We start from the raw sequence: 66,594 nt of genomic DNA, 5'->3' as shown, positions 1-66,594 counted from the left end.
CAAGCCTTAGCACATACTGTTCCTTCTGCCTAGGATGCTCTTCCTGCCTTGCCCACCCAGAAATCTCCTAGTTGTCTTTTGAGGCCCTGTTCATTTGTTTGGAAAATACATATTGAGTGCCAACTATGTGCTAGGCACTGGGGAGAAAGTGGAGAATAAACCAGATGTCCCTGACCTTGTGGCTCTCATAGTTGAGTCAGACAACAAACAAGGGAACCAACAGATATATATTTGATTATAAATTGTGATGAGTGATAGCAGAGAAAGAAATGGGATATGGGGAGATGACAGGATGGTTAGAAAAAAACCTCTGGAAGGTAACATTAGAGTGGAAATCTGATGGTTGTAAGGCAGCCATGTGAAAAGCAGGGAGAAGAAACAGCAAGTAAAAAGAACCTGAGGTGGGTATGAGCTTGACATTGAAGCCGTTACAAGAGCTCTATGGCTAGAACAGTGTGTGTTAAGAGGGCGCAGTAGATGACGAGAGTGAGGTGACAAGTCAGAGTACGCAGGGTCTTCTGCAGCACTGGGGGGAGGAGATTGGATTTTATTCTGGGTACATTGGGGAACCATGGCAAAGAGTGAGGGAAGTAACATACTGGACCGCCAGGCAAGCCTGAGCCACGTTTAGAGGGAACATGAGGCAGTATATGTTGAAATCCTCTACATTCTTCAAAATCCTATTTCAGTTGCCCTCCTACAGGGCTCTGCAGATACTTTAACCAAAGCCTCTACCCCCCAGCCCCTATGTTTTCCTCTCCTTTCATCATGACCAGGGGCTAGGAATGTCTGTGCCCCTGTGACTGGGTGCGGAGGGGGTATTGGTGAGTGTTCAGTGACACATGCCCATGTACCTGTTTCTTTTGGTTTCACCAGGACTCTGAAGCAGAAGATCTGGCCTGGCATCCCAAGTCCCGAGAGTGAGTTTGAGGGTCTCTTCACCACCCACAAGGGTAACTTCCAGGTAGGTGGCCTGGTTGTCCCCTCAGGGCCTGTGGCTTCCCTGCTCCTGTGGCCAAACTCCAGGTCTCTGAGCCAGCTGGTGCTGTTTTCCCAGCTGTGGCTGTACCAGAAGGATGGCTGTCTGTGGTGGACCCCCTACACCCCCTTCACAGAGGACCCACCCGCCCCCCTGGAAGTTCTCTCTGAGCGCTGCTGGGGAGTGACACAAGCAGTGGAGCCAGGGACAGATGTTGAGGGGCCCCTGCTGGAGCCGGTGGGCAGTGAGCATGCCCAGGACACCTACCTGGTGCTGGACAAGTGGCTGCTGCCTCGGAGCCCGCCTAGTGAGGACCTCCCACAGCCTGGTGGCGGTTTGGACATAGCAGCCATGGATGAAGGCTCAGAAGCATCCTCCTGCTCATCCATTTTGGCCCTGAAGCCAGGGGGGGCCTCGGCTGCCAGCTTTGAGTACACCATCCTGGACCCCAGCTCCCAGCTCTTGCGTCCGAGAGCACTGCCCCCTGAGCTGCCCCCCACCCCACCCCATCTAAAGTACCTATACCTCGTGGTGTCAGATTCTGGCATCTCAACTGACTACAGCTCAAGGGACTCCCAGGGAGCCAAGGGGGGCTCATCTAATGGCCTCTACTCCAACCCTTATGAGAACAGCCTTGTCCCAGCCCCCAAGCCAACCCCCAGCTACATGGCCTGCTCCTAGGACTCTAGTCCTCAAATGCTTGGGGACCCAGCATAACCTCAAGTGCTAATCCAGGCACAAGACTTGTTAGGCAGGGTCAGCAAGGCCTCCCTGAGGACTAGGGGCATTGCTGACCTTGGCTATGTGCCCAGTCCATCCTGCTCAGGAAGTCACAACCTTGCAGTTATTTTTAAATGTATAGTTTTTGGGGGGTTTTTGGTATACACTCACACACATATACATACATAAATATAAATATAAATATAAATATAAATATAAATATAAATATATATATATATATATATATATGTAAGTTTTTCTATCATTACTTCTACAAACACCCTGTAAGCCCCATCTTTCCTAGGTCCAGGCCATAGGGGCCACAGTAAAAGGCTGTGAGCGCCATCTGAAATTCAGGACCTGGAAATCTGAATAGTAATCATAATAATATGAATGTCAGTATACAAGGTCAATTAAGCTCACGAATTCATCCTAGAAAAAGTGCTATTGTACATACCTCATTGCTGATTATCACTATGGTCACCTTCGAAGTACTCCCCCTGGGAAGCTATGCATTAACGCCAGCGCCTAGTCCACCCGTCAAAGCAATTTTGGAACTCTTTTTCTGGAATGGCCATCAGAGCTGTCGTCATATTACCCTTGATGTCCTGAATGTCATCAAAATGTCTTCCTTTCAATATTTCCTTTATCTTTGGGTAAAGAAAAAAGTCATTTGGGGCCAGATCAGGCGAGTAGGGAAGGTGTTCCAATACAATTATTTGTTTACTGGCTAAAAACTCCCTCACAGATAGTGCTGTGTGAACTGGTGCATTGTCGTGAAGCAAGAGCCATGAATTATTGGCAAAAAGTTCAGGTCGTCTTTTTCATGCAGGCTTTTCAGCACTTCCAAATAGTAAACTTCGTTAACTGTTTGTCCAGTTGGTACAAATTTATAACGAATATCTGATATCAAAAAAAGGTTAGCAACATCGTTGCAACAAGTTCGCCAACTTGCAACAAGTTCAGAACTTAATTGTCAGACCTGGTAAGTTACATTAGCTGCCATAACAAACAACTCCTAAATCTGATTGGTTTAACATATTAAGTGGTTTCTCATATTTCAATTCAAACAGGTGGACATCCATCCCTGGGATGAGTTAGAAGCTCAGACTCTTCCTGTTTGTAGCTTCACTACCCACCAGAGCCACCCTGAGGTCTTTAGATGGATCCTGTGCAGTCAGCCAACTAAAGAGAGAGACAGAAGGTTCTTTTAGGGCCATTTAAGGGATCTTGCAAAGAAGTGGGCTCCATCTCCTCTTCACAAATTCCACTGGCCAAAAAGTTACATGACCCCAGCTAGAACCATGAATGGCAAGGGAATGCTGTTTAGCTGTGCACCCAGGGAGAGGAAAACTGTTTAATGGGCCTCTAGCTCGTCTGTACCACTAATATAACATTAATTCATAGGGCTTTATTCTATATCAGGCCCCATTCTAAGAAAGCACTCTCATGACACCAAATGTTATCAAGTGGTTGGAAATTCAGGTTTAACCACTTTTTAAAAGTTTGAAATAACCGAGGAAAGCTAAACATATGCATACCTTCTACTCCAGCAATTCCACTTCTAGGTACCCTGTTTCCCCGAAAATAAGACCTAACCGGAAAATAAGCCCTCATGTGATTTTAGGTGCCAAAATATGGCACCTTGGCATACTGAATATTTTAAGCTGAAGGAGTTTGTGGAAAAGGCACCCTTCGTCCTGAAACAGGTCAAAAAACCCTCATGTGAGGGGTGCGTGCCTCTATATCCTGGAGGAATCATGCTAGGGCTTCTTCTCTGGCTAGGTCTTATTTTCAGGGAAACACGGTATATACCCTAACGATCTTGACACACACACACTTCAGGACATGTGTGCAAGGATGTTCACAGCAGTAAAGTCAACCTGATGAATAAATTAGGGTCTAGTTACCCATGGAATTATATGCAGTAGGGATAAAGAAATGAACTAGAAAATATGGCCAAATCTTGGTAACAATATTGAGGGGGAGAAGAAAGAAGTCTCATAAATTTACATTTCTCATGAAACTCTTCATAAAGTTTAATACAGCAAAACTAAAATATGTTGATAGGGTACAATATGTACATGATAATGCTATTTTTAAAAGAGAAAGGGCACTTTACATTCTTTAGGTCTTTGAATCTGCACATGTCCCTGAGGTAAGTATTCCAGCCACAGGAAACTGAGGTATAGAGAGGTGGTCACATACCAAAGCTCAAGGCTGGCCTCCAGAACTTGAACCCTTGTTTGGGCTAGGGTCACAAGCCTGGGTAGGCCATGGGGTGACTGTCATCTCTCCATCTGGTTGGAAAGCCACCCACCACTCTGCCCTGGGGCCCAGCCCACCTGGCTCCAGGCAGGCTCTGAGGCAGCGCTGTCCTGGGCCTGGTGCATCCAACTGCAGCCAGCACTGGGCAGGGAAATACCTCTGGAGCAGCGACAGCTGCAGGGCATCCCCGCTGTCTCCCTCCTCCGGGGTCTGGAGGGCCACAATGAGCCCGCAGCCTCGGCTAGGCCCAATCCGGTGGCTGAAGTGGGCAGCTGTGTCCAGAAGCAGGGCAGCCAGGTAGGCGGCTTCCTGGGGCCCCAGATCTTCAGCTAAGTACTCCTCCAGGCCATCAAGCAGCAGAAGGGCGGGAGCAGGCCCCTGGGTCTCATGGGCAGAGCACAGGAACCGGAGGAGCTCACCCGTTGAGGGTGGGTACTGGAAACGGATCTTCTATTGGGAGGAAAAAAGGAAAGGGCCAGATTCAACAGAGGAAGCCAGGCTCCCAGCTATAGCAGCCCTGCTTCCTTGCATACTTTCCTGGACGAGGCTCTCACTCCCCCGACAGCTGGTTCCACAATGAAGCAGCTCAGAGTGGTGGAATATTCTTTTATTTGCCCCCTCCTTTTTTATCCATCACTCATCACTGCCCGGTATTATTTGAAACAAGGTATGTCTTTTTGCCAAAGCTCTAGGGCAATCTCTCCATTCAAAACCCAGCCCTAGCCTTAACAGTATGACCTCATTCATCATCGACTCCGGCTTCTCTGGAACCAACTCGCTTCCGGACAACAACCAGACTTAGTCCCGCCTTTAAGTGCCCTGATCCCACCATTTGAGCACCGCCTTTCGCTAACTCCGCCCCTCTATTGGGTAGTCTTTCACTCAATTTTAAGCCCTAGCATGTCCCGCCCCCCGCTCATTCCTGACTGCGCCACCTAATGGCTATTCCGGCTCGCCCTTCCTTTGTGCCCGCCATTGGTCTGTATACCTGTCACTCAATCCTTGATCCGCCCCGTCACTGGCAGGTTAGCCTCTGTCTGGTCCAGTCCCGTCTCCCCGTTACCTGTAGTCGCAGGGGGTCCAGGGCTGCCGGTGTCCTGTTGGGCAAGCTTTGCAGAGGCCTCCGGGTCAGGAAGAGGACGGGGCCTCGGCCGTCCCCTGCCGCCTCCAGGGCCGCCGCGAAGAGCAGCGCTGTTTTTCCAGAGCTTGGACCGCCGAGCAGCAGCAAAGGCGGGTCAGCCTCGACTGCATTCTCCTCCCCGGGCTCGGCCGTCCTGCCCGGTTCTAGCACCCGCCTCAGCGTCTCTGCCATCCGCAACGTATCTCTGTCCAATTGGCGGCCCGTTCTTGCCCTTAGTCCCTCCCAAGCCGAGGCCTCATTGGTTACGATGCACTTGGCTTCTCCATTGGTCTGTGAATCTGTCCATTAAAGATCGGACTCTGCTATCTCCTTCACGGATGGAAGGGGCAAGTAACATAGCCTGAGGAAGGAGGAATGCTGGTGTTTGAAAGAGAAAAGGCCCTTCCCTTGCTTGAGTTTGCTGAGGGAAGCAGCACGAATACTATTATTGTGAAGTAATCAGCTAATCAGACAGATATAAGGGTTGAGAGTTGGCGGGAGCGGTTCTTCCCTAATCGCTGACACATTAAAGTCTCCTAGACTCTGTTTGCTCACCTGTAAAATGGAACTTATGATATCTCCGAGGAATATTGCCATGGGCATGTGTCTGTGGGTGTTTCTGCTGATGTCACCCAATGACAGTTGAGAAGCGAAGAGATGGAGTAGCTGTGTATTTGTCTCTGCATCTGAGTACCGGTACAAGTGTGTGGGGGCAGGCTGCAGGCTCAAGGACATTTGTGTGTGAAACATCAGAAGCTGTCTCTGAGGGTCTGTGAGGAGTCTCAACTGGCTTCCTTTATGGCCTGGGGTTCCCTAGGTCCTGCTGGGGCGGGGGGAGGGGGGAAAGCAGGGGCAGCACCGTAGAGCAAAGTAGGGGCCCGTAGAAACAAAGAGACGGGCTGGAAGACTGAGGGAGGGCCATGGCGGGGACCTTGTTTGCTTTGTTCATTAGGTAACTCCAGCGCCCAGAACAGTGACTAGCTCATTGTAGAATCTCAATATATGCTTGTTAAATGAATGGATGAAAAAAGCAAGGTAGGATTGATGAGAAACTGGGAGAGAAGGAAGAACAAGGTGAGTGATTGCTGGCTGGGGCTCCTCACCCAGACTTGGCCCTAGAGCTGCCACTCAAACCCCTGTTGCCCTAGCAACTCTGTCTCTTGGTAACTTCAAAGTAGTGTGGTTGCCTGGAGACCAAGGGGCACTGCGGAACTGAGATTTCCTGGGCTTTCTCTCTCCCTCTAAAGACCAGAACTCAGCTCCACAACATCCCCCAATACACCCACTCACACAGCCGGTACCTCCACGCCCCTACACACACACACCATGGCATCTCTGCATATATTCCACTTCCAGAATCCCCATCACCCACATGCTCACAACCCTATCCTATCCTGACACAAAGCATCCCATACTCACTCTCTTCCACATTCGCGCCCCCACACCATTCCCTTGAACATACACCAGAACACACTAATACAACAATATCATTGCCACCACACACACACACACACACACACACACACACACACACACGTTTCAGCTAATGTTCCTGCAGCTCTTTGGGTTTTTTTTCTTTTTCTTTTTCTTTTTTTAGCTGAGCCATCCTGCTACCTGTTGGCAGCTCAGCTTGGGCTGGACTCGAACCGCTGTTGCTCAGAGCTCAAACTCTTGAGCGAGCTCTTAACCAACTGAGCCACTCGGCCGGCCCCCTGCAGCTCTTTCTATACATACACAGAGAGATAAGGTACATTGTTACACTGCCTTGTCAAAAGTACCGCAGTCCCCCACCAACAGATACACAACCCATGATTTACCTCACTTTGCAACAATCCAAATGCACAAACACCCAGTAGTGACACCTGTATCACACAGTTATAATACATACACAGGAGCATGATGAACACAGCCCCACCTCAGGTCCTTTGCATTTGCTGTTCTGCCTAGAGAACTCAGCTCTCAGATATCCCTGGGCTCATTTTCCCACTCCATTTAGGTCTCTGCTCAAATATCACTTACTCAGAGAGGCTTTCCCTGATCACCTGTGTAAAATCACACACCCTTTACTCTTTAACTGCTTATCTTTATTTATCTTCAAATAAGTTATCACTTCCAACATTATGTATTTATGTTATTGCCTCTCTCCTCACTAGAGTGCCAATACCAGCAGGGTAAGGTCTTTATTTTGTTCACTACTGGATCTCCAGCTCCTAGAAAAGCACTTGGCACATAGTAGGTGCTCATAAATGTAGGCTGAGTGAGTACATTGGAAGAGAAGCAGATACTTGGCATATCTCTCATGCAAACAGTATTTCTTTCTCTCACTTCTCAGAATCCTGTTTTCATATCCTGACAGAAGGATGCTTAACACAGAGGAGCTCATTGGGGGAGGGAGGACTGATGTGTGAAGGAATGGGGAAGTGGACAGCTCATGGTCAGTCTGTGCTTCTCCCTCACTTATCAACCTCCTTAGTTAAATCATTTAACAAATATTTATTGAGCACCTACTGTGTACCAGGCCCTGTTCTGGTCACTAGGGACTCAACAGTGAACAGATGACAAAGTCTTTGTCTGAGCTGACATCCTAGTGAGGGAGAAGATAATGACCACTAAGCATAAAGAAATTTAAATAGTCTATGAGCAGATGTTAAGTGCATGCAAAAAAGTTTGCACAGGGAAGGGAAGTTGGGAGGGCCAACTGTTTGGGTTTTACGCAATTTTGAATAGAGTGGTAGGGGCAGACCTCAATGAGGGGTTGATGGTTGAGAAAAGGCTTGAAGGAGGTTAGAGAGTGAACCATGCAGTAATGTAGGGGAAGAACATTCCAAGTTGAGGCATCTGCACATGCAAAGGACCTGAGGCACTGGGAGAACTTTGGCTTTTCCATAGAGTGCCATGGGGATCCACAAGTGGGTTTGAGCAGAGGACGGATGTGCTCTCACTTACATTCTAAGCTGGAGCTTAGTTTTGGTTAAGTTGAGTTGAGTCCACACAGGGACACGTCAAGAAAGCTTTTGAATGAACAAGTACATCTTAGACTGAGTTCTCTGCCTAAGACTGTCTATCCTGGGAATGAGGTGTGGACAAGGCCCTGTGTGCTGTCACCATCCTTTCTGGCAGGCCCAGAGACTTTGTGTCCTGCAACCCCAATTTTACATTTTCTTGGCCCACGCTTAGCATCAGGACCGTGGACAGCACCAACAAGGCTGGTCGAGGTGCTGTCCGCCGTGCTGAAACTTTGCTTCCTTCCTGGCCCGCGTGGAGGCAGCTGTGCGACAGGAGGCACCACGGATCTCAGGGTGCGAGCCCTGGAAATAGGAGCTATGATCGGTAAAGCAGGGGACTCCGTTGTTCTGTCCCTCCTCTGCCTTCAGCCTTTTCATGCTCCCATCGCATTCCCTGTGACCCACAGTCAGGCCCACCACCTTCCCCTCTCATTCTGCTTCAGCCACACAGACTGGATACAACAGGCACGCTCCCACCTCAGGGTCTTCATGCTTGCTCTTCCCTCTGCCTGAAATGCTCCTCCCCTCACCCCAGGTATTTTCATGCCTCCCTTCTTCCTCTCCTGCACGCTTTATCTTCAGTATCATCTCCTCAGAAAGAACTTTCCTGACCACCCTCTTTAAATTGCAAACTGTTCCCAGCCCACAGTTGTCCCATTGTCTTCTCTAGCTTGAGTTTTCTCCTTATTACTAATCAATATCTAACATACCAGAGATACTAATCCCTGACCTAAATCTTTGTTCCTAGAGTTTGGAATTCAGAATTTTTTAGATTTTCAAAAGCTACTATGGTGTAAATACTATATTGTATAACATGCCAGCTGGGACCTGGGATAAATCTCAAATCCAAACACTTTAATGAAACATAAGAATATTTACATCAAATTAAATAAAGAAGCTATAATAACCTCACGTCAGTTCAGGTTTTTGCCACAAATGAGTTATGAATAAAATGTTTGGTTTTCAGACCTTTTTGAAATTTGGAGATGTGGCTCTGTGTATAGCTTATGTATCTTTGTTCGTTGTCTGTATCTTACAGATTAGAACGTGGCCTGGAATTTGTGTCTGTTCTGTTCACTACTACAGAGCCTGTGTCTAACTACACAGCACCTGGCACATAGTAGGTATTCCATAGTGTTTGTTGAATGAATTAATGAATGAATGTGGGGAGAAGGAAAGCAGATTCCCCTTTCCTGCTCCCCAGATGACACCATGCCCCAAATGTCCTGTCTGAAGCCCCTCAGAGCCATGGTGGAGGGATGTCTGTGGCTTCCTACCCCTCCTACTCTGCCTGGTCTCTGCTAGGTCCTCAGCACAACCTCACAATCAGAACCCCTGCTTTCATCCATGCAGCCAGGGGTTTGGCTTGGAGGTCCCTACTGCTCTCAGCATCTCCCCTCACTATCAGGACCCTCAGAGTCCCTTCACTCTATTCTTTGTGCTCTCTGCACCCTGGCCATGGTCAGAAATAGGCCAGTTGCTTGGGAAAGACAGTTTGTGAGGCCCCTCACCATGGGTTTGAGTGACTTACATATGGCTTGTGGGTCTACATTTGACATGAAGAAACAAGGGCACAGAGAGGTTAGTTAATTTTCCTGAGGCTAAGCAATACTGAGGCAAGATTTAAATCCAAGCTGCTGGCTCCACAGCCCCACGTTGTCTTTCCACAATAACCCCTAGATACACTGTGACAATACGCATATACCCACACCCAGTCTCACTGACACCTAGACCCACACTCCAAGTCCTCCACACTCCATCACCCAGGAGAGGAAGGCAGGTGGCCAAACTTCTGTTACAAACAGATCTTTATTAAAGATGAGGAAAGGACAGTAAAGGGAGGTGGTGTTTCCTCTACCTACTACCTTTGGCTGCCCCGAGGTTGGGGAGCCCTGTCTGCTCTACCCATGCCCCCCCTAAATGGCACATCTGCATGAGGTTGAGGCATAGGGGGCAGTGTGAAGGACAGGGGTGGGTTCCAAGAGAAAAAACGTCCTTTCCTATAGCCCTAATAAATAATAGAGGGTTTGGGGGGACCTGGGTACGGGCAAGGGAAGACAGTACTCTGAACCCTCAAACCTCTAAACTGGACACACCCGGCAAAAGTAGAGAGTTAGGAGGGACTGGGTGAGAGGGTGCATGTGGGAAAGGGACTGAGAAGGGAAAGGGGGTGCCCCAAGGACCCTGCCATGGGGGAGCCTGCGGGATTTGATTCTGAGGAGGGCCTGATGACAAAGGATAACCCCGTTTCCCTCCTCAATTTTGCACATGCTTAGACATGGGCGGTCCCCCATTGGCTGGAATCATACCCACCCTACAAATTCTGAAAACCAAGGACTCCTATTGGTTGTGAACACTGGCTGGAATTGCCCTCTTGCCTGAGGATTCTAAGACGTAAAGGGGAGACTCCCATTGGCTGGAGTAAACTCCTTTTGGTTGGAATTCAGAGAACTGGAGGCTCCCATTGGCTAGGCAATGGCCAGTGGGGTCATGATTTGAACCTTAAAAGGGCAATCCTAGGGGGCAATGGCCCACCTCTCAGTTGTGCCCACTTGGATGTCCCAGAGGGCAAGAGAAGCAGGGGATCCCCCAAATGTCTTTCCAGCCAGCCTCTGATGTCTGGGCCTGGCTGGTTTGGGGATGGGGCTTTGGCACTCACACGACACATGCATACAACACATACACACACACACACACACACACACACAGAGCAGGGAAAAAATGGAGACTGGGCAGATTTTGGATGGGTGGTTGGGCCTCACAGCAGGTGGTCGCGGCTAGCAAACAGGTAAGGGCTGAAGTTGTCCCGATGGAAAGGGGAGGGATAGAGTCCGCTAAGGGTGTACAGGTCCCGAAGTAGGGGCGTGGGCAGCAGCAGCTTCCGGCCACGTCCACCACCTCCACCTGGCCCTCCAGGCCCAGGGGAGGAGGGTGAGGGACCTTGGCTGGGGGTCGGTGCTGGCAGGGGCAGGGGCAGCGGCAGAGGCGTTGGCTCAGACCTCAGTCGAGGGCGGGGCACACGGGGCGATGAACACATGGCTGGAGCCCTGGAGGACACGCAGCTGGGGATCAGGTGGCCACGGCGGGTGCAGTTCTGCGGCTCTGGGGGTCAGGGGTCAGAAGTCAGGGGATCAGAAAGCTTGGGAGGAGGTGAGACCGCTGTGGCAGTGACTGCCATCTGGAATTCCCCCCATATATCCCCCCACTCCCTTGACACTCACTGGATGGGGTGAGCCGTGCCGGTGTCGAATGCGGCCTGCAGGCCTCGGGTTCCTGAGACAAAGAGGCAGAGGGATGGGGCTAGTGGCCCCCTGGGCCCTGCCAGCCACAGCATGAGGGACTCATTGGGCAGGAATTCCCAGTGGAAAAGAACCAGCTTCTCAGGATTAACCATGTCCCCTTGGCAGGAAGAGAGGGGGCACACCTTTCTATTCTGTGGGACTGTCCTCCAGGACCTGTGTCCACAGAGACAAGCCATCCCCCCACCTCCCCATGGCCCTGAGACACCCTCCCTCCACCTCTTGCCTGCCTCCCTGCCTCCTTAGTCCTATTCCACCCGCTACCATCTCCAGCCGGGAGCGGCCTCCGGCCCCCCTTACCTGGGCCACACTTAACTTTTCGAGGGCGCTGTCCACGGTGGGGGCTTGGCCCAGGTCCTCCCAGGGGGAGAGCCTTCGGCTGGAAGGCGGCCGGCTCTGAAAGTTGTGTACAACGCAGGTGACCTGGGACAGAAGGAGAGCAAAATGTTGAGGCTCAAGGATAAGATAGGAGTGGTATAAATACCATCCCCATTTTTCAGATAAGAAAACTGAAGCTCAGGTTTTCACAGACAACTAACTTTTTTTTTTTCTTTCTTTCTTTTTAACATTTTTATTGGGAAATTGGGGGAAGGGGAACAGACAAATTGCTGTCCTTTTGTTCTTCAGTCTAGTTGTGGAGGACATTGCTTCACTGGCCCAAGTTGGCACCATCATTGCGCTCTTCCCGGGCGAGGCAGATCAGTTGCCGGCTTCTGGACGGCCGCTCACAGCGGCTGCTGGCCGCTCACGCTGGCTGCTGGCTACACACGGTAGCCCATGGCAGCCCACTGCCACAGGGGCTGCAGCCTACGCCATCAGCAGTGACTCAAGGCAGCCCAGCTCCAGGTTGAGCTGTTGTTCAGCATCTTAGCTGTGGAGGGCAGTGTCACTGGTCCTCATATGTGGGATCCAAACCAGGGCCCTCTGGCGTCCCAAGCCAGCTCTTAACCAATGTGCCACTCAGCCAGCCCACAGACAACTAACATTTTTATGGTGCTCACTGTGTGCCAGGAACTGTTATTTCCACCCTAAGTGGTGGCTACTACTATTATTTATTCCACAGAACCAGACTAGGAGGAAGCAAGTAAAGCTGAGTTTTGCAAGGGCAGGATTGAATCCTGACTTTATTTAAATTTTTTATATATATTTTACATGACTTTTGATTTTAAAAAAATGTTTCACTAAAATATTATTTGGATTAGTGAATGTTTTAGCACCCTCTTAAATTATATGCTCAAAGCGAGTGCCTTACTTGACTCACTCTGATCTCATTTCTGTCATTCCATTTCACAGGTGAGAACATCTAGGAAAGGTAAGGTTAAAGGTCTCCTCCAAGGTCACACAGTCCACACCCTTCACCATCATGTGGCCCTGCCTTTTGGGTCAGAGAGCTGATGTAGGGTCTCCTATACTGGGATGGGTGCGAAGGGGGCTCACCAGGAAAGTGGCAATAGCTGCCCCAGTCAGAAAGCCGGCCAGCACGTCAGACCAGTGGTTGCGGTACTCGGCCACGCGGACCACGCCCACCAGGAAGGCGGGGCACAGCAGGGCCAGGCAGAGTGAAGGTTTGACCAAGCGGGAGCCCTTCACGCGGAACACCAGTGTCACGTACATCTGCGGGAGCCAGACAGGTCAGGGGACACAGCTGCCGAACTCAAGTGGCCACTGCGTTCAGGGCTAGGGGGCATGGCCAGAATCCCCAGGATCGGTACTAGGGCTGGAGGATGTGGTCAGGGGCTCCAGGAAACAGAGCCAGGGACAGGAGTTCACAGGATGGAGTCGTGGATTCCCAGTGGGCCCTTGCAGGGGTGGGGGTGTGGCCAGATCACCAAAGAGCAGTAAAGAACGTCTGGGGCCAGGAGTCCCAGGGACCAGTCACAGATGGGGAAAGACTCTTGCTGGGCTAGGGTGTGGCCACAGAACCAGAGGGTGGAGTTAGGGCCCAAGGGGCAGGTCCAGGAGCTCCAAGACGTGGAGTCCCCAAATCCCAGGCAACCACCGACAGGGTTAGAAACCAGACTCAGATGCCAGAAAAAGAAGTCAATGCAACAGGGGTGCATCAGGGAAAAGCAGGGGAGAGTCAGGAAGTCCTACCACAGTTGAGTCAAGGGCATAGCCAGTAAAATAATGTGCGAAGACAAAGGTAGGGGGCATGAGGGCTGTAGGGGGCAGAGTCGAAAACCCACACGTCCAATCTCCCAGCCAGTATCCAGGACCTGTAGCATCCTGGGGACACGGCTAAACTCCAGGGACAGCAACCTAGTCCCACAGGGTGCAGCCAACAGCCTCCATCGGGGGTGGCATTACTGGGTCAGGAAGTGTGGCCCGACACCAAGAGGCGCCGTCAAGAACGGCAATAGTCAGACGGGGGCGTGACCAAGGCCTGAAGGGAGGCGTGAAGAGCTCAGAGCTTTCCTGGTTAGACTCTGCCTTAGGGGCACAGTCACAGCGCCAGGGCAGGGCCTCACCCGGGGAGGAATTGGAGGCTCCAGCCCAGGTGGCCTCCTGCCTACTGGCCGCCCCCCACTGCCGCGCTCCCATTTCGGGGCTCACCGCCGTGTAGGTGACCGCATAGGCACAAAGGGCGGCGTCCTTGCAGGGGAAGGCGCGGCGTGCAGCAGCCACCAGACTGGGGCTGCCGGCGCAGGCACCCTGGTCAGTGACAAAGCGGTCGGGCCCTGGCCGGTCCGGTGAGGGTGGTGGGCAGCCCAGGGCCGTGTAGTTGGGGCGGCACACGGACAGGAAGTGCGGCGTGGGGTTGCCGGTCACTACCTGCCCTGCGTTGGCGAAGATAGTTGTGGTGAAGAGGCCGAAGGAGTAGACCCCTGAGGATGGAGCGGGAGAAGGGGTTCATGGTTGAGGCTGATGTCCCTGTGGCCCTCCTCCTGTGAACCCCCTTATGGCTTTTCTGGGCCCCTGTCTCCTTGTTCTTGTGACCGCCATTAAAGCACCTGGGACTCCCCTTAATGCTGTACCCTATTATAGCTGGGCCACCATGATGGCATTCTGGGTCCCTTGCCTCTCTCTCTGGGATTAGCACTATGTCAGGAGTGGGCCCTCCCCTGTGGCTCCATTATAGCTAGGCTGTGACCCCTCAACAGCATTACATCAGGATTGGGACCTCCTAGGACCACCCTGATGGCATTTCTGGGCCTCATATACTTGCCCTAGATTCACTATTACTGAGTTGATCACTTTTCCTCTGGATCACCAATAAGCCAGAACCAGATCTCCAGCCCTCTGCCACAGGGACGAGCCACCATTACGGAGGAGCTATGCCCTCTCCCCTACCCTATGGCTACCCATTGTGGCTGGGACTACGTTTAAAGCACCGCTGAGGACTTATCTCTCTGGGGGCCCCATGGTGTTTGGCATGCGCCTATAGCCCCCTTTTCTGACTGAGATTCTCCTTGTGGCAATTTGGGACCCTCCTCTTAAGTTGCTATCATGGTTAGCTTAGGCCCCACCCATACCCCTAAAACCTCCATTAATGCCTGGCCTGAGCCTAAGTACCTCTTTGCCCCTGAAGGCACCATCATGGCGATTCTAGAATCCCCCTGGAATTCTGACTAAGGCTGAGCCTGGCCCATATCTCTTTGGGGGGCTGACCCCTGGCCCTTTTACTCACCCAGGAAGCGAACCAGCCTCCTCAGTGGGGGACTGAAGCGGCAGCAGGCCCCAGACACGATGGTGCTCTCCCCGATGATGGGGATGGCTGAGGGTGGTGCCGGGAAAAAGGCACGGGCCAACTCCCCCAGCAGGATCTGTGGGTGAGACCAAGACAGGGTCTCCCTAGCTTTCAAGCCTAGCCTTCTACCTCCCTCCCTCTGGCCCTCCTGCCTCCTGGGAGGTCCTCCCACACTCTACCAAGGCTACCCTCAATCTCACCGTGAGGATGGGCCCAGCAGTGACCAGGGCATAGATAAGTGCAGGAGGCACTCGGCTGGCAGCCTCGGGCCCCGGGTAGGGCTTGGCGTAAGTACTGTCATAGCAGAAGAAGCCCTGCGTGTGCACAGGGAAGGTGTCCGTGAACTCCAAACGGTAAGCAAGCAGGACCACCACACCCAGCAGCACTGACTGCCGCCCAGCCAGGGTGGAGAGAGAGATGGAGAGAGACGGAGAGAGAAGAGTGAGGGTCAGGCCTGAGCTGGGGACATGGAGAGAGAGACACATACAAACATGGAGAGGGAGAGCGATGGGGAGTGAGGGAGAGAGTGATCAAAACTGAAGGAACTAAAAAAGTGAGAGAGACAGAGATGGGGGGAAAGGGGGTGAGAGAAGGGTCAGGGTCTGGGAGACAAAAAAAGAGATGGAGACAGAAACAGAAAGAGAGAGAAGACAAAAGTGGAGGGGAAAAGAGAAAAGAGGGAAGAGAAGGAGAAAGAGAAAGAAAAAGCAAAGAATAGAAAGAGAAGGGATTCGAATGGTAGAATAGAGACAGGAGAGAGGAGATGGGATTGGGCAGAGAGAGTGAGGACACAGATCAGAAAGAGATACAGAGACAGTGGGTGGCAGAGTGACAGATCACCAAGGAAAGAAATACTACTACTAGTAGAACTAGCTACCACAGGTATAACCCTTAATGTGGGTGGGGTGTCATACTAAACCTCTTCTGTGAATGAATATATTTTACCTTCATAACAGCCCTAGGAGAGAGACACTCTAAATATGCTCATTTGACAGAAGAGGAAACTGAGGCTCAGGAGGATATGTGAGGTGCCCCAGGGTTTCACAGTAAGGATGGGCAGAGCAGGAGTAGAACCCCAGAAGTGCCACTTCTGAATGCAAGCTCATAGCCATGTCTCAAGAGAATGGGAGTAGCACTTTCATTCTCCAGAGAGACAGGGAGTGAGAGATCAGGGAGAGCGAGGGTAGGACTGCAGCCAGGGAGATGAAAAAATAGGTCCAGGTAGGGACCTTGTCAAGATAAGGGAGACTGAGGTTGGGCAGAGAGGGGACAGGAAGACAGGTATACCCCCTTCCCACTGAGAGTCTAAGGAAAGCATCCAGCTCCTCACCTCCACGAAGACAAAGCAGGGAATGATGGAGAAACTCCTCTTCAGCTGAGGTCTCCCTCCAGCCATGGTGAATGCCCAGGCCTGTGGAGGTGGGGAGGGAATAGGGTGGCAGGGATGGGGCCTAGGGGGTGGTTCAGGTCGCTGGCCCGAGTGGAGTCCTCTGGCCACAGCCCTGGCCCCACGGAGGACTACCAAGGAGCTCTGGCTCCACTCCTTGGGCCTTCTGGCCATGCCGCTGCATATCCAGGTTTTGCCCCTGCCCGTGCCCATTGGAGGCACCAGCCTCCCCTCACACAATCCTCATAGCTTAACCTGTGTGGGGTGGTGGTGGGAGGAACCCCGGAGATTCTCTAGTGGTCTTTGCCCCCTACAGCCTACATAGGAGACTCCGACCTCATACTTTTAGGAGGGCCTCTCCTCATTACCAAGAAGGACCTCTCCCCTTGGCCTTTAGAAGAGACTTCTAAAGGATACATTTATAAGAGTCTTTACCCCCACCGGTTTTTAGGGGACCCCACCCTCTTTCCCCACATGCTTTACAGGGGACACCATGCTCCACGTACCCCACCCCCGCTAGGCCTCTCCCCTGAGCCCCTTCCCCCATGGCCCACAGGGGCCGCTTTCCTGTCTCTGTGGTTCATGGCTGATGGCCAGGCCCTCCTTCTCCCCCAGCTGCCTCCCTCTACCTCCTTCCAGCCCATCTGCCTCCCTGTACAACTAGGGGGTTATCTGTCCACCACGTGCTCCCACTACTGAACAGCTAAGCGTCACACCTGCTTGACCCATTCTCCCAGCCTGGCCTCACCTGTGAAAGGGCCCTATGGCTTCCCACAGGCTGCTGCCACACCCACGGACTCACAGCTTCTCCTTGTGGTCAGCAGGGCAGGGATGGTCACCCCCATTGCACAGATGTGGAAACTGAGGCCCAGGCAGATGAGGGCAGGCACTCTGGGTCCAGGGCTCAATCCACAAGGCTTGCTCTGTGGTGTAACATGTGGGGTGAGGGTCACTAGAGGTCCCAGATGTCCACACGGCCATGGCCCCCTCACCCTCTCAGAGACACAATCACCCATACTGGTACCTCCAGAGTACACAACTCAGCCACAGTCTCTATCACTACCCTCTCCCCGCGCGCACACACCATGGCCCAGCATTCATCTATCCCACCAACATGGACCAAGTGCCTGCTGGGTTCCAGGCACTGTGCTGGGTGCCAGCCTTGTGGTGAACAAGACAGGCCCTCTCATTCAGACAGGTGCCCAACACCCACCACACACATAACTGCACATTCACACACACACACACACACAGCACAGTGTGCACATGGCCTGTCACAGACACCCACACAGATCAAACAACTCCCCCATAAAACATACAGTCACAGAGATATACAGGAGGTCCTCCATACACCCCAGAGCTCCATACATAGCCCCACAAGAGCCCTCATCCCACCGCCATTAGGGACGTGGACTCAGAACTGCCAACACACTTAAGAGTCACATCAAAAAGAGTCACCACACACAATGGGGGTGACAGAACCAGTCACTGTGTCACACCCCCAATTCAGTGACAATCACACACATTTACTTACAGTTCTTGTCCACATTGACAGCCTTAGGAGAGACACCGTGTCAGCCACAACCACAGCCACATGGTCACATAAGGACATGTACATGGACCATGACAGACTCACACACAGAGCCACACAACCACACAAGAAAGGTGCACGATCACAGCCACACACTAGAAAGCAAAAATGGCCCCCCCACACCATCAGAAAGAACACACAGCAGCCACACCATGACAGTCATATGCACACAACCATACAGACACCAAGACATCTACACAATCACAGTGATAGCAGTCACAATGACACAGGCACACACACACCATCAGAGTAATACCCACTACCACAGCCACACAATGACAGCCACAGGAGACACACCACACGACAGTCCAGAAGCCACACAATGACAGCTATACAGTCACACAATGACTGTTACACAACCACACACTGGCACATAATGACAACCACTCAATCACAGTCACCCTCATCACCACCGCTTGGCTTCTCAAGCTGGGGGTCCCTTCCTCACGCTCCCCTCCCCCAGCCTGGTCCCCAAGCTCCAGTATGCCGCCCCACGCTGTGTCCGCAGGGGACCCGACCGGCAGGAACTGAACCCGGGCCAGACAGACAGACAAACCGAGGGTCCAGGACCAGAAGCCCGCGAGAGCGGGTAAAGGGGGCACCCCAAGCTCCTCCCGCTCACCCGGTCGGGACTGCTGCCGCCTGAGCCCCGGCTCCGCCTAGACGTCACCGGCGCGGCGGGACCAACAGACGGATGGCTGGCTTGGCAGGCGGGCGGAGAAGGCACAGATGGAGATGCTGTCCACCCAGCTCCGCGCCGCGCCGCGCAGACTCCGAGGCGAGGCGAGGGGCGGGGCCTCTAGGAGCCTTATTTGCATAACACCTTGGGCGGGTGCTCGCAAGTCTCAATTGCACGATTTGGGGCGGGGCCTCGGTTGCTCTTTGGGGAGGGGCGTGTTAGAATTGGGAAAGAATGAAGGATAGAGGTTGGGAGGGAAGACTCGCTGAGGGGAAGTGGAGGGCGGAAGGTCAGCCCTCTCTGGCCTCAGTTTCCCCACTTGGGCAGTAGGGGCAGCAGGCCAAATAGCCAAGGCCCCCCAGAAATGAAGGCTGGTGGCTTGTTTGAAGAAAGAGCCTGTCTGGCCACTCATATCTGGACAGACTTACCCCTGACCTTGTCATATACTAATCTGGTCTCACACTGTCTCCTGACGCTAGGCCCACACATCCTGAACAGCCCCTGGGGTCTCTGCACCCTCCCCAACACTGGGGGGGGGCGGTATTTTCAGGCACAGGAAGCAACAGAAGCAACAGTCCACAGGTGGAGGAGGGTCTTGGCTAGTTTATTTTCTCTCTGGAAGGGTCTTCGGGGAGAGCAGTCCCAGCTGCTCAGGCTGTGGGGAAGAAAGGATGGATAAGGGCCTGGCCTGGTCCAGTGGACCCCAGGGTTGGGGATCAGGATGCATGCAGGTGCCAGTTTGGGAGCTGGGAGGGTCCACTATGTGGGATTCCAGGGCTGGCCAGAATGGGCAGGGAAGGTGAGGCAGAGGAGGATCCACACCAGGTGGGAAGGAGCGGCTCTTGTTGAATGGTGGCTGGGTAGGGTCCTGGTCAGAGTCAGAGTCTGAGTCCCAGGAGGAGAGCAGAGGGTTCAGGCATCGGTGCCCCTTGTAGCCTGCAGAAGCGACAGGTGCCATTCTGGCCCTCCATGCACAAACCTTGAATGTGACCTTTGAGTGACGTGTGACTAGGGGCCAATGTCCCTTGATCACATCCCTTGAATGTGACCTAGTGTGACACCAAAGTGTGACCTCAATGACCCTTGAATTTTACCCCATTCATCCCTAAAAAAAACTCCCGGTGACCCTGAGTGACCCCTGGAGGAGGCTCCTTAGAATGTGACCCAAGAATAAGACCCAACAGATATGCCCCCAAATATGAACTTTGAACATGACCTCCATGCGTGAAGCCGGAGAATGACCGCCCTCCTCACCCTGAGCATGGCTCAGCCCCCCTTACCCCTAAGGCTCGCAGCCTTGGGGCGGACCCCTGAGGACATGGTGAGGCCATCAAAGGAGTTCTGCAGCACATGCACAGCAGACCTGTGGGGAGATGGAGAGCTGGCGGACCCTGGTGACTCTAGACTGATTGGGGCTGGGGCGGGGGGCTGTTGGCAGGGCAGGGGAGGAGTGGAGTCCTGGTTGGAGAGGAAGGTCTGGAATCAGGTGGGTTCCAGGTTCTGACTGTCGCTGCTTGATCTGATTGTGGACAGGGCAGATGAGGGTCAGGGATCAGAGGTCACAGTGGGAGCTGGGCATCACCATATGTCACTCAGCTCCTTCTGGAGGTCATTCCTCCAGGAGCCATTGCCTCCTGGTGGCATCTCCTCTGTCTCTGGCCAGTTGGATGTCTCACACTCCTGCTGCTTCATCTTGGTCAGGACCTGGGGCCCAGAGTGGGGTGGGAGGGGTGAGAGAAGATCAGTAGTAATAATAATGATGATGACGCAAGGTGACCATTATATGGTACTTATTACACGTCAGGCTGCCCTCAAAGGGCTTAACACTCAGTTCATCAGCTATCCCTTCAGGTAGGGATGTGTTGTCATTGCACAAATGAGGAAACTGAGGCCCAGAGGCATGAATAAACTTGCCCAGTCACACACCGGTAAGTGGCAGAACTGAGACTTGAGCCCAGGCCTTTTGGCTCCAGTCCAGTGGTAGAGGCCGGCAGAGATCTCCATACCCCCAGCTCATGCAGGGTCCCCGTCCTCCCCTCTCACCTTGCGGCACTTCACCTGGGTCTTCTGCATCTTTTGGATGTTAACCAGGTTCTCGGTGATCTCCTCCTCCTGGGCCTCTGTGGGGGGAGGGGACTCAGGGGGACAGGGCGCAGAAAGACCCCCCCTCCGGGCTGTGGGCTCTGGGCACTCACGGAGCTTCTGATAGATGAAGGCCACCTCCTCCCGTACCAGCTCCAGCTCCTCCCACAGGAACTTCTTGCTGAGGAGACAGTGTAGCCTAGACCCCCAGCCTCTGCCCAGCCCCCTCCTGGCTCGCCATTTGCCCACCTGCCTCCCCAAACTTCCTCCACCTCCCATGTTCCCATCTCCTCCTGATCTCCATTCTTGCATTTCCATAGCCTCCTATTGCCTGGCCTCCATCTCCCCAGCCTCTGCCCACCACCTCCCTTCCCCCCACCTCCCATATCCCCAGCCCCGCTAAACCTCTCTAACCCCCAGCTTCCTGTCTTCCCTGCCTTCTGGCCTCCTAGTCTTACACACACACACACACACACACACACACACACACACACACACACACACACACACACACACACACGCCCTCCTGTCTTCCCCCCACATCCCTTCCTCTTGTTCCTCAAGCCTTCCATAGTCCCTCATCCCCCTTACTCAGGCCTCATTTCCCCATCCTGGCCTCCCTTCCCTCCCACAGCCTCCAGGCTGCCTGCTTGGCAGCACCCACCTATCCCGGATCTCCTGGGCAAGCAGCTGCAGGCAGCGGGTGGTGCGGGCCCGCTGCACCTCCTCACTGTCGCGCAGGGTCTTCTGCAGCCCCTGCAGGCCTTGCGCCAGAGCCCCGTACAGCTCCTGCTGTCCCTGCTCCACGCCCCACTTGTGTCCCTCCTTCTCTGTCTGGTGGCTTGTGGGGCTCAGCACCTCTGCAGAGAAGGTGGGAGCTTGACTGAGCCCCAACTACACCCTGAACCCAGCTTTGAACCACCTTCCCCTAGCTTGGCCGGGTCCCAACCCTGAACCCAGACTCACCCACTTCTCTCACCCTGACCCAGCTGACCCCAACAGCCTCCAGCCTGACCTTGACCCTTAGCCATTTCTCACCTTCAAGCTGTTGGATCTTGATTTGCTGCAGGCAGCTCTCCTTCTCCAACATGGTCACTGAGTGGTTTAGGAACTCGAAAGCCTGTGGGAGAAGAGTTTAGGCCTGGGGATGGGTGGGGGGCGGAGGACAGGGACAGAGATTTCTGGGGGCAGGGATGGCTGAGGAAGCTCACCTTGGTCTGGGCCTGTAGCTGGCTCTTGAGTGACTCCAGTTCGCATTGCAGGAGCTTCTGGGTGTCAGAAATCATCATGGCGGACTTAACTGTGAGCAGAGGTGAGGATCAGCCAGGGTGGGAGGGGTGGGGGCAGGGGCAAGGTCAGGGCAGTGATCAACAGAGGCTCAGGGTAGGGATAAAGGCAGGGGGTAAGATCAGGAACAGGGATCCACGGAGGCTGAGGTAGAGGCAGGAGTAGGGGTCAAGGTCAGGGACAATGATGGAGGGCAAGGTCAGGGGCAAGAGTCAGCTAATGCTGGGGCAGGGATGGTGGAGTTCCACAGAGACTGGGGCAGAGGTTGGAAGTAGGAACCGGCAGGTCTCTCACCCATAGTCTTCTTGGGAGGGAGGGTTCTCACCTTTGACTTTGGAAGAACTGGTCTCTAACGGCTTCTAGGGAAGGAGGACACGAGGGCAGTAGAAATTCATCCCTGGGCTGCCTCTTTGCTCATCCCAAACCAGTGTTGGGGGTTTGGACATGAGTTGTTGGGTCTGCTGAGTTATGGGTGTCCCTGACCCCGAGTGCAGGCAAATCTGCCTCCAGGCACATGCAGGCACCTCCCCTGGCCTGCACATGCTCAGAAGTGCACTTGTGCGGCTTGTCCCCTACATGTGCAGGTCTGTGGGCTGGCCATGACAGCATGCACCTGCAAAGCCCTGTCTCTGGCCTGGGCTCAGGAAATGGCCCTCCTCCTTAGGGGCAAATGACATTGATAATGTCTGCGGGCAGCAACAATAGCACACGACATGTAATCACACCTGGTCGTCAAAACACAATCACGGCCACACACACAACTTCAAACACAGCCATGTACTTTAAGTTGTAAGACCCAGGCACCTCACACCCATCTCAGGCACACAATCACACAGACACACAGGCAGTTATATCCAGAGACAATCACAGACAAGACCCCACTACGACACACAATTGCACATCCATTCCATTCATTCCCGCATCCATTAAAACATTTTCAGTGAGGGCCTGCTGAGCACTGGGAGCTGTTCTCAGTGCTGAAGACACACAGTAGTGGGGGTTCTTGAGGAGGACCTCCCTGCCCCACTACACCCTCCCTAAGCCCCATAGCAGTAGATTGCAGTGCATCAGGAAGGGGTTTCCCCAGGTGGGGGTGACCTTAGCGATGCTCTGATGCTTCTTCACAAGGTCCTGGTCATTACAGCGCTCCTGTGAGTCTGGGTTGGGGAAGCGAGGGGACCCATGCGACCGAGGCCCCGAGTTCCTCTCTGTCCTCCAGTCTGTACTCGTCACTGTGTTCTCTGAAGCAAGTGACCCCAAGGTCTCTGATTCTGGGGTCCTGGGCCAGTGAATTGTATAGTCCAAGATCTTGTCTGAGGAAGCGCCTGGGGGTGTGTGGATGAGGGCTTCCTGAGGGCCAGCCCAGAGCACTCCAGGCCCTCCCGACTCCCCTGCCCTGGGGCAGCCCCTCAACAAACCCCAGTACTTGTCACACTTCCCGTTAGCAAGCAAACACGAGTTGGAGGGTGAGGGAGATGAGCAGTAGCAGGGCACAGAGTAGTCAGTGTCCCGGGGTAGGCCAGCCAGAAGAGGGTCGCTTCGAATAGGGAGGACAGGGGCTGCACTGAGGCCAAACCCCATGTCCGACACTCCCAGACTTTCCCCCCCAACACCCCAAAGGCCTCAGCCCTGAACACAGGGCCTCCCAGTTTTGGTAGAAGCTCGATGAAAGATGATCCCAGCCCCAAGCTTGGGTTGGGCAGTGAGGACCCAGAAGACCTCAGAGGAGAAAGTGAGGGGCCTAAAAGGAAAAAAAGAGCCTAAAAGATGAAAAGGATCTTAACATTGGGCCCTACAGGAAGGGCTTTCCTGGCAGGAAAGAGCATGTGCAAAAGCTTGGAGGTGTGGAACCATGGGTTCTGTACTGGTAAATTCAGGGTGGCTGGAGGCAGGCTCCAAGAGGAAGCAACAGTAAGTTAGCAGGGCAGCTCAAGCAAGGCACTTAAAACCAAGCAGGGGAGTTTGGATCTGGCTTCCCCAAGTAAATGGGAGCCATAGTGTGTGAACAGGACAGGCAGGGCATATCTATTCAATAAATAATAGCTGAATTGGGGTCCAGGCCTATGCTAGGTGAGGCTGGAAACAGGAAAGAACTCAGCTCTGGGTCCTGTATCCACACCCCCTGTCCTTCCAGTGTAGTCAGGGCTGGCAGGTGGAGATACCTGGACAGGGCTGTTTGGAAAAATTGCCAGGTGAAGGGCATCTTGCCCTGGGTCACACAGCCAAAAAGGCCTGCTTTAGGCTTTACTGTTCTTCTGCCTTTGCTGGGCTCTCTGGTGTCCTTCCTCTGCTCAGTCCTCCTAAGAGACTCCTATATACCTTTCAAAACCCTACTCAGCATCGCCCCTGTAAAAGCTTCCTTCATCCTTTTTTAAGATCATATTTACTGAGCAGTTCACTGAGTGCTGGGCACCACTCTTAGCACTCATTGGGTCTTGACACCCACCCTGTGGTGTAGGAGTTATTCTTTTGTCTGAAATGTTCTAGCCTACTTTTTTAAGAGCCACTGGAGACCCTCTAACTGATGGCCTGGGTTCAAATCCTAGCTCTGCCCCTTCTCAGCTGTGTGATGTTGGAAGAGTTACTAAACCTCTCCATGCCTCAATGTCCCCAACTATAAAAATGAGCTATCATACTACCACCTTATTGGGTTGTTGTGAATAAGTCAATCTATGTCACTGCCTGACATACAGTAGTGGGAAACTCAGTGTTTGTCCTTGAATATCAAGCTGAGAACCTGGACCTGGGGATCACAGGAGCCCTGGGAAGCTTGTAAGGGCAAAGGGAAGGCGCATTTCTGAGCGCCAACAGCAGGCAGATCCCCAGTCGAGCCTCCCTCCTCCTCCCACATCAGATGTTCCTCCCGAAGTTCCTACCGGGAAAATTCTTGGGGGAAAGGGACGGGGTCATTAGCCTGGGCCACGCCCCTTCGGGCCCTTAATCCTGCGCCCACGAGGCTTCTGACCCCCTTTCACCCCTACCTACCACATACCACCTGCTCATGCTCTCCCATCAGGGACCTCGAAACCAGTCCCCAGCTGTGACGCTGAAATTTGATCCCGTGGGGCACCATCGCTTTAAAACGCACGGAGCCCAGACGTAGTCACAGAGAGGGGTGTGGCTGACATTTTAGCTCCGCCCCCTCCGATGCAGTTAAGACCTCATTGGCGCCTTCTCTTTTCCGCCTGGAAGTCGCCGTGTAATTGGATAAAATCTCTGTGAGGCGGAATTTCAGGCTGATTTCTGCTAATCGATTAGTCAATTAATAAGAGGGCGGTACAGGAGGAGGCAGATTACAATTGGATTGGCTTCTGGTTTAGTTGGGAGGCGGGACGAGTTCTGGGTCCCAAGAGGAGAGGTTGCGGAGGAAGTCCGCGGGAGTGAGGTACCGAGCCCAGTCCGCTTGGCCCGCGAGATCCGGCCCCGGCGTTTCTGATCCCGGATTCCCGGGTGCTGCGGGCTGAGGTCTGGATTCCTACTGGTGGGTGGGGTCGGTGTCTTCAGGATGAGATTTGGGGGTTTCCCAGGATTAGATGGGGCTTTGGGGAGCTTCATAGCGATATCTGAGATCTTGTTATGAGAGCAGGAGTTTTTGTTGTTAGAACTGGGTCCCGGGATGATATTTGGGAGTCACTGGTGGGATCTCTGAAGACCTAGGGCTACGAGCTTGGGCTGCTGGGGCCAACATTTGGGGGTCTCGGAAGTGGCATGGATGTTGAGGTCCAAAGAGCCTGAGATCTTGAAAGCCTACATTTGGAGAGATGGGGTCGAGGTTTGTTGCAGGACTGCTCTGGATCTTCCCCACCCCCATTCCTGGGCTGCTATCCCTGCATCTCAGCTGGATTGGCCTTGACCCTGGCCTTGAGCAGGTTCACAGGGTCTGAAGGCCACGGGCCAAAGGTAAAGCTCTGAGCCACCCGGTGCCTCTTTCCCAGGCCTGCAAGATGGAGGAAGGCGGGAACCTGGGAAGCCTGGTTAAGGTGGTCCATCTACTGGTCTTGTCCGGGGCCTGGGGTATGCAAATATGGGTGACCTTCATCTCAGGTACGGACCCTCGGCCTGGACATCATGGGTACCCCGGATGGGGACAGGAATGAAATGGGGACCTGAAGTATCCTGACAGGCATGTGGTCCCTTCCACCCACAGGTTTCCTTCTTTTCCGAGGCCTTCCCCGACATACCTTCGGCCTTGTGCAGAGTAAACTCTTCCCTTTCTACTTTCACATCTCCATGGGCTGTGCCTTCGTCAACTTCTGCATCTTGGTTCCACAGCACACCTGGGCTCAGCTCACATTCTGGGAGGCCAGCCAGGTATTTGGGCTTGGGATTCACTACCCTCATTTCCAGGACCCCACTGAGCACCTATGGCTACACCTTTGTGAAAATTAAACAGAAACTGCTCCTTCTTCCTGGTGGATACAAAGTTGGGCTCTGGATACCTTTGAGCAGTACACAGCCTGCACAACCATCCCTAGCGGCCCTGTTTATCCCCCAGTGTGTCTCTGCTGGTTGCTGCTCCCTCTCCTCCCTCTGGCTGGGCCTGCTGCCAAGCTGGGGTGACTCAGCTGGGTTAGGGCACTGACGCCAGCTCACTGTTTAAAAACCAGCCTGACTGGGAATTTACAGTCCCCTCCCTTGCATCCCCCCATCCACATATTTTTCCCAGCCACAAAGCAAGGGACCATTTCTACATCTTGTATTTCTCTCTCCTGCCCTCCCTCTGCCCCCATTATGTGGGCAGGTAAGGCCTGACAGGGGTTTCAAGAATAATCCTACAGAGACAGGAGAGGATTATGGGTAACTGGAACTTTAAAGACTTTTTATTCACCCCCTGAGGGCCCAATGTCAGCTTCTGGGGTCTTGGCTGGGGCCACAGAGGAGATGGGTCCTCTACAGGCTCTCTGTTTTGGGGTAACAAGTGGACAGTTATGGTGCTCTGTCCCGATTCGGGGAAGAGAGGTTCTGTCCTGAGATATCCTCAGTTTGGGGGAACAGGAGAAGTGGAGACAGGCTATGTTCTGGAAACTTCCAGTGTGGGTATCAGAGTAGAGGAGGCTCAGAAGGTTTCGGGGGGATATAGAGGATATGGTGATGGAGGCTTTCCTGCGGGTTTCAGGGTATGAGAGCTGGCGTTCTGGTTGGGGCCCTTGGTCTGGGTTTAGAGAAGGAGAAGGAGGCCTGGCTTTAACCTATGTTGTCTCCCATCCTCCTCTGGGCTTTGAGGATGCAGAAGGATCCTGTGGAGGGCCCCTCCTGCCTCCCAGGCATGGCTCACCTTGTCCTCCTCCTGCCACCCCCACCAGCTCTGCCTGCTGCTCCTGAGCCTCACGCTGGCCACCATCAATGCCCGCTGGCTGGGGCCCCGCACCACAGCTGCCATGTGGGCCCTGCAGACTGTGGAGAAGAAGCGGGGCCTGGGTGGGGAGGTGCCAGGCCACCACCAGGACCTTGACCCCTACCGTCAGCTGCGGGCACAGGATCCCAAGTACAGTGCCCTCCGCCAGATCTTCTTCCGCTACCATGGCCTGTCCTCCATTTGCAATCTGGGCTGCCTCCTGAGCAATGGGCTCTGTCTCGCTGGCCTCGCCCTGGGCCTCAGGAGCCTCTAGCACCCACTGCCTCCCTGTCCCTGCTGGGAACCCAAATAGCAATAAATCCTTCTTTGGGAATGGCTGCTCTCATTTGTCTCCAACTGGGAAGCAGGGGGTAGTGCAGTCAAAGGTGGAGCTTAGGGCCTCTGTTTCCCCATTCGCAAGGCGTGATGATTTGGAGTGCTAGCTATTGCAGTCCCTAAGTTCTTCCTATAAAGGTGTCCATGTGTTAAGCACCCACTGTATGCCAGGCATGGAGCTACCTATTGCATGTACCATGTATTGTAAAAATAGCTAGTTCTGGTCCCTAGGGGACAAGAGTATTTCCCATCCCACTGACATTGGGGGTAGCCATGTGACTTGCTTTGGCCAATGAAATGTGAGCAGAGACAATACAAGTCACTTCCAAAGAGAAGTGTACAATGGGCCCCCTCTTATCCACGGGGGATATAGTCCGAGACCCTCAGTGGATGCCTGAAACCATGGATAGTACCAAACCCTATATATCTATGTTTTTTCCTATACATACATACCTTTACACTAAAAGGAAGCATTTCATGGCTTCTCTTTGGAATATCTGAATTGCCAGCATCACTACTCTAGTGCTTTAGGGCCATTATTAAGTAAAATAAGGGCTACTTGAACACAAGCACTGTGATACCACAACAGTTGATCTGATAACCGAGATGGCTACCAAGTTACTGTTGGGTGAGGAGCATCCACAGCGTGGATATGCTGGACAAAGGGGTGATTCACGTTCAGGTGGGACGGAGCGGGATGGCACAAAATTGCATCATGCTATTCAGAACAGTGCACAATGTTAAACTTATGAATTGATTATTCCTGGAATTTTCCTTTTAATATTTTCAGACCATGGTTGACTGCAGGTAACTGAAACCACAGAAGGGAAACCGCGGATAAGAGAGGACTACTGTACAAGCCAGTGCATGATTCACCACATTTTCCCTTCACCACAATGACCAGTGTGACTGAGAAGCAAACCTTGAGTGTTGGTTGCCATGGAAGCTTTGGGGCAGCTTGTTACTGAGTATATGTCAGCTCTTCCTGACCGATGTATGTCATCTCCGTTCATTCTCATGGCAGTCCTTAGAGGCACCTGCTGTTCCCATGAAGCAATGGAGCTCAGAGAAGTTCAGCAAGTGACTTCATGTGGAGTTGTTGGAATTTGAACACCAACAAAGCTTGAACTATTATTATAACTGCAGATCCTTTCCTGCTGTCTTGAAGAAAACTCTTAAGTCCTCAGCTGGGTTTGGATGTGCCAAATTTCCTTACTCCGTGGCCTCAGGCAAGGGGCTGCCCCTCTCTGAGCCTCAGTTTTCTTAGCTGTAAAAGGGGGATTAATACCAATGGCCCTTAAGGCTATTTGGCAAAGGGATCTACATACTTCAGGGTCAGGCGCTGCAATTTACAAACACATTCAGATCAGAACCACATACAACCCTGTGAGGTGGAGACTCTTATTATCAACCACTTGACGGTAGGGGAAACTGAGGCCCAGAAAAGTTAAGTTACATGTCCAGAAAGCCGTGGGGCTGGGATTCAAACCCTGCTCCAGAATCCTCGCTCTCAACCGCTCTGCTCATAGTAGAAGCCCTTTAGATAGGACAAATACAACGTTTATTGTTGGGGGGCGGGCTCTAGACCGCGGCACCGCCCCCCACATTCCACAAGCCCCACCCCGGACTCGGCCCCGCCCTACCCCGGGTGCGGCCCCTCCTCCCCCGCCTGGGAGGAGCCGGCGCGGGATCCGGGTGGCTGCGGGCAGCGGCGGCGGTAGCTGCGGGGTCGGGGTCGCAGCGGAGGCTAAGCCGCAGCGAGTTCGGAGGCGGAGCCCCCGCGGGCAGCGACGCCCCACGCGAGGTGACCCCCTTGGAGGGAGCGCACCCCACCCCGCACCTTCGCATCCCAGCAGGTCTCGGGGAGCAGGGTGTCCTGGGGGGGGACCCGGAGGAACAAAGGCCGGCGGCTGGGGCCCCCCCGTTACCTCGCCCCCACCCAGCTGGGCTGATCTGGGAGCGTTAATAGGGCGCGGGCGGTGCCGAGAGCCCAGCTGGGAACATGAGATGGGACCATATGGTGATGGGAGGAAACTCATGAGCTCTCCTGCACCGGCTGGGACGCCCCAAGTCCAGCTAAGGGAGACAGGGCCGAATCCCAGGACCCTTACCTAGTGCTAGGCGTGAGGGAGGGTCGATAGATGGTCAGAAAGAGTTGGGGCCGGCAGAAAGGGGTGGTCAGACAGGTGGGCTGGGGGTGGGGCGGGGGCCCCAGCCTGGCAACCCTGCCCAGCTTGGGGAAAGACTTCCTGTCTCCTCTTCCCCTCCACAAACTCGTTCTCCCGGAACACGGGGTGGGGCTGAGGGCTGTGCAGGAAAGGGGAGCCGGTTGTGTCCTCCTTTAAAATGGAAAAAAGCCCCACAGGCGGTTGAGAAACTTTTGCCAGGGGTTCCTCTGTGGGTGTGCCCTCCATTCACCTAGGCCTTCTGGAACCTACCTGTGCAGCTCCGGAACAGCCATAGACAGCTGGGGAAACTGAGGCCATGAGGGTTGAGGGGGTGTCCTGGACCCAAATGAAGCAGCCCAGCTGTGGGGACAGAGTACCAGGAAAGACAGGACCAGGGGTGGAAGGGAGTGGTTGTCCTGGTGGTGGGGTTCTTGATTATTAGGTGGCTGGGGTGGTTTCCTTCGATTTGAGGACTGTCACCCCGGCCTCCGTGGGCTGAGACGGGCTGGTGTGAGTCAGCTCTACCCAGAGCGAGATGGGCCAGGCCCCTTTGACAAACAGAAGGTGGTAGTACCCATTTGGAGGCAGAGCAGGGCTTAAACCTGGGCTGGATCCACTGAAACCCCCCTCCCCATGGGGATCAGGGAGGGGGTTAACCTAGGCTTGGGTGGGGGCAGGGAAGGCACCTTGCTGGTGGCTGATACCTGCCAAAGTCAACACCCAGGCCTGGATGGCCAGGAGGCTCTATCCAGCTGGCAGGGCCCCCTCCCTCCAACTCACACCTGGGCCACACCAGCTGCTCACCAGGGGGCAAAGTCCACACTTGCACCTTCTGTTGGGTCTGGTTCCTCAGTGGCCAGAGGAGGCACCCCATGCACTCTCCATCCTGGGTCCTTGCATTTGACAAGCATCCCCATTTTCCAGAGGAGGACACTAAGTTCTAGAGAGAGCAAGTGATCAGTTCAGGGTAATTTGGCCTCCACGTGACAGATCCAGAGTTTGAACCCAGGTCTGGTGTACACACTGAAGCCATTACTGGTGTTTTATTTCCCTGCAGGGCTCCAGGCTTCCCTCCAGGAGGCTCCCCACCAGGATGGCATCAGCTGGAGACCCCCCGACAGGCCCACGGGATGCAGCAGACCAGAATTTTGACTACATGTTCAAGCTTCTGCTCATTGGCAATAGCAGTGTGGGCAAGACATCCTTTCTGTTCCGCTACGCAGACGACTCCTTCACACCTGCCTTCGTCAGCACTGTGGGCATCGACTTCAAGGTCAAGACTGTCTACCGCCATGACAAGAGGATCAAACTGCAGATCTGGGTGGGCTGGGCAGCTAGCTGTCCATGGGTCTGCAGCTAGGGAGGGTCTGGGGTTCCTCCAGGGAAGTCTCTGTGAGGGTGTAGGGCTGTGGGGAAGGGTCCCTGGTGAGGGAGAATGGCCCAGAGTCAGGGTGGGGCGCGTGTGGGGTAGGTGTGAAGGTTATGGGGGTATTATCTATGAGATGAATTCATCAGCAAGAGGGGATATGCACCGCCCAGTGATATCTGAGTGGGAGTCCGTACTAACCCAAGGCAGTTAGAAGTCCTGGTGCGTAATGGGGAAGAGGTTTGGGTACCATGTCAGGTGTGAGCCCAAAGGCCCCCAAAGCACCTGCCGGGTGTCCACACCCCTGCTCCCAACACAGCTTCTGGCAACGATTGTTATGGTAACAAGCACCAGAGTGTCTGCACCAAGATGGTACTCTCTGGTCCAGGTGGCTTTTATTTGTGGTTATTAAGTTGGTTCTTGGAGATGAAGTCAAAGGGGCTTACAAGTCTATAAGCAGTCACTGACCCCTCAGACTGGGAACTCCTCAAGGGCAGGGCCATGTCACTCCCATCAGACTGGAGGTTGTGCAGGCAGGTCCATATTTCTTCCATCAGAATGGGGCTGTGAGGGCAAGCTCATTTCTCCCCCATCAGACTGGAGGCTGTGCAGGCGGGCCCATATTTCTCCCATTAGACTAGGGCTATGTGGGCAGTTCTGTGTTGCTTCCATTGTACTGGGGCTGTGAAGGCAGGTCCATCTCTCGCTCATCAGACTGGGATTGTGAGCACAGGGCGATGCCTACCTCAGACAGGGCCCTGCAGGGGTGGGGTGGGGAACAGTGTGACTTGCAGTCGGCTCATCCCGCTATTTCCGCAGGACACAGCGGGCCAGGAGCGCTACCGCACAATCACCACAGCCTACTATCGAGGAGCCATGGGCTTCCTGCTTATGTATGACGTTGCCAACCAGGAGTCCTTCACCGCCGTTCAGGACTGGTGAGTGCTTACTGACCACTGACCCCCTGACCTTTGCCCTCTCCTCTGACCCCAAATCTCTGGCCTAATATCCCTCAAACTCCACAGGGCCACACAGATCAAGACGTATTCCTGGGACAATGCTCAGGTCATCCTCGTGGGGAACAAATGTGACCTAGAGGATGAGCGTGTTGTGCCTTCCGAGGATGGCCGAAGGCTCGCCGATGACCTTGGTTAGTGCTCAACCTGGGCCATAGGTCCTGGACCTCCCAGAACCAAACCCCCAACCCCTATCCTCCGATCCCAGGTCCAACTACAGTCACCAACCTTTTGCTCTTTGAGGACCTGCCCAGAAAAATGCCTACATATATGCCACTTTCTCCATTTAATTCTAGGGGATTCATCCACAGGCCCCCTCTTCCTGACCGCATCCCTGGGAACCCAGACTCAGCCAAACTGTTTCTGGAAGTTTATCCTACAGACATCTCACCCATGTGGGAAGTGGTGACCATATCAAGTTGCAGTACTGTTAGTAGCAGGGAAACCTGAGTAACTTCCGAGATGTCTCACAGTGGAGGAAGCAGCAAAACATAAAGTATAGCCACACGGTAGAATATTATGCAGCCATGAAAAGGACGAGGGTGTTCTTTATGTTCTGTTATGGCAGATTTCTGGGATATGTAACTAAATGGGAAAAGCAAACTGCAGAATAGTGGGTATGGCTGCTTCCTTTAGTCCAGGGATCAGCAAACATTTACTTAAAGAGCCAGATAGGAAATATTTTTGGTTGTAGTGTCTCTGTTGCAACTATTCAGCTCTGCCTGAAAGCAACCATAGACGATACATCAATGAATGAGCACGACTGTCTGCCAGGAAAACTTTATTTACAGAAACAGGCAATGGGCCAGATTTTGCCTGTACCTCGAAGTATGCCAACACCTGCATTAGCGTATAAAAAAGATGAGAATAAGAATGTATACTTACGCTTGCCTAAAGGAACTCTGGAAAGATACAGAAGGATCTTGTAACAGCGGTTACCTGTGTGCTTAAGAACTGGGAGGCCAGGCACCAGGGTTGGATGGGGACTTTTCAGTCTATCTTTTTTAATCAGGTGAATGGATTATCTAGTCAAAATTTAAGTTCAGTAAAAATCTTGTCCTGGAGTAGTCTAGGCTCTGCCAGGACTTTCCTTGCGGGAGGTGGTTTAACTACTGTAGGGAGGGCGTGTTAAGGACCCCGACTCTGAAGCTAGAATCCCAGTCTGCAACCGCTGCTGTGTGACCTAGGGCACATTGCCTCCCTCTCTCTGTGCTTCCATCTCTCCACCTAGGAAACGGAGATGAAAACAGTGTCTACTTCATAGGGCTGTTAGAAAGATTAAGCGAACGCTGGCCTCAATTGAACATTAATTGGTATTATTTCTCGATCGCTTTGTGATCTTACAGTTTTTATATCTGTCTTGATATTTTTTAGCAGTTTGTAGCTTCTTCAGCGAATATTTATAATCAGAAAAAAACATTAAAGCAAAAAGAACTCAGATTATTTGAGGCAGAGACACACATGGATAAGGAAATGCCAGATTTGCCCAGGAAGACAGCGGAGTGGCATTGATGATCACTAGGCTCAGAGTATATGTGAGTTTGTGCCCTGCCTCTGTCATTCATTTATTCATTCATTGATTTATCCATCCATCCATCCATCCATCCATCCATCCATCCATCCAGTTATTAGCAAGTAGTTCCGAGCACCTGCTTCATGCCAGGCACTGGCTGCACAGTGAACAAGGCAGACAGAAATCCTGCCCTCTTGGAGCCTGTGTTGTAGTAGCAGAGATGGATAATTACACACCTATTAAGTTACAATTACATTTTTGTAGTGCAGCATGACAAGTGCCAGGATAGAGACCCATTTACCCTGTGTGTAATATGGTGGGCTTTTGTCTGAATTTCTGGCCCACCTTGGCGGGTGCAGCAGGTGAGGACACATCGGGCACCTTTCAGAGATAGCTCCCTGCAGGCAGATTCTGAAGCAGCCTTTTAGGGGTGCAGGAAGGATCATCATGTACACCCTTATTTTCAGGATGATGGGCCAGCTTTTGTAGCTGAGGGACCTTGGGCAAATCCCCAAAGCATTTGTACCACCTCCCACCTTTGGGAGGACAAACAAGTTAACGATGGTCACTGTGATTCTAAGAATGTACTCAAAGCAACCTCACATCCCCCCTTCCGAAGAGGAGTCAGCCAGCCTACCCTGGGTCCCGGAGCCCAAGGTGGTGCACTAGGAATATTTATTATTATTTATATTTAAATTATTTAATATTTACTACCAGTTATTATTTGAGCATGGGTGTGAATCCCAGCTCCGCCACGCATTACCTATGTGAATTTAGATGAGTGACTTTCCCTTTTTGTGCCTCGGTTTTCTCATCTGTAAAGTGGGTTATAATAGGATGAACCTTGGAGCATCATTAAATGCTTTCATTTATGTAAAGTGCTTACAAAAGTCTCTGCCACATAGTAAGCATGATGTAAGCACTTATTATTATTACTACCATTTTTAGTGCATCCTGTTGGCCAGGAACTGTGAGCATCACACACTCTCCACAAACACTAGGAAGCTGCCATTACCTGCCTAATGGAGATTGCAAACTGGTGGTCCCACAGGCTGAAGCCAGTCTTCAGCTGTGTTTTATTTGGTCTAGAACACGTTTTTCAGAACATGTGAAATAATTGGCTACATTTCAAAAGTCTACATAAATATCTTCACTGTATCTTCCTGTGCAGCACAATTGGGGGGAAACTGAGCTGCAGCCACTGCCTCAGACCAGGGCTGTACCATAGGTTTTTATCAGCATGGTTCCCATTTTATAGATGGGCAAACTGAGGCTCAGACTAAGGTACTCAGCCGTGCGCCCACAGCTGCATAACCGGGCTTGGAACCCAGATTTGTATGATGCCACAGCCCAGGCTTTGCTCCTCAGGATCTCACAGGTGTACCCCCCCAACCCATGTCCATCCAGGTTTCGAGTTCTTTGAGGCGAGCGCCAAGGAGAACATCAATGTGAAGCAGGTCTTCGAGCGCCTGGTGGACGTCATCTGCGAGAAGATGAATGAGTCCCTGGAACCCAGCTCCAGCCCAGGCAGCAATGGGAAAGGCCCAGCCTTGGGGGATGCCCCACCTCCCCAGCCCAGTGGCTGCAGCTGCTAGAGATAATCCCCAACCCATGGCCACCCGCTCCTGCCTTGTCAGAGACTGTGACTGAGGCATAAGCCACAAGGGCTGTTTCCAAGCTCAGGGTGCTCCCTTCCCTTCCATCAGCGTCAGCAGCTGCCCCCCACTTCCGTGCGACTTGTTCTCTTGCCATGGCCACCAGCCTGCCCAAGCAGCCCCTGTCACAGGCTCCAGACCCTGGGGACTCTGCATTAGAGGCAGGGTCTGGGAATGTTGACATGCATGAGCTTGCTGCTTTTCAGGCGTTTTAATGGGGGGAGCATGGATAGCCTATCCCACCCTGGCTGGTGAAGGGGCTTCCACAGTGCCTTCTGGGTTAGAGCCATTGCCCACATCCATTCTGTATTGGGCATTGTCTGGAGTTCACGCGCTGGCCGAAGATGGTTTGTCTTCTTCCCCCTGCCATGTGGGTTCTCAGAGTTCATCCCTAGAGATATGGAAAGCAGCTCTTTGCTCAGGGTCCCCAAGCCTGCCCATGAACCTCCTTAGACCTGAAGGCTCCAAGGCAAAGGAGGTGACTGACCCTGGCAGACCCCTCCCTTCTGGCTTGCAGATCCTCTGCCTGTGAAAGTATTAAAGCAGCTTTTCCAGTTGTCAAAGGATAGGGAGTCAGAGCCTGTCCCCTGGCTTCAGGGACCCCAGAAGTGCCTTTTGAGTTTTGCCTGAATTTACCCATGACCCTGACACTGTTTTGGCTTATCATGGTGCACCTGACCCGGGATTGAATTCTGGAACTATGTACCGTGTCAGGCCAGGTAGAGAATCACCCAGCCCCTGGCTTTCGTGCTCAGGACTTTGTGCCAGGAGTTAACCTGAGAGCCAGGAGCCTGGGCCCTCTTGTCCAGACCTGCCTCCCCAGTGCCCATTTGACTGATGATGTTTTAAGCAAGGTCTTTCCACATCTTACATCCTGCTAGAAAAGGAAATTGAGCAATGTTCCCATAGGCTGTGCTCGCTGTTGACTGTCTGGTATAAGCACTTGGGCTCCTCCCACTTGAGGACCAGTGAAGATGCAGTGTTCATTTCCTGAGCCATGTCATTGGTGAGGCCCAGTGATAGGACGTTTTCTGCTAGTGGAGAAGTCACTCTAAGGCAGCGGTTCTCAACCTGAGGGTCGTGACCCCTTTGGGGGTCGAACGACCCTTTCACAGGGGTCGCCAGGTACTCGTATGTGGGCGTATCTGCATGTGAGCCTGGAGACGGATAGAAGAGCGGTGTCTCGGTTCCTAAGACCATCGAAAACATGTGTTTTCCAATGGTCTTAGGCGACCCCTGTGAAAAGTTGAGAACTGCTGCTCTAAGGAATGTTTTGGGTTTGGGCTGGAGGGGCAAGAAGGTAGGGTTGTGTAACTGCTATTGTCACTTGTACTTCACAACATAGCTTGGGCGTGGCAGGCTGATGGGGGATGGCCTGGGACAGGCTCCCTGGTTGAGGCTGGGGTTCCCAGCTCAGCAGCCCTTCCTGCTCACCGAAGTCCTACTCCAGTGGCATGGCACCGCTTTCTGCCCTGGAACACTAACTGACACCCCATAATTTGACAGACGCTGTGGCTCGAGCTGATGGTTTGTGTTCCCAATTCCACTGCCAGCCCCAGCCCACAAAATTACCTCCTGTAGCCCTGAAGATCTCAGCCTCCTTCTTTGGGGCATGGGGAAAGCCTGGTTTAAGTTTAACATAGCTCTTACCTTTATAGAAGCTCTAGATTGAATTTCTTTCTAGAGGGCCCTGTTTACCCCATACTAGGTCTTCCCTGAAAGCCCCAAAGTGAGGATATCTTTGTATGCCAACAAATTAGATGACTATGGTGAATGGACAAGTTTCTGGAAATCCACAAAGTGAGAGAATCTGAATGTTTGGGGTGGAAGTAAAAAACGTTAGTTGCTTTCATGTAAAAGTGAAGTTAAATTAGCTAAAAAAGCCTTCTTAAGATGCACCATGCCTGTCTAGATGCTGTGGCCAGTCCATTTTCCCTAAGCTGCTGCCAGAAAAAAATGGTGGGTCAGAGAGTTGTTGCCTTAGGGATGAGGTGGTTGTTACCACACATGTGATAAAACCAGCTGTGGTTGTAACTTGTACCTGACCCGGCCTAAGCTTTCTGTTTACACAAGATTTTTAACAGTTCAGTTTCAAGTAGCAACAGAGACAGCGCCTCAGTTTCTTTCAAGACTGGGAATTGTGTAGAATTCTTTTGTGGTTCTAATAAATAATGCAAGTTTTTATTTTATGATGTTTGGGGGGGAAGGTTTAACTCAAGATGGTCTCTGGGAAACAGAAACTGATGTCCTCACAGATCACTGTGGGGGATGGAGGTTGGTTGACAAACAAAAATAAACCAAAGGCTGTAGGAAAAACCACCTCCCAATTATAGGGAGGCTGGGGTCTAGAGCTGTTGCCTGAGGCTGGGTCCTGCATCCAGGCTGTCCCTTCTTATCATTTGCTTTTAACAACTTGTCTTTCCACAGGTGGTTTGGTGGGAAATTGCCTTGGCCGCCGTGGTTTGGGGTTCTGCTTTTTTCCTTTTTGTGGCTTCTCTGGGGATCACGTTCTTGTGTCTGTCTCTCCTGCTCGACTTAGAAAAACAAGTAATGGGTGAAATTTGGTCTCAGTGTTGAAATGCTAATTCCGCTAACTGGCTTCTCCCCCCACGATCCCAAAACACACTACGGAGTGAACTCTGGACCTGCTGCTCATTTCTATGCTAAATGTGGTTCTCCTGCATAAGCAATTCTTTGATGTACACTTGGAAAGATGTGCACTTTTCTTCACAAGAAAAAAAAAATTAAAGCCGTTGTGCCCAGATGCGGTTGTTCTTATTTCCATTAGTGAAATGTGATTTCCAGGAAGAGGGCTATTGAATCATAGCCAAGCAGATGGTTGGTTGAGGACCGTGTGTGATGCAGCAAATCCCAGATTAGGCCAGTGAGGCTCAGGCCTGGGACTGTGTCTAGCAGGGACTCATGGCCACCTTGGCCCTAGAAAATTCATCTGTGGAGGGCAGGGAGGATAGTGTTGCCCCAGCTAATCTTACTAGGAATGTCTGTCCTCCCAGCAGCTAAAGGGCACCTGTGAGCACCTGAGTCTGGTCAGGTCCTGCTCAGAACCCTCCATGGCTCCCACCTGACTGGGACTAAACGCCAAAGTTCTTCCTGTGGCCTGCAAGGTCTTGCATGATCTTACCTGTCACCTCCCTGAACTCAGCTCTTCTAACTTGCCCCCTACACTTGCTTTGCTCCAGTTGCATTGACCTCTTTGCTGCAATTTGAACACACCAGGCTCCTGCCTTAGGGCCTTTGCATTGGCTATTCTGTCAGCCTAAAACCCTCTTATCCCAAGTAGTCACGTGGCTTCCCTCACTTCCTCTTTCAGGTCTGTCCACAAATTTCGCCTTCTCTTTGCACCCTTCTCTGTTTAGTACTGCAACCCCTCCCCCAGCATTTCTGATGCCTCTTTCCCTGTGACCCCTTCCCATGGCCCTAGCCTCTAAAATACTCTGTCATTTACTCATTTAACTTAAACAAGTGTCTCCTTCACTGTAATGTTAGCTCCTCAGATGCAGGGATTTTTTTTTTTTCACCACCGCACCCAGCTTTTCCTGTCTGATACAATAAAAAAGAAATACTCAGTCTTTGTCCCTGGTTCCTGGCACACATCTACTAAAACCCATGGAATCTCCAGAGTGGCCTCCTTGCTGCTAATGACAGGACGGGGGTGGGGTTGTGCAGCTAGGTAGTTTCAGCATGGGAGTTGGTCTAATCAAGCCATGATTGGAGGGCTGGCACTTTCAGCCCCACCCCCCCCCACCCCCCACCTCTGAAGATTGGAGAGAGGCTGAAGATTCAGTTAATCAACAATGGGCAATGAAACCTCCATGAAAACCCTAAACGATGGGGTTCAGAGAGCTTCGGGGTTGGTGAACACTTTGAGGTTCTGTGAGAATGGCACACCCAGAAAAGGCACGGAAACTCCACGCCCCTTCCCCATACCTTGCCCTGTGCATCTCTTCCATCTGGCTTTTCCTCTGTTGTAAACGTAATAGCAAGTAAAGCACTTTCCTGAATTCTGTGAGTCATTGTATTTATCAAACCTGAAATGTAGGGAAGATGGCGGGAACCCCCTGACTTTGTAGCCAAAACTGACAGGAGAGTGGCGCATGTGGGGACTCGGTACTTGGGACTGGTATCTGAAATGAGGGCAGTCCTGTGGCACTGAGCCCTTAAAACTGCGGCTTCTGATGTGGACTCTGGGTAGTTAGTATCAGAATTGAATTCAATTGTCGGGACCTCCCCCCCCTTGATGTCCACAGAGAATTGCTTGCTGTGGAAAACCCCACACATTGGGTGTCATAAGTATTATGAGTTAAAACAGTTTATTTCTGACATACAGCAGACACTGGATAGATGTTTGTTGAGTATTCGTGAGTATGTATGAACTGCAGAGCCCGAGCCAGCTAGGTCCACAGATTTGCATATGGTCCCAGGATTCTCAACTTTCTGTGCCTTCTTTCTGCAGTCTCACCCCAATGAGGTGGTCCCCTCTGAATCAGGTGAGTTCAGGGAGATGCTCTCTCCTGGTCACCCTAGATTAAGTTCCAAAACAGGTCTGTTGGCCAGCTTAGGTCTCATGCCCATGACTGGACCAATGACTGTCGTCAGAGAGATGGAATGTACTGATTGGCTGGCTGGGATCACATGTCAGCCCTGGCTTAGTGCTGGAAATGTGAGACGTAGGCTGGTTTCGAAAAAAACTAGGTGTGTTTTCCCGTAGTGGGAGAAGATTGCAGCAATAGCAAATATGACATGAACCAATTTTATGATCCTCAAAATCTCCACAAAAGAAAGATGGGAAAATTAGACAACCATTTGCAATCCCCAATGAAAGAATTGATTCAGGCTGCTATGGTCAATAGGATCAATAAGCCCTTGGGTTATTTACTCTCAGCTATGACCATGGCCACCCCTTAACAGCGGTTCTCAACCTGTGGGTCGCGACCTCTTTGGGGGTCAAATGACCCTTTCACAGGGGTCACCTAAGAGCATCGGGAAACAAAAAGATATTAACATTATGATTCATAACAGTAGCAAAATTACAGTTATAGAGTAGCAACGAAAATAATTTTATGGTGGGGGTCACCACAACATGAGGAACTGAATTAAGGGGTCGCGGCATTAGGAAGGTTGAGAACCGCTGCCTTAGAAGCATCTGGGTAAATGTTGTAAGTCCTCATACTCAGGCCACAGCCCAGGTCCATTAAATTAGAAGATAGGGAGATGGTGTAACTGCAGAAGCAGCTCAAACTGGTCCTATCCTGTTTCTAACAAGATCGAGAACCAAATTTAAACCTTGAGTACACCACTTACGAGTAACACCAGTGAACGCTTAACTGCTCCCCCCATGGAAACCAAAGACTGGGACATGACCAGAACCTGAATGCTGGAACCCTTTCAGGATTGAAGGGTCCGTTGTCCAGGAAGATCTGGTGCTGAAACCCCTTAAATCTTGCTCTGAACCCTGGATTGGGGAGACAGGTTTGAGCCTTGCCTCGTCTCTCCATGCCGTTCCACCTCACAATAAATAAAAGCTTCTTTCTTTTCTCAAAAGAGGGTGCCATAGTATTGGCTTCTATGCACATCAGGAAGCGAGCCCTTGCTCAGTTAGATGAGATCCAGTCTTGAGTATTTTGTTAAAGCTCTCAGGGGGTTCTAATGTGCAGTCAGATGAGAACAAGTGACTTGAGGAAATATGGGAAAGAGAAGAACAAGGTAAAGGAACCACAGAGCAGCAGCAGCAAATCCAGAAGGTGGGGAATTCCCAGAGTTCCTCACTCTTCCTGGAACAAGTCAAAGGTAGGTGGAGTTGTTGGGGAAGAGGAGGAAGAATCTAGAGCAGCCATTCTCAAAGTGTAGTCCCTGTGCCATTGCATCATCACTGGGAAACTTGTTAGAAATGCAGATTCCTGGGGCCCTCTCCAGATCTGAGGCAGAAGCTGGGGGGAGAGGAGACACTTGTGCTTTAACAGAACGTCCAGAGGATTCTAGTGCATGCTCTAATTTCAGAACTACTGGATTCGAATAAAAGGGATGTAGACGACAAGACAATCAAACGTGATGTGTGGACCTTGTTTGGATCCCAGTTCAAAGAAACCAAATTAAAAAAAAGACATTTTGGAGCCAATTAGGAAAATTCGATGACGGGCCTGGGTGTTGGGTGATGGAAAGGAATGGCTGCTAATTATCTTATCTGTTGCCTTGGTTTGTTTGGACTGCTATGACAGAATATCATAGATTGGGTAGTTTATAAACAACAGACAGTTATTTCTCACAGTTCTAAAGTCTGGGAAGTTCAACATCAATGGCCAGCAGATGCAGTGTCTGGTGAGGACCAGTTTCTTGAATCATAGATGGCTTTTTTTTTTTCTTCTTTACTATGTCCTCACATGGCAGAAGGGACAAAGTAGCTCTCTGGTATCTCTTTTACAAAGGTGCTAATCCCATTCATGTGAGCCCTACCCTCATGACCTAATTACCTCCCAAAGGCCACACCTCCTAATACCATCACCTTGGGGATTAGGTTTCAACAAATGAATTTTGGGGAGACACACACATTCAATCAGGTATGATAATGCTATTAGGATTGTGAACACAAATGTATACAGTTTGAAAATATACACTGAAATATGAAGAGTTGAAATGACATTGGGATTTGTTTTAAATTCAAGGGGGAAAAAAGATAATGAAACAAATAATGTCAAACTCTTGGTGATTGCTGGATCTGGGTGATGGGTATGTGGGGGTTTCTTTGGATGAGTTATCTTCTGTGAACACTTTAGATTTTTTTCACTAAATAATTTTTTTAAATTAAGTTTATTGGGGGACAATGGTTAGTAAAATTACATAGGTTTCAAGTGTACAATTCTATAATACATCATCTATATATCACATTGTGTGTTCACTACCCAGAGCCAGTTCTTTCCATCACCATATATTTATTCACAAAATAATTTACAAAACAAGACAGGTACATGAGAAGGCAGGCTGTGTCACCCCTCAGATACTTAAAACTAAAGTAATTGCCAGCTAGTGTGAAAAAATAAAACAAAAAAGAAAGGAGTCAGGATGACAGGGGTTTCCCAAATCTGTTATTACAATCTCCCTTCAAAAAGCAATGAGTGGGCTGGCCGAGTGGCGCGATGGTTAAGAGCTGGCCTGAGAAGCAGGGCCCCGGTTCGGATCCCACATTAGGGCCAGTGACGCTGCGCCCTCTACATCTAAGATGGTGAACAACAGCTTGACCTGGAGCAGCGCTGCCGTGAGTCACTGGCATAGGCTGCAGTGAAGCTGCAGTGGGCTGCCATAAGCTACCATGAGTGGCTGGCAGCCGACATGAGTGGCCGGCAGCCAGCATGAGCTGCCAAGAGCCGCTGTGAGCGGCCATCCAGTGGCCAGCAAGTGATTGCCTCACCTGGGAAGAGTGCAATGATAATACCAACATGGGCCAGTGAAGCAATGTCCTCCACAACTAGACTGAAGAACAAAAGGACAGCAACCTGTCTGTTCCCCTTCCCCGATTCCCCAACGCTGTTCCCCTCCCCCAATTCCCCAATAACATCTTTAAAAAAAAAAAGAGACCACATCTCCAGCAGCCAGGTGGGCCCAGTTGTCCCGTCTTCCCCAGGTCTGTCAGCCCAGCTTGACAAACAGCAACAAGGTGTCAAGAATTCCTGGCAGCTGAAAAGGGAGAAGAAAGAAACACTGAACCAACTTGAGGGACTTCTGAAACCTGAATCAAATTGGGTACTTGGAGATGCGGAGCATCCTGTTCCAGAAAGGTCAGGGGCAGGGTTTTAGAGATGGCCAAGGTCCCTCAGGGTCAAGTTGGAAATAATTTGGACCTGTTAAGACAGTCAATCTCAGTGGTGGGTAGAAGGCGGAGGCCTTTCATGAGGCACATTAGTCTTTCTCCCTTTGCTTCCCCCAGGTCTTATCTCCCGACTCTCCTGCTTGCCTCCTGGGTTCTGAAAACTACATTTCCCAGAACCCCTGCCCTCTCAGCTCCTGTTAGGTTTGGCCAATAGGAAGCACTAATTAGAGATGGGCGAGTGAGAGGAAATGTTGGAGTATTTCTTCCCTATACCCTCCTCTCTTCTGCTCATCCTGAACTCTCCAAGACCACCTGATGGTCCCTCCTCCTTGGCTCTTGCTCTCCCTACCTGTTCAGGCCTAAGAAAAGTAGAAGCTACCCAAGTTGCTAGCCCATGAGTGCCTCAACATCCCTTATTTTCCTTAACCCTACCCACACCTCTGCAAGGAGGCCCCTGAAGCTTCTTAAAAGGACTATCTGGGGGCTGATTTCTGTTTCCAGCTGGGATCCTGACTGTTATTACCTCTTTGGGGAAGAGAGTGTGCTATATTGGGTTGTCGGAAACGTCATGACGCATTTTTTGCAATGAAAAACATAGAAAAAATACGTCATGACTTTTCTGACAATGCAATAGTTTGCAAACACACATTCAATATAAATTTGTACAATAAAAAAATGCCCACTTTTAAAATACAAATCAGGCAGATGAAACTCATGCATATATTGGATGGTGGTGATCTGCAGAAAAGCACTACTGCATATTGAAAATCAGTGTGGGAGAAGCACAGGAGAAAAAATTAGGGGCTCAAAAGGGTGGAGAATTTTTTTTAAAAATTAACAGTTTTATTGAGATGTAATTCCTATATATACAATTCACCTTTCTAAAGTATACTGTTAAGTGGTTTAATCCCTTTACACTTAATGTAATTGCTAAGGAGGTAGGACTTATAGCTGCCATTTTGCCATGTGTTGTCAATTTGCTTTTTTTGTTCTTATTCTGCTATTCATCCACCATGACCTTATTTTGTGTTAGATATTTTCTAGTGCACCATTTTAATTCCCTTGTTTCTTTTACTATATTTTACAGTTATTTTCTTAGTGGTTGCCCTGGGGATTACAAATAACAGCTTTACTTTTTACAATCTAGTTTAAATGAATACTAAATTAATTTCATTAGCCTACATATAGCTCTGTTTTTCTCTAACCTTCTTTGTGCTATTATTGTCATGTGAATTACATCTTAATATAAGTCTATCAACACAGTTTTATAGTTACTGCCTTATGCACTTGTCTTTAAATGAGGTAGGAGAAGAAAAGTTTTAAAGAATATATTTTTCTCCCAGGGGCTTATCTGAACTTGGCTCTGAGCAGAGATCTGCACCTTGGACAGGATGAGAATAGCTCCTGTGCATAGTGTTTCAATAGTGAGAGGCCTTTGAGCATCTCTAGTGGTGCATGCAGAACTCATCACCTTTCCACCACTGCCTCCCTATTATCTCTGCCTCCAGTAAGACCTCCCTCGATTTGATGACAATAACTTCCCAGAATCACAGGGCATTGTGCCAAGCCTGTGATGCATTCCACCTCATCAATGCTAGCAACAAACAACGGGGCAGCCCATTTTACAAATGAAGGAGGCTGTGGTCCTCACTCAGCTAGTGAGTGACATAACTAGGACTAAAGTTTGGAGCCCCACCCCTTGCCCGCTCAGGCCTACCCACAAGGAAATGTAGGATATACTCATTAGCTGGATGAAGAGAGCATATCCCCAGAGTAAGTTTTTCCTCACCTGAATCAGGTCTGAGCCCCAGAACCCTCATGCCTTTCCCCCTTTTCTAAGTCACCCTGCTTAAAATGACCTCCCCTCTCACCTTCTCAGTTTTGTATTTCTCCTGAACACTTATCACTATCATACAATACATTTTCCAATTTAAAGAATCATATTTCTTGTCTTTTTCTGCCGATTAGAAGTTCAGCTTCATGAGGGCAGGGATTTTTGTCCGTTTAGTTCCTTGTATCCCCAGTGCCTACAACAGTGCTGAGACATAGTAAGTGCTCAATTAAGTTTGTAGAGTAAAAAAGTGAATGTTAAAACCTTTCTACTGGCTTTCTATTATACTCAGAATAAAGCCAAACCCTTCTCTGCAGCCCACAGGGCCTTGGATGATCTCCCCGCCCAACTCCGTGCCATCATCTCCCCTTACCACCCTTCTCACTCATCCTGCTCCAGACACAGGGGCCTCCCTGCTGGTCCTTGAATAAGTCAAGCTTATCCCTGCCTCAGGGCCTTTGCACCAGTTGTTCCCTCTGCCTTCCCCCCACACACATGATTTTCCCTCACTTCCTCAGGTCACTGGTCAACTGTCACCTCCTCAGAGAGGCCCTCCCTAATCTTCCCTATTCTATCACCATGTGTTACTGTTTCCCCTACTTGAATGTCAGTGCCACATTGGCAGAGATTTTTTTTCTTTTATCACTGCTGTGTCTTCAGTGCCCAGAACAGTGGTTGGCACACAGTAGGTGCTCAATAAAAGAGCTCAGTGTGTCCCAGAGGTGCTGGGCCTTACTTGTATCACTGCTGCCCCCAGCGAGCCCCCACCCAGGTTGAAGCTCTGAGTCTTGGTTATTTTCAGGAGCTTGGGAAAACAGCCCTAAGGATACAAATATCCAAGCAGGCAGGACCTGGTTAGGGGCTTGTAGACTCTAAGGCCCTATCACCTCCCACCCCTTTTGGGCCACCCAAACAGCTCTCAGATTTAGGGAGGATAAAGAGACAAAGCCACAGGACCTTAGCTCCTTCTTGCTTGACTATCCTCCCCCAACACCCCAGCATCTTCCTGGCCTCCTCACCGCCCCCCCCACACACACCCCAGAACACCCTTGTATTCATCTGTGCTGATGTCCAACTGGGGCGATGTCCTGAATTATTACTAGCTGTGTGACCTTGGGGAAGTCACTATTCTTTTCTTTGCCTTAGTTTCCCCAACTGTAAATGTGACCAACTGTGACCCAACAAGATTTTTGTGTGGTTAAAGAGAAAGAATCTACATGAAGAACCCAGCAGTGGTTTGACACAGAGGGAGCACTCAGTAACTGTTAGTTATTTCTGAGTGATCGTTACATATGAACAAAAAGGGTAACATGCATCCAGCACCTTCTCAGATCTCTACATGTATTTTCTCATTAATTTCTCACTACAACCTCATGAGGTGGGGACTTCTTTTCTCTGTTTCACAGGTGAAGAAACTGAGGTTCAGAGAGATTAAGAGACCAGACAGTGGGTGGGCGGAGCAGTCTCCTGCAGGTGACGAGGCCTGCACTCCACATGATGGAGTCACTGAGATGTTCCTCCTTGTAGGCCCCCCAGCACTTCTTTTTTTCTGGAAGCTTGGGCTGCCTTGAGCTCAGTGTTGGCAGTTCAGTGACCTCCTTCACTTAAGAAGCCTTTATTAAGTGCCTTCTGTTTGCTGGGCACTGGACTGGGCACTGGGAATGCCACAATGTACAAAACAGGCAAAATTCTTGCCTCGGTGGGGCTGAAATTTGAATGGGAGAAACAGGTAAATAGGTAGTGATTAAGCACTGGACAGACACTGGAGCAGGGTAAGGAGATGGAGTGTGATGGTGATTTGGGGGCAAATCCTGTTATAGAGAAGGGATCAGGAACAGCCTCACTAAGTAAGTGACAATGGATACAGACTTGAAAGCCGTGAGGTAGGAAGACATTTAGGGGAAGAGCATTCCAGGCAGAAGGAACAGCCTTTGCAAAAGCCCTGAGGCTGGCATGTGCCTGGTGTGTTTGTGTAGCAGTGAGGAGGCCAGTGTGGCTGCAACAGAATGAAGGGAGGGGTGAGTGGGAGGAGAGGACATCAGGAGGTGACACTCGGGTTGTGCAGGACCCAGTGGGCTAGTGTATATGTAGCCCCATGTTTATTTTTGAGGCCCTGACCAGGGACTCGACCAGCCAATTCTTTGCAGGGTTCAGCTCCCAGCAGGAGCCATTCAGGATGATGGATGAACTAATGAATGATTCCTATTTTCTCCCTCAGAGAAGATCCCTGTGTGCATTCACCTGTGGCAGAAGTCAGGGAAAGCTGGGTGTTGGGTTTCAAGCCCAGCTCCCCATGCCCTGGCCGTGGGAACCTCTCTGTGCCTCAGTTTTCTCATCTGTAAAATAGAGAAGCACAGTCCCCACCTGGAGGGGTATGATAGGGACAGAATTCACAAAGTGAGTGCCTACTGAAAAAAAAACCAAAAAAACCTGCCATTCCCCAGATAATTTTTTAGGGCCGGCCGAGTGGCTCACTTGGTTAAGAGCTCGCTCAAGAGTGCAAGCTCTGAGCAACAGCAGTTCGAGTTCCGGCCCGAGCTGAGCAGCTGCTGAGCTGCCAACAGGTGAAAGGATGGCTCAGCTAAAAAAACAAAAACAAAAAAATGACAAAGTGAGTGCCCAGTTGCACAGCCTTCATTATCACTAGGATGATCATTTCTCATCACTGCTGTTGAAGATTAAGTTCTCTGTATGGCAGGCAGTGTGGCCCAGGCAATGGACTCAGGCCAACGTGGATTCAAACCCCAAAGCCATGTGACCTCGAGCCCTTCATGTTCCCTCTCTGAGTCTCAGTCTCCCCATCTGTGAAACGGTGATGGTAACCTAACTCCCCAAGGCTGTGTGGATGAAATAAGCTGAACACCCAATGAGGGTTGATTTCCCTCTCCCCAGACCCCCTTTGCTGGGGTTCCTGCAAATATGCAATTTTTATAAAAGTCACCAGCCCTTGGGGTCTAACAAGGTGATGCCCCAAAAAATCTCAGGTTACCTCCTGGTGGATGACACCTGTGGATACGTTGCACCCATTGCAGGCCACGGTCCCAATGGATTTACAGCAGCTCCTTGGATAGGCATGGCCGGTCATCATTTCAAAGGAGGAACCAGAAAAATCTATGTAGTTCTTCACTCCACAGCACTTCAGCTGCAGAGAGAATAAACACTTGAAGACTTCCTTCCAAATATTAAAGTAACAAAAACAGTAGAAATCAGTCACCATGGCTACTGTCTAGCACGGTCACAATATTCCAGGGCTTGTGCTAAATGCCTCCCTTGGCCCCCCATCATGGCTCAGACCTGTCCATGGTCCCCCATCTTACTTGGAGTGAAAGATGAACTCCTCACCACTGCCCACAACACTCTGCACGACCTGCCCTGTTACCTCCAGGCCCTCATCTCCCCCTACTCTCCCTTTTACTCGCTGAGCTTTAGCCACACTGGTCTCCTTGCTGTTTCTCAAACACACAAAGCAAGTGCCAGCTTCAGGGCCTTTGGACAGGCTGTTCCTTCACTCTTTTTAAAATGCTGTTCCTTCAAATATCTGCACAACTCCCTCCCTCACTTCATTCAGGTCTCTGTTCAAGTGTCACTCCTCAGGGAGGCTTTCCCTGACCCCTCCTTCCAAATTAGCCACAACCCCTAAATCCATCAGTCTGGGCTAAGTCATGCTGCATAACAAACAGCCCTTCAATCTCAGCCATTCATTTCTCTTCATACCATATGCCCATCACAACTTAGTAGGGGAACTGTGTTCATCAAAGTCACTCAGGGATTCAGGCGGATGGAGTAGCCACCGTCTAGATGGTTCCACTATTGTGGCAATGTGAAAGAGAGCTCTGGAGGGCCTGACACCGGCAATTAACTAATGTGGCCCGGAAGTGACACACATCATTTCTGCTCACAGCTGATTGGCCAGAACTCATCACATGACCCGCAACTAACTACAAGAGAATAGGACAGGCCTTTCTACTCTGTGCTGAAAATAGGTGACAAGCACTTAGGAGTCAACAAAACCCTCATTCTCTATGCCTTTTCTCTGCCTTGTTTTACCTCATAGCACTTATCATCCCTGACACCAATGTTTTCTTGATAGCTTCTAGTCCGTCTCCCCACTCAAGTGTCAGCAACAGAATGGCAAGGATTTTGTTTTGTGCACAGCTGTGTCCCCAGAGCCCTGGAAAGTGCCCAGAACATAGTAGGTGCTCATAAAGATTAGTTGAAGGGCTATATGAATGAATGAGAGGTATTCTCTATTCTCTCAAGCTTGAGAAGCCAAAATTGGGATGCAGGCAAGCCCTCTACCCATTGTGTGCCCTTTCCCAAGCCTCCACATGACCCCAAGTAATTCCTGGGCCCAAGACTTAGATATGAAACATCCCCAAGAACAGGCCTCAGAGACCTTTAACTGCTTGCCCCAGGAGCTTAGATGACACATGGAGGCTGGTCTTGCTCCTTAAACAAAAGATTCAAGATATAAATCTCACTATCTCACACCCACGTGGATGGCTACGATAAACAACAACAACAACAACAACAACGAAAAAAAAAACCCAGAAAACAAGTGTTGGAGAAACTGGAACCCTTGTGCTTTACTGGTGGGAATGTAAAATGGTGCAACTGTTGTGGGAAACAGTGTGGAAATTCCTCAAAAAACTAAGCATAAAATGCCATATGATCCAGCAAGTTCACTTCTGGGTGTGTGCCTAAAAGAACTTGAGAGCAGGATCTCAAACACCTAAGCAGGATTTGTACACCCATGTTTATAGCAGCATTATTCACAATCGCCAAAAGGTGGAAGCAACTCAGTGTTCATCGATGAATGAGTGGATAAAGAAAATGTGGTCCATCCAGACAATGGAAGATTATTCAGTCTTAAAAGGGAAGAACATTCTGACACCTGCTACACCAAGAATGAACCCTGAAGACATTATGCTGAGTGAAATAAGCCAGACACAGAAGGACAAATACTGTGTGAATCCACTCACAGGAGGTCCCTAGAGGAGTCAGATTCATAGAGAAGGAAGTAGATGGTGGTGCCAGGGGCTGGGGGAGGGGAGGGGAGTGAGTGTTTAATGAGGACAGAGTGTCAGTTTGGGAAGATGAGAAAATTCTGGAGATGGATGGTGGTGATGGCTGCACAATGATGTAAATGTACTTAATGCCACTGAACTGGACACATAAAAATGGTTCAGACGGTAAGTTTTATGTTATGTATATTTTACCACATTAAAAAAAGACGTGAATCTCACATTGTCAATGACCATGTTCCATTCCGTGGAAATGTCACCCGGCTCATTGTAGTTGTGCTCCAGGGCCACTTCTTCAACCTCTTTGAAACAGAAAGCCATGAGCACGTAAAATAGCAAGGTGGCCCATTGGTGAGGTTTCCTGGGGACATAGTGGGGAGGTGGGGGCTTCCCGTCTGCTTCCTTCACTTTAGTTCCCTCCCCTCAGCCTTGGATCTGCACTGGAGAGTGACAAACTCAGGCTACCATCACTCCCGAGGGAGGGACACAGGGGAGAGCGTGGGTCTCGATCAGAGCGCATCTGGTCCTACCCATCGCAAATGAGTTTGAATCATCTGCTCTTTCAAACAGCCCACACACCCGCTACACTCCTCCTTTTTGGCTGTAACTTGATTAAAGACTTTAACGTAATTTTTAGCAACTGAATCGCAATCTTTCTGTCTCTCTCTCTCTCTCTCTCTCTCTCTCTCTCTCTCTCTCCACAAAAAAAGGGGAAACTTTAATTTTCTATTTTTTAAATAAAAGTCTAAATAAAAACATTTTCCCCTCAAAGTCACATGGTTCAAATTTCACAAAACATCAGAAGGGTAGACCATGAAAAAGTCTCCCTCCCACCTTTTTCTCCCAGCCAACAAGTTCCTCCCACTCCACGACAACGACTGTCACTGTTTTCTGTGTCCCAAAACAGATATTCTATGTGTGTCAAAGCAAAGTATATTCTATAATTTTTTCTCCTTGCTTCATACGACTTTATTGTTCTGCATTCGGCTGTTCTCCCCAGAAGTAGCAATTGCTCTTGGTGCCCTGCTGGCGTCCCAGTGGCATTTGTCATTTCTGTGCCCACTGTGTTTGGCTTCCCATTGCCAGCAAGAGAAGGCTCTCTGTGGCCTCTCTGCCACATGTGCTCCAGGAGCAGCGCTCAAGCCATGACTGATGGAGGTGGTGAGTCAGTACCACAGCTCCCTCATCCCTTGAGTGGAAAAAAGGTGTGTGTTTGGCGATGTATCCCAGATGTCCCCCAGCAGAACTGAGTCCATTTGCCCACATTGTCACCTTTGATGGACTGCATTCCTTTCCCTGCCTCACTTCCCTGTCCCCTACAGGGCCTTCTAAAGCTCAGCTCTCAAATAAACCAGGAGCCTTCAAATTCTTGTCTCAGAGTTGGCCTCTGGGTGGACGTAAATGAGGATCTTGCTATGTCCTGAAAAATGCACCATCTTGTGCAGAAGCCCGTCTTGTCTCTTTTCACCTGCATCAGATGGACTCCCTTGTGACAATTATTATAAATTAATCTCACCCACTAGGCCGGTGGGGGGGGGACGACGACAATCTTTTGCACATCTTGGTATGTACTATGTCATTCTTCCCTTGAACAAGCAAATCCTCGGATAATTCCTAAAAATGGGAAGGTTGGGCCAAAGTGTCCATCTTTGTCATTTTGATGGGTTTTGCTGTTTTCAACATAATTCAAAAGCCCTGACAACTTTTACAGTTTTTCCCATTTCTTTTTATCACCAGACCACCGTATGCAGGAGAGATGGTCACAATAACTGAGCTAGTTTCTTGAGGTCTTGAGGGGAGAGCTGAGGTTTTCGGCTTTTCACCCCATCCCTGGAGGCCCAATATTCCAACCTAGCGACCAGTGGTCTGGCCATCTGGGATCTCTGCTGAGCAGCCCAGAGTCTGAGTGTCTCCCGGTGGGGGAGGGAGAGGAGGGCTTCCCTTGATTCTGTTTACTTCCAATACAGAGGGGAGAAGCTGCACTGTACTTACAATTGGGAGGAAGGCAAGAATCACTGTGGCGACTGTGATTTCCACGATGAGAACGACAACCAAGCACAAGAAGCACTGGGAGACACAGAGGATGTGGAGGGGGCTGGGAGCCTGCTGGGAGTTCCTGCCCCCCCTCAGGCCATGTGACCTCCCCAGTTTGAAAGAACTCACACACCCCCGCGTGGGGGTAGGGGGATGTTGTTTTTTTCATGTGCTGCTTTCCTGCATATCGTCCAAGATGCCGGCAGTGGGGTATTCTTAGAAGCCACTCCTCACTGGACCCCGATTTTATGCTTAGCACTTTATGTGTGTCAGGGAGACCTATATGTGTCAGAGAAGCCTAAGTGAGGACCTCCAGGTGAAGTAAAAGCTGTGTGCATGGATGTGTGGGGGGGTGTTCAGGGGGTGGGGAAGGGAAGGTGGGGAGGACAGAACAGAGGCAGGAGGAGGGGAGAAGCCGCAGACCCACCAATGTGAGAGCAGGGGTGATGGAACTGAAGGGGGAGGGACAGGTGACAGGTCGGTGGATGTCAGAAGGAAAACATCCACATTTGCTGACTAACATTTCCAATAAATTCACTTGCGCAGTGGAAAACAATGGGAAATTCGGCAGCAAAGGGTAAGCCTTCGAGCTATCCCATCAAGGAGAAGCTGCTTTCCTCCCTGGGCCTGTTTTCCCATCTGTACAGTGTAGTAATGGGACCAGTCCCAGGGGTCTCAGAGGGTTTTGTGGAGCTTATTGAGGCCAGATGGGGGCAAAGTAAGGTCAGCACCTGGCTTCCCTTTCATCTATTTCCATTTATGCCTATTATTGTTGTTGTTGTTATTATTATTATTATTAAGACCTGTTTAATAATTCAGGCTTTGAGTCACCGACTGGTCGATGACAGGGCTTATCAGGCCTTGTCACAGAGAGGCAGGAAAGTACAGTGGCTATACCCTTGGGGTCCCCACAGCCCACAGGGGTAAACTTGGGTGCAGGGCTTAGCAGTTGTGGGACCTCAGATGAAAGGTTCATGTAACAGATTATGAGGATTAATATTAATATCAATATTACTATCTCTCTGCCTCTGGGTGACTAAGATAACCAGGCATCAGAAATTCCTATCTTCAGTGGCTCTGCTCTATCTTCAGAATCTATCCTGAATCTGCCAATTCTCACCTCCTCCACAGCCCCACGGGGCCCAGCCTCCGCCATCTCCCACTTGGACCAGCACAGTCCCTGCACTGTTCCTCCCCCAGTCTGTTCCCCCAAAAGGCCACCAGAGGGTGCTTGTGAGCACCTGAGTCCCCCAAGTCCCTCCTCTGCTCAGAACCTCTGTGGCTCCCAACACCATCAAAAGGACTTTGCTTTTGGGCCAGCTGAGTGGCACATTGGTTTAAAGTTGGCTTGGTACACCAGCTCTGAGCAGCAAGGCCCCAGTTCGGATCCCACATGGGCCAGTGACGCTGCCCTCTACAGCTAAGATGGAGAACAACAGCTCGACCTGGAGCTGGGCTACTGTGAGTCACCAGCAACGGTGTAGGCTGCAGTGGAACTGCAGTGGGCTGCCATAAGCTACCGTGTGTGGCTGGCAGCCGTGGTGAGCAGCCGGCATGAGCTGCCAAGAGCCGCCGTGAGTGGCCCTGTCCAGTGGCCAGCGACCAATCTGCCTCACCCGGGAAAAGCGCTTTGATAATACCGACATGGGCCACTGAAGCGATGTCCTCCACACAACTAGACTAAAGCACAAAAAGGACAGCAACTTGTCTGTTCCCCTTCCCCGATTCCCCAACACTGTTCCCCTCCCCCAATTCTCCAATAAAATCTTTAAAAAAAAAACACAGGACTTTGCTTTTATGAATGTCGCTCAGACAAGCTTGTAAGGGAAATGGGAACAGGGAAGCTGGGAGCTGGATTTTGGGGAGACGTTTAGCCAAGGCTTATGTGAGAATAAGAGATGTGAAACCTGCGACACGCTGCCTGCATGATAATGCTTGAAACTTCCATACCCCATGTACTTGAACATGCACTCGTGCATGTATAATGATTACAGTGTTGTGTCAGCAGGCGACATACACATAGGCCAATGGAAAGAGCAGTGTGCCCAGATCAGACCCAAGCACAATGGAAACTCTTGGAAACAGAAGAGGACTGGAGGGGACACTCAGTAAAGGGGACAGTGTGTCACCGACTGAGGGAAAAAAAATCATATCCGATCCCTACTTCACACCACACACATATGAACTCCTGAAGGCTAAAGAGCTAAAAGTGAGAAAGCAGACTGAAACTATGGGAAGAAGACCTAGGAGAGTGTAATTTATGATCTTGGGTAGGGAAGGCGTTCTAAATGAGACATATCATAAAGGAAAAGATGGATGTATTGAAGACATCAACTGAGACACCATAAACACTGTAAAATAGGGGATGGGAGGGGGTTGCAGCATGTGCAGTGAAGGATTCATACATGAGAAGGTAGTTTTTGGGCCTGTGTGCAGATCCAACTTACAAACAAGAGAGTGACTCTGCTTTCTTTGGTTGCTCCACACCATCTGGCAAAGCCAAGCAGCACTGTGATGCAGCCCATCACCAGACACAGGTAACCAACATGAAGCAGGTATGCAAAGGACAGCCCGAGGACCATTGTGAGGACAGCACCTCTGAACTTGACATAGATGCCCAGGCCAATGAGGATCATGCCAGAATCTTTAGAACAGAAATCAGAAAGGAAAAAGCAGTCTGTTAGTTGTATACAAATAGAACTCTCCCCGGGGGAGAGAGGAAGAGCGTGAAGGCCAATAAAATTAGCAAAAACATTTAAAAAATGACAATACCCAGTGTTGATGAGAATGTGGAGAAACATTCTCATACATTGCTGCCAGGCAACAAACTTTTTTTGTGTGCATGGGCAGGAGGACTCTTGTAATTCATATTTAAAACCTTAAAGATTTTACGGTAAAAAACTTTATCTAGAAATTCCATCTAGATATTCAGCTTAAGGAAAATAGTCACATATTTACCTCAGTATTAGGATGCTCAGGGAGGTTCATTAAGGAGAAAACATAAAAAAGAACTGAAGCAACCAATAAGACAGAGCAAGTAGGTAAATCATGGCATGGCCATGCAATGGGACCCTAGACAGTTATTTCAAATGATGCTGTAGGACAGAGAGTGACAATTTGTTTTTCCTGAAAAGTCCCTTTGCAGGCTGTAAGTTCTCTGTTGAAATAACAACTCTGCCAGTGTAGCTCACAAGCAGCTGTACTCAATTTGTAATCAATTTTTTAAAAAATTCACAAATACATTGTATCCATCTATCTGGCTACAGTTTGCTGGCCCCTATTGTAGGATAATGTTTATTGATATGGAAAGATGTTTTTAATACCTTGATATTAATATGTTTTTTCAAAAGTTGATGGCTGGCAGTCAGGCCCTTTGATATTTGCCCAACAGAGTTGAAAACTTATGTCCACTCAAAAACCTACACGTGAATGTTTCTAGCAGCTTTATTCATAACTGCCAAAGCTTGGAAGCAACCAAGATGTCCTTCAGCAGGTGAATGGACAAATAAACTGTGGGACGGCCAGGTGGTAGAATATCAGCACTGAAATGAAATGGCTATTACGCCATGAAACGATGCGGAGGAACTTTACAGCCATATTGCTAAGTGAAAGAAGCCAATCTGGAAAGGCTACATGGTGTATGATTCTAAGTATGTGACATTCTGGAAAAGTCAAAACTAGGGAGATGATAGAAGGATCAGTGGTTGCCAGGGATTTTGGGGGAGGGAGGGGTGTGTAGGTGGAGCACAGAGGATTTTTAGGGCAGTGAAACTACTAAATATGGTACTAAAATGGTGGATGTGTTATCAAAAGCCATAGAATGTACACCGAGAGTGAACCCTAATGTAAACTATGGACTTTGGGTGATAATGATGTGTTAATGTAGGTTCATCAGTTGTAACATACGCACAACTCTGCTGGGGACTTTGATAATGGGGGAGGCTATGCATGTGTGGGGGCAGGAGGTATACGGGAAATCTAGTTTCTGCTCAGTTTTGCTGTGAACCTAAAACTGTTCTAAAAAATAAAGTCTACTCGAAAGGGGTGAAAAGTTAAATTTTTTTTAAAGGGGAAAAAAAGTAGATTGTAAAGTAACATCACCCCATGTTTGCTTTGTCAATTTTAAAATGTATATAGAAAAGCCTGGAAAGATCTAATGATGATGATATATATTGAGCCATGTTCCCATGATAGGCATAAGCCCTTTAAATGCACTGTCTCATTTAATTCCCATCAAAATGTTACAGTACAGGTAAGAAGAAGATAATTGATATTTAATATCCTTCTCTTTCCTGGAAGCCTGTCCTTATACTGTTCTACTATAAAAGCTGTTATTCCTTGACAATGTGCATTTTGAGGTGTTTTTTTTTTTAAAGATTTTTATTGGGGAATTGGGGGGAAGGGAACAGTGCTGGGGAATTGGGGGAAGGGGAACAGACAAGTTGCTGTCGTTTTGTTCTTCAGTCTAGTTGTGGAGGACGTTGCTTCACTGGCCCAAGTTGGCACCATCATTGCGCTCTTCCCAGGCGAGGCAGATCAGTCACTGGCTTCTGGACGGCCGCTCACTGCGGCTGCTGGCCGCTCATGCTGGCTGCTGGCTACACACGGTAGCCCATGGCAACCCACTGCCACAGGGGCTGCAGCCTACGCTGTCGCCGGTGACTCATGGCAACCCAGCTCCAGGTTGAGCTGTTGTTCAGCGTCTTAGCTGTGGAGGGCAGTGTCACTGGCCCTCATATGTGGGATCCGAACCGGGGCCCTCTGGCATCCCAAGCCAGTTCTTAACCATCGTGCCACTCGGCCGGCCCTGAGTTATTTTTATTGTAGGAAAAAAATGTTTTGAAAAACTTAAAGGGCCAAGACAATGATGACTCCCTCCTGCCCTCCCCAAACAACTTAGTTTTCTGCAGGATTTGACTTAGAGCCAAACTCTCCTGCCATTGACTCCGGGTTCCCCAGATCACACTCTTCTGTGATTTTTACCAGATCTAGGTCGATGAAGGCTATGCCTGTTCCCAACGTGTCCTGCTGCTCGTCATCTGCCCTACATCCCTCCTGCTCCCCTGGGGACTACAGATCTGGATGCCAATGAATTTGGATCAACTTATTTCTGTCTTCGAGGGAGCCAGCCGTGGAGGAAATGCTGTGAAGCCCAGGGGCCTGGATTGTGACATACTTACAGCCAGGAAGCCATTGAGGAAAGATAACAGTCTCTTCAAGGGAGAATAGGGAGTGTGCATTTCAGCCATGTCAGTCAGGCTGGGGGGCCCTGACCATCTACGTCAGCATCTTCCTAAACCTCTGGGCTACTTTTTCCTGAGATGGTAGAAGGCTGGGGAGAGGGGGTGGCACCAAAGCTGACTTGCTCTACCCCTCTCTCTCCTAGCTGCCTGATCATCTGCAGAGGAGAGGGCCCAGCTGCCACCCCTCTGCAGTCATAAGCCTTTATCACATCACAACTGAATGCTGGAGCAAGGCTCCTGGGGCCAGGGAAGCAGGTGTCTCAAACTGTCCGCTGCTGGCTCCTCCAAATAGGACACACCAGGGGAGGAGAAAAGGCATGGTGTGCTGCTATGGTACCCCCAGAAATCACCGGTGCCCTGTGGGCAGAGTACTCAGCACTGACCACTCATGTGGTTGATGCCCCCCCCACCCTTCCCCCCCCCACACACACTAGACTGGAGGCTGTAAGAGGGGTAGAGGCCTGGGCTGTCCTATTCATGGCTGTGTTCCCAAAGCCTGGTACACAGTAGGTGCTCAAGAAACCAGTGTGGAATGAATGAATCAAGAGGCTCCATGACACAGGAATCTGACCATAAGCCACCAGGGCCCCCAAGCCCCTGCCCACACATTAGCTCATTTGGCTCATCCTTCTCATGTGTCTCAGAGAGGCCAAGATAATTGCTTGAGGCCACATAGGAAGCAGGGTGAAGGCTGGGTTTTGAAGCTTCAAGAGCATCAGAAGGTGGAAACCTGTGACACCCCACTCCACCCCAAGAACCAGTCCTTTTTCCATCTGGGGCCTGCCCGGCCAAAGCTGGTGAAGCAATTGTCCTTGAGCCCATGTGTCATGGATCACTAAGACTTTCTTGATGATAACAGAGGCATAGAGGGCATTTCAGGGCATAAAAATGTGCGCGTGGGCAGAGAGCCCTAGGCCCAGCTCTGGCAGCCCCTAGCCCACATTGTCTTCCTGCCTCTCAGCCCATCCAGGTCCATGCGACACCAACCCTGTGCCCCTTGTGCTCACACCCCTGGGCTGGCTATGTGTCTGCCCAGGTCCTGGAGGGCTCAGGGCTTTTAGAAAGAAGAAAATAATTTGCATTTGAATTAATCTAATGAATGTTTGTCAAATCTCTCGCTTCTTGAAACGTGTAGAACTAAGCAAGATGTTCATGGAAGAGGGACTGTCTCCACATCTTTCTTTAAATGGCCATTTAAAATAAGAAGCCTCAGATTCAGGGGTTCAGTGCCTAAAAGTGAGGGCGCAAAGGAGGGCGAGGAAATGGGGATGAAAAGGAGTATGGGAAAATGCAAAGTGCAAAGGAGGGTAGAGAAAAGGGGGACTCAAAGGAGGGTTGAGATGGAGGCAAAGATGCAAATGAGGATGGGAAAAAGAGGGGCGGATAGGAGAGGGGAGGGTGGGAGGCAGAGGGTGGTGTAGATGTAGAAGCGCGGTGGAGCAACCCCGGTGGTAACTGGGTTACCTGGGCGCGCGGCTTAAGGTGCTCCACTCCGTGGCCCCCCCCCACTTCACTGCAAGGCAGCGGATCGGGTGCCGGCCTTGCGCGCCCCCTGGCGGCCGCCAGCAGAAGCGCGATCCAACGTGTGTCGGACTTGGGTGTCTACCTGCCAGATAAATCCATCCAATTGTACCTCTGTCCCCCAGAGTCCCCGCTCAGCCCGCCGGTGTGAGGAAATGGAGGGACAAGCCCTACCCGCCAAGTCCCACCAATACACACGCATTAGATTGATGCGAAGGGACAGAATTGTGCAGGCATCCGACGAATTACTACAAATGAAAAATATTTGGCAGAAAAGCATTCAGAAAACCAGTGCAAATTGATCAATGACAGTTCAAAGGTTCTGGAAAACAGTGAAAAGCTCCTCTTGAGGTGGCTCTACAGAGCCATTGGGGGGACATTTAAATACCATTGTAGAAGTAACACAAGAGCCCCTCCAATATTTCTTTAATAACAGGGCTTTGGGTGGGCTGATATCGTCCTAATTTATTTTTCCACAAGTTTGGTCTCCTTCCTTATATTTTAGGAAGTATTTTTTAAAATCAGGATTTCCAAGAAAATGGAATGTCTTAAACACACACACACACACACACACACACACACACACATACACACACACATTTATGTCAATAGCCCATGTTCATCTATGAACTGTCCTTAAATTTATGGATTTGTCATCAACAGCAACAATCGGGGGCTCAGGAAATAGCTTTACCTAGTGGGCCGTCCATTTAAAATTTGCAGCATTAATATATTTGTGTGTTTAGAGCTCACAAAACCTGGATCCACCCCTGACAAGGGGCATTTAATGGTTTAAGATATTTTAGTAAAAATTATTGGGGGAGGGGGTGACAAATCAGAATCCACCATGCAACAGAAAAGTTTGGAGCACAGGAAAGAAACGTGCTTTCCAAGCTGAGGCTGGTCTACTTTCTTGACATTATTCACTCACTCTGGGGTTCCCAGGCCACAGACCTCAGGCCTAGCCAGGGATGGGCGCATGGGTGTTGCCAACTTGTGACACTGTGGGCTGAAATCTTTGATGAGACAGTACAAGACCAGAGTAACAATCATTGTTGCCAACAGAAAAGGAATCAGACAGCACTTCCACCATTAGGGATTTTTTTTTTTTGGTTGGCTCTTAAAATTCCATTTGTTTCATCTTTTTTACATTCTGATTTATTTTTGAGCCCTTGTGCTCTGATTGCTGAGGATCTGTAGGGTGGGGTGGGGGAGGGCGACAGGGAGGCCCCCATCCTGTAGGGACACTCACTGCTCTCCTCAGGTCCTTTTTCTTGCTACATAAAAATCTGTCGGGGCCGGCGGGGTGGCTCAGCTGATTAGAGTGCGAGCTCTGAGCAACAGGGTTGCCAGTTCGATTCCCACATGGGCCAGTGAGCTACACCTGAGCTGGGCTGCCCTGAGCTGCCAATGGGCAGCAGGATGGCTCGGTTGGTTAGAGTGTGTGCTCTTAACAACAAAATTGCCAGTTCGGCTCCCTAATGGGATGGTGGGCTGCGCCCCCCCTCCCCCCTTGCAATTAGATTGAAAGTGCACTGGACTTGGAGCTGAGCTTGCGCCCTCCACAACTAAGATTGAAGGACAATAACTTGACTTGGAGCTGATGGGTCTTGGAAAAAACGCATTGTTCCCCAATAAAAAGTTTTAAAAGAAAATCTGGAATTTCTACCTTTTTAGCTCAGCAGAGACTTAGCTTCTGGAAAAGAGAGGAGTAAATTAAGGAACACCAACTGATACTGGATGATATTCAAAATACTCAGCCACAAGGTACCACCCAGGTAGGGATGAGCAAGACAGAGCAGAGAGTCTCAGGGATTTCAACCCTGTAGAACTGGGAGGACTGGGGGGTTCCTGACGAGTGTTCAGGCAGAGTGACCGCTAGACCAGTTGGTGCAGGTGACACTCCTCAAGGGGGGGGTCCTACTTTCGTTAGCATGAGGGTCTTGGGTTATAATTTACTCTCTTTACCTGATGGCTGGTCCCTGGGCATCCAAAACTGTTCCCACTCCACTGAAAAGCTCATAAATATCTTTCAGAGATTCTGTACATCTAATGTCTCAGAGAGGACCTATAACAATTGCAAATGGGTCATTTTAAAGCATGTGGGGAAATTCCCCTTCTAGAAATTTCTATTACAGATTTATTCAAATGCATATAGACCAGGAGTGGGCAAACCCGAAGAGTAAACATTTTTTACTTTGCAGGCCATACCATCTTTGTTACCACTCTGCTGTTGTAGCACAAACAATATGTAAATAAACAATATGCAAATATATGTAAATGAACAAACATGGCCATGCCATGCTGTAAACAACAAATAGAATGTTGTGTACAAAAACAGGTGGCAAGATGTTGCCAACACCTGCCCTAAAGCCTGGGTGGAGTTGGTGAATTAATGCAAACAACCTAAATGACCTTCACAAAGAGACGAGTTAAATGTGACAGGATCCAAATAGCAGCGGTTCTCAACCTGTGGGTCGTGACCCCTTTGGGGGTTGAACAACCCTTTCACAGGGGTCGCCTAAGACCATCGGAAAACAAAAAGATACTTACAATTCATAACAGTAGCAAAATTACAGTTATAGAGTAGCAACGAAAATAATTTTATGGTTGGGGGTCACCACAACATGAGGAACTGTAATGAGGGGTCACGGCATTAGGAAGGTTGAGAACCGCTGAAGTATAGAGAGGTGTTATGGACTGAATTGTGCATCCCCGCCCCCCAATTCATATGTTCAAATCCTAACCCCAAGGTGACTGTATTTGGAGAAAGGGCCTTTAGGGAGATAATTAAGATTAAATGAGGTCATAAATCCATAAAAGTGGGGCTCTGATCTTATAGGACTGGTGTCCTTATAAGAAGAGGAAGAAACACCACAGATCTCTCTACGTGAGGATGGAAAGAGGACTCTCTGGCACCTTGGTCTTGGATGTCTAACCTCCAAAACCATGAGAAAATAAATGTCTGTTGTTTAACCCACGCTTTGTTATGGCAGCCCGAGCTGATTCAGACCGAAGGGATACTCTGCAGTTGAAAAAATGAGTGCAGAAGCACCAACGATACTCTGGTATCGGCAAGAGAAAGGCTGCAAGTGACAGACTCGAAAGTGAAGAAATTAGGTGCAGAGTCATGTGTATGGAATGGATGAATGAATACGCAAATGGTGAACTATCCACACAATGGAATATTACTCAGCCATAAAAAGGAATGAAGCTCTGACACGTGCTACAACATGGATGAACCTCCAAAACATCACGCTGAGTGAAAGAAGTCAGACGCGAAAGGCCACATGTTGTATAATTCTATTTATATGTAATGTCCAGAGTAGGCAAACTCATAGGGACAGAAAGTAGATTTGTTGTTGCCAGGGGCTGGGGGAAGGGGGAAATGGAACTGAGTGCTTAATGGGGACAGAGTTTCCTTTTAGGGTGATGAAAATGTTTTGGAACTAGATAGAGGTGGAGTTGCATAACATTGTAAATGTACTACATGCCACTGAATTGTACATTATATCGTTCCAATTTTAGTATATGTGCTGCTGAAGTGAGCACTGAATTGTACATTTTAAATGGCTAATTTAATGTTATGTGAATTTCACCTTAATAAAAAAAAAATCAGGCTCTGGCCTTCTCTGTAAAAGCAGAAACATTTTGATCTTTCCCAAACAACTGTAGACAGGTGGGGCTTGTGGAGAATCCGTGAGGGAGGCCATATTGTCAGGGGGCTGGGCCCAACACTTGTTTGTTCAGATCCTTGTGTTCCCAATGGACTGGCCAAGTGACTTAAGCCATGGCACTCACCCGGCTGAGCCTCAGTTTCCTTACCTGCCAAAAGGTAATAATGATGACATCTGCCTCCTAGGCTTCATTGTAAGTCTTCTCAGATATGCTCCACGCAATGTGGCCAGCCCTCAGGCAATGCCAGCCAAAATTGTCATCTTTTTACTTTTTAATTTTTTATTTATTTATTTTTTTAGCTGAGCCATCCTGCCGCCTGTTAGCAGCGCAGCGGCAGTTCAGCTCAGGCTGGGACTCGAACCGCTGTTGCTCAGATCTCGCACTCTTGAGCGAGCTCTTAACCAACTGAGCCACTTGGCCGGCCTCTAATGATCATCTTTTCAAAATTGTGACTATCCTTTCTTGCCCCATTCTAATCAGAGAATGAGTCTGGTGGTTTAGCTCCTGTCTTAGAAAGGAACAGATCCTCAAAAAGTTAAACATAGAATTACTGTATGATCCAGCAATTCCACGCCTACGTTATGCACACAAAAAATTGAAAACAGGGACACAGACCCATGTTCATAGCAATACTACTAACAACAGCCACAAGGTGGAAATAACCCAAGTGCCCATCAACAAATGAATGAATAAACAAAATGTGGCATATCTTTATAATAGACTATTACTCAGCTTTAAAATGAAGAAAATTCTGACACATGCTACAACATGGGTGAACTTTGAAAATATGCTGAGTAAAATAAGCAAGCGTATTAGTCAGCGAGGGCTACCTTAACAAAGTACCACAGACTGAGTGGCTTAACAAAGAAAATTTATTTTCTCACAGTTCCAGAGGCTAAAAGTCTGAGATCAAGATGTTGGCAGAGTTGGTTTCTCCTGAGGCTTCCCTCCTTGGCTTGCAGATGGCCGTCTTCTCCCTCTATCCTCACAAGGTCTTCCCTCTGTGTATACCCTCTTCTTAATAAAAAAATAATAATAATAAAAAATATTTTAAAAATATGTATATATATATATATAATTTATTTGTTATTTTTTTTAACTTTATTGGGGAATAGTGTGTTTTTCCCAGGACCCATCAGCTCCAAATCAAGTTCTTGTCCTTCAGTCTTAGTTGTGGAGGGCACAGCTCAGCTCCAAGTCCAGTCGCCACTTTCAATCTAGTTGCGGGGGTGGGGGGTGCCGCCCACCATCCCATGTGGGAGTCAAACCGTCAACCTTATTGTTAAGAGCACGTGCTCTAATCAACTGAGCCATCTGGCCGCCCTGTACCCTCTTCTTATAAGGACACAATCCTATTGGATTAGGACCCACCCAATGACCTCATTTAACCTTAATTATCTCTTTAAAGGACCTATATCCAAATACTGTCATATTCTGAGGTATTGGAGATGAGGACTTCAGTGTATGAATTTGAAGAAGATACAATTGAGCCCATAACAGTCAGTCAGAAAAGGACAAATGCTGCATGATTCCATTTACGTGAGGTACCTAGAGTAGGCAAATTCCTAGAAACAGAAAGTAGAATGCTGGGTGCAGGGGCTGGGGGAGCGGGGGAGTGAATATTTAACGGGGACAGAGTTTCAGTAGGGGAAGATGGAAAGAATTCTGGAGATGGATGGTGGTGACGCTGCACAACAGTATAACTGCTGAATGCCACCAAACTGGACTCTTAAAAATGGTAAATTTTAGAGAGACTTCTGGTAAGATGGTGGAATAGACAGATGCTGTGCCGACTGCCTCCCAGGATCACACCAAAATTACAAATAATTTATAAAATATTCAACCTCAGAAGTCCCCTGAACACTAGATGAACAGAACCTCAAAACGAAGGACTTAAACAGGAGGCCATGTTGAGTCTGGTAGGAGAGGCGGAGACGAGAGAGGGCGAACCCCGTGAGGGACACCTTAGCGGTGGGGAGGCTTCTCCGGTTGGGGGAGAGACCCTCCGGCCCCACACGACACTCACCAGCCCAGAGTTACTTTGCCTGGGAGAGGAGTTCTACGATAACTGGCAGTAGAAATTAGTGAGGACTCTCTTTTCTCAAGTCAGTGAGGCTGAGGGCAGCTGGAGAACTGGTGGAGCTGGCACACGGACTTGCTTGCTGGTGAGCACTCACCCGGCCCCTGATGGAGAGAGTAGCTGTGTGAGCGGGGCCCAGGAACCTGCAGGGAAGGACTGAACTGAGCGCCTTTGGAGCAAGAGCTGGAGGTTTTGGGACCATTGTTCCACTGGTGTGGAGCTTGCACATGAGTAGTGTACAGGAGGCCGCCATTTTTTCAGGGCTGGGCCCTCCCACAGAGGCTCAGGTCTGGGACCGCATTGGTCTGCTGGAATTGGCGCAGGAGTGCGTGTGTGCGTGCGTGCACATGCGGCCTTGGATCCCCACCCTCCGCACTGCTTGCACGCTTGGGCTCCAACAGGCTGTTAATTGAGATGTGGGAGTGTGCGAGTTGCCTTGCCCCACACTGCGCGTGCAGAGTTGCTAGGGTGGTGATTGGCTATTGGGCTGCTCAGCCTGATCTGTGAGCGGCTGATTGGGACAAGCTGAGACTGGGAGTTTTCCTGGGAGTGTTGGGACATGAGCTCTGCGCCTGTGTGACCCAGCCAGGGCTTTCCTGGTGAGTTTCTAGGGGCTGGTTGCCAATGCAGGAGTGCATGCTGCTCTGACTTGGTAGGGGCCACTGACCACATCCTGTGGTGCCTTGGAAGTCTGCCCCACACACCTAGAGCTGTGTTGCCAGGGGCACCCTGAGCCCCTGGAACCTGGCACCTATCTCCCCAGGCCACAGAGGGGTTTTTTGCAGCAACACACAGCCCACAACAACCTGTGAGGATTTTTGGTGGTGAGCACGGTTCCACAGCACACAGCAGCTAATTGCAGGAAGCTCACTGCAAGCCTGAGAGGGAAGCCAACACATGACGCATTGAGCCATTTCCCCCAACAGCTGGTGCTGAGTCGCCCAGAGTCTCTCTATTGCTGAGCAAGTGGTCTGCAGATTAAAGTGGGCAGAAATCCCCTTTTATTTTTCTTCTTTCTTTTTCTTTTTTCTTTTTTTTCTACGTGATCTATCTAATACATCGAAGCTATCACAGAGTGACAGCCAGAAGGAAGAAACAAAGAAACATGTCCCACATAAAAGATCAGAAGAAACCTCTACAAATGGAACTAAATGAAACAGAGGTATCCAACCTTTCAGAGACAGAGTTTAGAACACTGATGATAAGAATATTTAAGGAACTTAGTGAGGACATAAAAAAGGATAGAGAAATTATAAAAACAATCACTTGAAGGAATCACCAGTAGAGTAGATGAAGCAGAAGATCAGATTAGCGATTTAGAAGACAAAATAGCAGAAATCACCCAGTTGGAACAACAAAAAGAAAAATAATAAAAAACAATGAAAATAGTTTAAGAGACTTGTGGGACAACATCAAGCACAACAACATTCGCATCATAGGAATACCAGAAGGAGAAGAGAAGAAGCAAGGGATCGAGAATGTATTTGAAGAAATAATGACTGAAAACTTCCCTACCCTCGTGAAGGAAATCGACATACAAGCCCAGGAAGTGCAGAGAGTTCCAAACAAGCTGAACCCAAACAGGTCCACACCAAGACTCATCATAATTTAAAATGACAAAGGTTAAAGACAAAGACAGAAACCTAAAAGCAGCAAAAGAAAGACATCAAGTTACATACAAACGAACTCCTATAAGACTAACAGCTGACTTTTCTACAGAAACTCTGCAGGCCAGAAGGGAGTGGCAGGAAATATTCAAAGTGATGAAAAATAAAGGTCTACAACCAAGATTGCTCTACCCAGCATGGCTATCACTTAAAATTGAAGGAGAGATAAAGAGCTTCTCAGAAAAGAATAAGCTTAAGGA

The 66,594-nt window shown here is 50.0% G+C and overlaps 7 protein-coding genes and 1 long non-coding RNA gene across 23 annotated transcripts in view; 3 read left to right on the top strand and 5 right to left on the bottom strand.

Moving 5' to 3' along the window:
- EPOR (erythropoietin receptor) overlaps positions 1 to 1,870 on the top strand; it is a 5,446-nt gene extending 3,576 nt beyond the window's left edge. Inside the window, exons 7-8 of one of the 2 annotated variants that reach the window (XM_019659224.1) lie at positions 877 to 964; positions 1,058 to 1,870. In XM_019659224.1, the coding sequence (XP_019514769.1) occupies positions 877 to 964; positions 1,058 to 1,660 (691 nt within the window). In that variant the 3' untranslated portion in view covers positions 1,661 to 1,870. Of the gene's footprint in view, positions 1 to 876 lie in introns of both variants that reach the window. The other variant, XM_019659222.1, reaches the window with a different exon arrangement.
- On the bottom strand, positions 209 to 939 carry LOC109391585 (uncharacterized). The gene is made up of 2 exons (XR_002125876.1): positions 855 to 939; positions 209 to 526 (listed from the first exon to the last, which is right to left on the bottom strand). It is a non-coding gene; the product is annotated as an uncharacterized LOC109391585 (long non-coding RNA).
- A 456-nt stretch (positions 1,871 to 2,326) lies between the features above and the next one.
- SWSAP1 (SWIM-type zinc finger 7 associated protein 1) lies at positions 2,327 to 5,314 on the bottom strand. Of its 3 annotated transcripts, none has more exons than XM_019659242.1 (3): positions 5,031 to 5,311; positions 4,125 to 4,417; positions 2,327 to 2,349 (listed from the first exon to the last, which is right to left on the bottom strand). In XM_019659242.1, exons 1-3 carry the CDS (start codon positions 5,277 to 5,279, stop codon positions 2,346 to 2,348), a joined length of 546 nt encoding a protein of 181 aa, XP_019514787.1. In that variant the 5' UTR covers positions 5,280 to 5,311; the 3' UTR covers positions 2,327 to 2,345. The 3 variants fall into 3 exon arrangements, with proteins under 3 accessions (XP_019514787.1, XP_019514786.1, XP_019514785.1); XM_019659241.1 differs by lacking the exon at positions 2,327 to 2,349 and adding an exon at positions 2,649 to 2,884 and having other exon boundaries at positions 5,031 to 5,314; XM_019659240.1 differs by lacking the exon at positions 2,327 to 2,349 and having other exon boundaries at positions 3,708 to 4,417.
- Positions 5,315 to 10,405: 5,091 nt separating this feature from the next.
- On the bottom strand, positions 10,406 to 19,217 carry PLPPR2 (phospholipid phosphatase related 2). Of its 5 annotated transcripts, none has more exons than XM_019659360.1 (10): positions 18,680 to 19,217; positions 17,215 to 17,389; positions 16,410 to 16,490; positions 15,280 to 15,468; positions 15,020 to 15,155; positions 13,945 to 14,216; positions 12,829 to 13,005; positions 11,692 to 11,814; positions 11,314 to 11,365; positions 10,406 to 11,194 (listed from the first exon to the last, which is right to left on the bottom strand). In XM_019659360.1, exons 3-10 carry the CDS (start codon positions 16,473 to 16,475, stop codon positions 10,851 to 10,853), a joined length of 1,359 nt encoding a protein of 452 aa, XP_019514905.1. In that variant the 5' UTR covers positions 16,476 to 16,490; positions 17,215 to 17,389; positions 18,680 to 19,217; the 3' UTR covers positions 10,406 to 10,850. The 5 variants fall into 5 exon arrangements, with proteins under 5 accessions (XP_019514905.1, XP_019514907.1, XP_019514906.1 ...); XM_019659362.1 differs by having other exon boundaries at positions 17,269 to 17,389; XM_019659361.1 differs by lacking the exon at positions 18,680 to 19,217 and adding an exon at positions 18,001 to 18,313.
- Positions 19,218 to 19,319: 102 nt separating this feature from the next.
- CCDC159 (coiled-coil domain containing 159) lies at positions 19,320 to 25,296 on the bottom strand. Of its 2 annotated transcripts, XM_019659365.1 has the most exons (13): positions 25,091 to 25,168; positions 23,524 to 23,642; positions 23,204 to 23,430; positions 22,431 to 22,464; positions 22,030 to 22,118; positions 21,857 to 21,938; positions 21,483 to 21,678; positions 20,932 to 20,999; positions 20,780 to 20,856; positions 20,319 to 20,440; positions 20,017 to 20,099; positions 19,559 to 19,672; positions 19,320 to 19,391 (listed from the first exon to the last, which is right to left on the bottom strand). In XM_019659365.1, the coding sequence occupies exons 1-13, from the start codon at positions 25,093 to 25,095 to the stop codon at positions 19,387 to 19,389; spliced, it is 1,221 nt and encodes a 406-aa protein (XP_019514910.1). In that variant the 5' UTR covers positions 25,096 to 25,168; the 3' UTR covers positions 19,320 to 19,386. The 2 variants fall into 2 exon arrangements, with proteins under 2 accessions (XP_019514910.1, XP_019514911.1); XM_019659366.1 differs by lacking the exons at positions 23,204 to 23,430; positions 23,524 to 23,642 and having other exon boundaries at positions 25,098 to 25,296.
- Positions 25,297 to 25,421: 125 nt separating this feature from the next.
- TMEM205 (transmembrane protein 205) lies at positions 25,422 to 27,774 on the top strand. Of its 3 annotated transcripts, none has more exons than XM_019659375.1 (4): positions 25,422 to 25,490; positions 26,041 to 26,149; positions 26,253 to 26,416; positions 27,409 to 27,774. In XM_019659375.1, the coding sequence occupies exons 2-4, from the start codon at positions 26,050 to 26,052 to the stop codon at positions 27,712 to 27,714; spliced, it is 570 nt and encodes a 189-aa protein (XP_019514920.1). In that variant the 5' UTR covers positions 25,422 to 25,490; positions 26,041 to 26,049; the 3' UTR covers positions 27,715 to 27,774. The 3 variants fall into 3 exon arrangements, with proteins under 3 accessions (XP_019514920.1, XP_019514919.1, XP_019514918.1); XM_019659374.1 differs by having other exon boundaries at positions 25,457 to 25,586; XM_019659373.1 differs by having other exon boundaries at positions 25,458 to 25,570.
- On the top strand, positions 25,593 to 36,620 carry RAB3D (RAB3D, member RAS oncogene family). Of its 5 annotated transcripts, none has more exons than XM_019659370.1 (6): positions 25,593 to 26,005; positions 28,567 to 29,005; positions 31,002 to 31,265; positions 32,130 to 32,248; positions 32,336 to 32,460; positions 35,247 to 36,620. In XM_019659370.1, the coding sequence occupies exons 3-6, from the start codon at positions 31,038 to 31,040 to the stop codon at positions 35,432 to 35,434; spliced, it is 660 nt and encodes a 219-aa protein (XP_019514915.1). In that variant the 5' UTR covers positions 25,593 to 26,005; positions 28,567 to 29,005; positions 31,002 to 31,037; the 3' UTR covers positions 35,435 to 36,620. The 5 variants fall into 5 exon arrangements, with proteins under 5 accessions (XP_019514915.1, XP_019514914.1, XP_019514916.1 ...); XM_019659369.1 differs by lacking the exon at positions 25,593 to 26,005 and adding an exon at positions 26,324 to 26,416; XM_019659371.1 differs by lacking the exons at positions 25,593 to 26,005; positions 28,567 to 29,005 and adding an exon at positions 29,405 to 29,632 and having other exon boundaries at positions 31,002 to 31,217.
- Positions 36,621 to 43,135: 6,515 nt separating this feature from the next.
- On the bottom strand, positions 43,136 to 57,454 carry TSPAN16 (tetraspanin 16). 2 transcript variants are annotated; one of them, XM_019659245.1, is made up of 7 exons: positions 57,382 to 57,454; positions 54,653 to 54,849; positions 52,164 to 52,238; positions 50,394 to 50,471; positions 48,137 to 48,289; positions 45,884 to 45,967; positions 43,136 to 43,183 (listed from the first exon to the last, which is right to left on the bottom strand). In XM_019659245.1, exons 1-7 carry the CDS (start codon positions 57,452 to 57,454, stop codon positions 43,136 to 43,138), a joined length of 708 nt encoding a protein of 235 aa, XP_019514790.1. The 2 variants fall into 2 exon arrangements, with proteins under 2 accessions (XP_019514790.1, XP_019514791.1); XM_019659246.1 differs by lacking the exon at positions 52,164 to 52,238.
- Between the last annotated feature and the right edge of the window lie 9,140 nt (positions 57,455 to 66,594).

Source organism: Hipposideros armiger, unplaced genomic scaffold (assembly GCF_001890085.2).
Source record: "Hipposideros armiger isolate ML-2016 unplaced genomic scaffold, ASM189008v1 scaffold_298, whole genome shotgun sequence".
In the NCBI taxonomy this organism is placed as follows: Eukaryota; Metazoa; Chordata; class Mammalia; order Chiroptera; family Hipposideridae; genus Hipposideros; species Hipposideros armiger.
The sequence above is the reverse complement of the archived record's forward strand: the minus strand, read 5'-3'. Positions and strand labels throughout refer to the sequence as shown.

Excerpts from the sequence above, each read along its gene's own strand:
- SWSAP1 (XM_019659240.1), bottom strand. The coding sequence starts at position 5,279 with ATGGCAGAGACGCTGAGGCGGGTGCTAGAACCGGGCAGGACGGCCGAG. Across the intron at positions 4,418-5,030 it reads TGGACCCCCTGCGACTACAG|AAGATCCGTTTCCAGTACCC; the intron begins GTAACGGGGAGA and ends TCCTCCCAATAG.
- PLPPR2 (XM_019659360.1), bottom strand. The coding sequence starts at position 16,475 with ATGGCTGGAGGGAGACCTCAGCTGAAGAGGAGTTTCTCCATCATTCCC. Across the intron at positions 11,366-11,691 it reads AAAAGTTAAGTGTGGCCCAG|GAACCCGAGGCCTGCAGGCC; the intron begins GTAAGGGGGGCC and ends TCTTTGTCTCAG. Across the intron at positions 11,195-11,313 it reads GGCACGGCTCACCCCATCCA|AGCCGCAGAACTGCACCCGC; the intron begins GTGAGTGTCAAG and ends CCTGACCCCCAG.
- CCDC159 (XM_019659365.1), bottom strand. Across the intron at positions 23,431-23,523 it reads GAAGTGTGACAAGTACTGGG|GCGCTTCCTCAGACAAGATC; the intron begins GTTTGTTGAGGG and ends ACACACCCCCAG. Across the intron at positions 20,441-20,779 it reads CCCAGGTGAAGTGCCGCAAG|GTCCTGACCAAGATGAAGCA; the intron begins GTGAGAGGGGAG and ends TCTGGGCCCCAG.
- TMEM205 (XM_019659375.1), top strand. The coding sequence starts at position 26,050 with ATGGAGGAAGGCGGGAACCTGGGAAGCCTGGTTAAGGTGGTCCATCTA. Across the intron at positions 26,150-26,252 it reads ATGGGTGACCTTCATCTCAG|GTTTCCTTCTTTTCCGAGGC; the intron begins GTACGGACCCTC and ends TTCCACCCACAG. Across the intron at positions 26,417-27,408 it reads CATTCTGGGAGGCCAGCCAG|CTCTGCCTGCTGCTCCTGAG; the intron begins GTATTTGGGCTT and ends CACCCCCACCAG.
- RAB3D (XM_019659370.1), top strand. The coding sequence starts at position 31,038 with ATGGCATCAGCTGGAGACCCCCCGACAGGCCCACGGGATGCAGCAGAC. Across the intron at positions 31,266-32,129 it reads GGATCAAACTGCAGATCTGG|GACACAGCGGGCCAGGAGCG; the intron begins GTGGGCTGGGCA and ends CTATTTCCGCAG. Across the intron at positions 32,249-32,335 it reads TTCACCGCCGTTCAGGACTG|GGCCACACAGATCAAGACGT; the intron begins GTGAGTGCTTAC and ends CAAACTCCACAG.
- TSPAN16 (XM_019659245.1), bottom strand. The coding sequence starts at position 57,454 with ATGGCTGAAATGCACACTCCCTATTCTCCCTTGAAGAGACTGTTATCT. Across the intron at positions 50,472-52,163 it reads TTCTTGCCTTCCTCCCAATT|GTTGAAGAAGTGGCCCTGGA; the intron begins GTAAGTACAGTG and ends TGTTTCAAAGAG. Across the intron at positions 43,184-45,883 it reads TGGGGGCAGCAGTGATACAA|CTGCCAGGAATTCTTGACAC; the intron begins GTAAGGCCCAGC and ends CTCCCTTTTCAG.